At 46.9% G+C, this 71,219-nt stretch overlaps 3 protein-coding genes and 1 long non-coding RNA gene across 19 annotated transcripts; 1 reads left to right on the top strand and 3 right to left on the bottom strand.

Annotated features, from left to right (window-relative positions):
- Positions 1-7,460: 7,460 nt before the first annotated feature.
- On the bottom strand, positions 7,461-12,016 carry LOC123145123 (calcium-dependent protein kinase 5). The gene is made up of 7 exons (XM_044564446.1): positions 10,954-12,016; positions 10,452-10,595; positions 10,198-10,350; positions 9,598-9,713; positions 8,995-9,162; positions 8,192-8,416; positions 7,461-7,756 (listed from the first exon to the last, which is right to left on the bottom strand). The coding sequence occupies exons 1-7, from the start codon at positions 11,684-11,686 to the stop codon at positions 7,649-7,651; spliced, it is 1,647 nt and encodes a 548-aa protein (XP_044420381.1). The 5' UTR covers positions 11,687-12,016; the 3' UTR covers positions 7,461-7,648.
- Positions 12,017-39,356: 27,340 nt separating this feature from the next.
- On the top strand, positions 39,357-42,595 carry LOC123145122 (protein REVEILLE 1). Its single transcript, XM_044564445.1, has 7 exons — positions 39,357-39,578; positions 39,692-39,790; positions 39,885-39,996; positions 40,080-40,141; positions 40,328-40,705; positions 41,428-42,085; positions 42,196-42,595. The coding sequence occupies exons 1-7, from the start codon at positions 39,564-39,566 to the stop codon at positions 42,279-42,281; spliced, it is 1,410 nt and encodes a 469-aa protein (XP_044420380.1). The 5' UTR covers positions 39,357-39,563; the 3' UTR covers positions 42,282-42,595.
- Positions 42,596-43,149: 554 nt separating this feature from the next.
- LOC123145121 (PH, RCC1 and FYVE domains-containing protein 1) lies at positions 43,150-49,784 on the bottom strand. The gene is made up of 9 exons (XM_044564444.1): positions 48,841-49,784; positions 48,274-48,360; positions 47,441-47,530; positions 47,269-47,355; positions 46,977-47,171; positions 44,371-46,398; positions 44,074-44,220; positions 43,588-43,988; positions 43,150-43,502 (listed from the first exon to the last, which is right to left on the bottom strand). The coding sequence occupies exons 1-9, from the start codon at positions 48,889-48,891 to the stop codon at positions 43,403-43,405; spliced, it is 3,186 nt and encodes a 1,061-aa protein (XP_044420379.1). The 5' UTR covers positions 48,892-49,784; the 3' UTR covers positions 43,150-43,402.
- Positions 49,785-52,235: 2,451 nt separating this feature from the next.
- Positions 52,236-60,454, bottom strand: LOC123145119 (uncharacterized). 16 transcript variants are annotated; one of them, XR_006472114.1, is made up of 12 exons: positions 59,859-60,454; positions 59,362-59,466; positions 59,054-59,141; positions 58,902-58,970; positions 58,136-58,513; positions 57,922-57,991; positions 57,803-57,819; positions 57,508-57,624; positions 57,142-57,315; positions 56,407-56,613; positions 54,310-54,595; positions 52,980-53,899 (listed from the first exon to the last, which is right to left on the bottom strand). It is a non-coding gene; the product is annotated as an uncharacterized lncRNA (long non-coding RNA). The 16 variants fall into 16 exon arrangements; XR_006472117.1 differs by having other exon boundaries at positions 57,508-57,588; XR_006472111.1 differs by having other exon boundaries at positions 57,508-57,588; positions 57,660-57,819; positions 58,145-58,513.
- Between the last annotated feature and the right edge of the window lie 10,765 nt (positions 60,455-71,219).

The following is a 71,219-nucleotide window of genomic DNA, read 5'->3' as shown; positions in this document are numbered from 1 at the left end:
AAGAATTTGCACTTAGGCGGCGCCCAAGTCTTTCACGTTATAGCAGCGGTGTTACTGAGAACCAACCCCGCAAATTGAGCCATGTATGCCGTGGAGGTTGAGTATTGGCCACTGGACGTGAACTTTCACAAAATTGTGTCCTTTCTATCAAGGTGGAGAGTAACACCATCAATCATCTCCCAAAGAGCAGCAAATTCCTGGATATGGGCCAAAGTGAGCCCCTGCGAAGTGTTAATTTGACTAATCCAGAAGTTGTTGTCGAGGGCCCTGCTAACCACACACGTCTTCTTTTTGGAGATTTCAAAAGTTTTGGGTGCAATGTCTTTGGGCCGAAGGCCATCCAGCCATGAGATTCCCAAAATTTTGCCTTATTACCATCACCTAGTGTCACCGTTGTGGCCGCCGCAAAGAGATCTCTGTCGCTGTCAGAACATGGCATTTCCATTCCCACCCAAGTCTTGGGAGGGTCAGACCAGTTGAACCAGAGTCAACATAGTCGAAGGGCGATCGCAAACTTCTCCAGATTGAGCACACCCAAACTCCCAAATATCTTGGGTTTGCAGACAAGGTCCCAATTCACCTTGCACTTGCCTCCAGAGACCTTGTCACAACCTGCCCAGAGCTATGCACGCCTTAGGCTGTCAATTATCTTCCTTACTTCTACAGGGAGCTCATGGGGCATCAGGTGATAAATCACAATGGCCGTGAGGACTGCTTTGACCAACACAATGCGTCCAGGGGTAGCCACGTGCGTAGCCGACCAGGGTGGAAGCTTGCCTGCAATCTTGTCCTCGAGGTACTGGAAGTGGATGCGCTTGAGTCTCGTGACCGACAGAGGTAGACCAAGATACCGCATAGGGAAGGAGGTCCGCACCGCTTGGAATGCCTGCAGGATGTCATCGAGGTCAATGTTGGCACAGCGAATTGGTGCGACTAGACTTTTGTTGCAATTGGTGACAAGCCCTGTGACCTTCTCGGAGGATTGAAGTGTTGAAGCCAGGAATTGAATATCTTCCTTTATAGGCGCAACAAAAATGGCCGCATCGTCGGCGTATAGGGATGCTCGGATAGGCTGTCCACGTAGAGGGTGGAGGTTGCGTTGTTCAGTAGCCTTGACAAGGATGTGATGAAGAGGATCAATAGCAAGGACAAAAAGAAGGGGGGAAAGAGGACCCCCCCTGTCGAAGGCCATGTCCGTGCTTGATCGGGTCGCCCGCAATCCCATTAAGCAAAACTCTGGAGGAGGCCGTGGATAAGAGCGCGGAGATCCAGTCCCGGTAACGGCTCGGGAAGTGATGATGACTCAAGAGATCCATAAGATAATCCCATCTAATCGAGTCAAAAGACTTCTTGATGTCAAGCTTGAAAAGCAAGGTTGGGGATTTGGTGCGGTGAAAGCGACGGGCCAAGTTTCGAACATACATGAAATTGTCGTGGATGCTTCTTTTCTTTATGAATGCACTTTGTGTATTGGAGGCAATCGCGGTCATGTGAGGAGCAAGTCGAGTGGCCATCATCGTAGCAATGATCTTTGCAATCGCATGAATGAGACTGATGGGTCTAAAATCAGATATGTCTTCTGGGCCATCTTTTTTTGGGACGAGGGCTATGTTGGCCGAGTTGAGTCAGTGCAGGTTGGAAACATTGTTGATCACTTGCATAACTTCTGGTTTTATTATGTCCCAGCATTCCCTGGAAAAAATTCCGGTGAAACCGTCGGGGCCCGGAGCTTTATTCGCCTGGGAGCTCGTTAATGGCTGCACGGACCTTTTCCTCGGTGAACTCGGCACCCAGATCTGAAAGATCACAAGTCGATGGCGGGGTAGGTAAAGTGGCTCTGATGATGCCCTTCTTTTGATCATTTTGTTTGAGAAATAAAGTCTGTTATGTTTAAAAAAAACTCTTTAGAAAAGTTTAAGGATGAAACACGGACTTCTTTCTGTAGGAGTTTAATCCGTACGTGTCCTCTTCGGACATGACCTCTTCTTTTAGTTTGTGGCACAAATCGTGACGGGAGGAGACTCTGTCCCTTTTTCTTGGTTAAATACAAAAGCACAGGATCAATTCCAACACAAGCTCCTTCCGGGGAAAAATAATAAAAGAGCCAAGGAAATTAGTACTGAGGAATGTCAACTGCGCGTCCGACTAGGACCCGGCCGGGTAGCGTAGTTTGGTAGGTTCGGTCTATATACAGTCCCGTCCCGCCAAGAAAGGTGCAGAACATCCACAGCTCAATCCAATCCGCCGTGATGGGTACGTCAGCTTCGTCGTTGTTGGACGGACACGCCGCTCGCCGCCGGGGCTACGAACGGATCCCACGGCACGACGAGGGGCTGAAGGAGGAGGAGGAGGAGCATATGTCGATCCCTCGGCACGACGAGGGAGAGAAGGAGGAGCATACGTCGATCCCTCGGCACGACGTGGAGGATATACTTACTAATTACTATTCTTCGAGGAGGAGAGGCAAGGGCCGGCGGCTCTGGAGGCACGCGGCCGCATGCTGAGGAACAGGGCCCGCTGCCAGGCGACCGTCTTCGCCACCTGGAAGGACCTCAGGGACTCGGCCCTCTGCTACCTCCTCGCCTTAAACTGTACGACGTTCTACTGCCTGTCATCTCGTCCCCTTGATTAATAATAACCTGACTGATCGCTGTGTGTTATTGTTACGTACGGTCTCTCTTGTCACTAGGGGTTTGATTTGATACGCATCTCGATCTTGCCAGGGAGAGAAGCCGCGCTGGGGTTCGGCCAGCAGGCCAGGTACGAGCTCCGGCGGGGCGACGAGCGGCGCGCGGCCACCGCGCTCCTCCGCTCCGCCAAATGCTACGACGAGATCGAAGACAAACGTACGTAGTCCTCGCATTTTGTGTTAAAATTTTGATCATCATAGGTTATAAACTAGCAATGTATGGTACCCCGACTCTGTATCATATCATCGATCGACATTGCTTACGGTTGACACATCTTGGTCCGTCCATTCGTGCGTGCAGGCGAGGACGTGGTAGCGTACGTGAAGCAGGCGCTGGAGGAGGCCACGACGCTGTTTGACAGGACCGGCGAGCGACGGCTGGCCGCCGGTAGCTGCGAGGAGCTGGCCGAGTTCTACATGGACCAGCAGGACCTGCGGGGCGCGCTGGGCGCCTTCCAGCGGGCCGCGGGCTATTGCACATGCGACGGCGTGCGCGGGCATCTCGAGCTCAAGGCCGACGCGGTCAGGTTTCTGCTGCGCGACGAGGAGGCGCTCCGCCGCCAGGGGGTGCTGCCCTTCGAGGACTACAAGAGGAGGACCGCCGGGTACATCCGGTCGTCGGACCCCGACTGGCACTCCAAAGTGTCCAAGCTCTACAATTCCACTTTCCACGACTCCGTTCACCGCGCAGCTGATTTGGTTGCCTTGAAGAAGGAAGCCACAACTGGATAGGAGTGCCAAATCAAGCGCCTTCAGGCAACAGCGAGATCTTCTCTTGGTGGCTAGCTCTCCAGCCGTCAACCCTCTTAAGGGCGGCTCCAAAGCCCACCCACAAATCTTCCACATGCGTCTAGATCGCACTGTCCGGACAACGAAAGCCGTCCAATGCGGGGTCTGTGTTGCTCCGCGGCACGGTCCGTACGCTATTTCTTCCGAAAACCGAAAACAAATGTGGATGGCTTTGCGGGAGCCCGGACCGCTTCCAAACCCTCTTCTGACTGCTCTGGACCACCCAAAGCACCCACCCATCCTTCCCACGCTTTTCATCCCAAGCGCTGCGCCGCTTACCGCGCCGCATTCATGCCGGCCAGAGCATGCAGCGGTCGGCATTGATGCCGCGATTTGACTGGACGGGAAGGCGGCGCAGATGGATGTGACCTCTCAGGCATCGCCGCCGCTTCAATGCAGACGCCGCGTTCCCAAAAACAACCTCTGGCCGTTGCGCCGCATTGAAACGGGTCCGCCCCTCCGCCTGGCCTAGTTGCGGCTATTTGAGTAGCGCTATGGCGCCGGCCAGAACCGCACCATCATGAGCACCGCATCGTCCTTCTCCCCTCTCGCCGAGCTCTTCCTCCTCTCCGAGACCAGCGGCGATGCCGAAGTACCGGTTCTCCGCGCCGGCAGGCGGCAACGGTGGCAGTTTGTCGTCAGGCGGACCGTGGCGTCGCCGTCCTCGCTCACCTGGACCATCCGCATCCACGGCGGCCTGCTCCTCCAGCAAGAAGGAGGACCAGCCGCAACAGTGGTCTTGTCTCCTTTCAGAGGCAGCTCTAACGAACGAAGAATTCGTCCGTCCGATGAAGATCATGACGGAGGATTCGCTCCATCAGATGGGCCCGGCTCCATCGTCGCCGGCGCACGTGAAGGAGAAGCCACCGTCCCCGCCGCGGGTCTGCATTAAGCAGGAGCCGCCATCCCCACTTCGGCAGGTGAAGGACGAGCTGGCATCCCCACCGCACAACAGCGGCCTCCACATCGGCGACCGCGTGAAGCAGGAGCCTGCATCCCACTAGCGCCTCCGTCCGCACAGTCGCTACGCGCGGATTGACGGGTGTCGGCCCCGTGGAACCCAGGGTATCCAGGCACGTCTGCCTTCGGCCCGGGGCGCAGCGCATGACAAAGGCCCAATAGATGGCCCATCGGCGGGCACCTCGAGCAAGACCCACAGTAGTGACTTTAATGCATCAAACTCTGCTAGATCCCATACTGGTGGTGCACAGAATACCCACAGTAGGTGAAGCAGCGAAGCAAAGAAATTACGCGAATGCAAAGAGAATACAAAGCATTGGATGGAAGAAAATGGCACGACAGTGACGATGTAGAAAAGGAAGAAGAGTTCGACTGAAAATGCAGAAGGAAGGAGATGAACATGAAGCAAAGAAGTAAACATATAAGGTCCACCTGTAGTCAAAGAGGGAATAGTAGAACAGTATGTACAACGAATATGTACAAGACCGACATGTATAATGAACCGTATTACTGCGTACTCATAGCGTAAATCAAAGTGGTTTTTCATGATTTTACAGTACACGGAAGTGCACGAATCACAGGGCGAACGGACGCACCTGGTCAGCCAGATAAGTGTGTGCCCACTCGTGGTACTGGTAAAAGGATACAACAAAGGAGTCTTTGTCACTATGGGCATGCATGATACGTACTCCCTCCGTTTTAAAATAGATGACGCAACTTTATATTAAAATTAATACAAAATTAAGTCATCTATTTTGAAACGGAAGAAGTATATGCATAGCACTAGAAGCAGTGCATAGAAGCAAGTTTTCGCACCCCACAACCACTTGACCAACGACTGATCGTCCGCCTACAAATCTCCATCGTCCACGTGCAACCTCTGCGTACGTAGACTCTGTGTCATTCATTGAGCAACATGATTATAGGACTGTAGCATGCCACAACCAACTCATGGCATTATAGAATTGATAAAATTTCTTAGAAAGCATGCTGGCATTACAGACCACGTCAATGTAGCATCCGACTTCTACATTAATACATGCCATCGGCCTATCAAAAATTGGCATGTCCTACTACCTATGAAGAAAGATCATCCACACCCTAAAAAAAAGATCATCCACGGCTGTTTTTGCCATTGCCGGCAGGGCCGGCCCTGGGGTATGGCGGGAGGGGCGATGGCCCAGGGCCCAGGCCGGTGGGGGGCCCATGATGCAGGATAAATACATTGTATAGCCAGCAAAAAATAGGTAAGAAAAAATAAACTATACGAGAGAAAAGAAACAAGATGGGCTAGGCCCATCAGATAGCTAGGCAGCGATAGCGTCACGGCAGCCAGACGAAAGGCACGGACGCTCGTTTCGCTTCTTATAAACAAGTCAGTCGGAGATCTCATCGTTTTCGCTAATTCGCTCGTGCCTTCGTTTCGTCTTCGTGACCTCGTCCTCTCATCGACCGTCGGCCTGTCTCTCGGCGCCTCGGCCGCCGCTAGTTCTCGCCGTTGTACGCGTCCCGCGGCAGTCCGACAGCCCGGCCATCCGACATCCGGCAAGGCAGCAATACTTATACGTATGTGAGCCGTGAATGCACCACAATACATATCCATCCATGTACCATGTTCCTGATCTATCCCCCGATTCAAAGCCCAACTTCAGTAGTTTCTTTTATTCTTTATTCTTTAGTACGTATTCAATTATTCATCCATCCATGATCGTTCCTAATTTTTTGACATTTTGTGTACATGTCTAGGATTCCAATCATCCGATGTATAAATTTCTAATTCTTTGTATCCCATTTTCATCATAATTTTAGGACATTAGCCTGCCATGTTGCCTAAGAAGAAGCATTTGTGTGATGCTGAAAAAAGGAGAAAAATGAAAGAAAATGATCTGAAAATTTAACCACTGAAGAGTTCTTTCAGTAAGTACTTTACATCTTAAAGCAATGTTGATGTCATTAGAGAACAAGGGCTAGAAACTAATCCCGAGTACATATATGGCCTTAGCCTCTTAGGACATAGGGGCCCATGTCGTAGAGTTCGCCTAGGGCCTCCCAAAACACAGGGCCGGCCCTGATTGCCGGTGCCCTTGTCATCTTTGTCACGACGCTCGAGGACCCAAAATGGATCAAGCAAAATCTGCTCATCGTCGGAGCTGCCCGACCAGTCACTGTCCTCCTTCTCCTCTCTTTTTTTTTGGGGGGGGGGGGGGGGGCATGGCACGGACCGCCCGACTTTGCTCTTGAGCGAGGGCGCGTGTGCTCCTCCTCTAGTCGCTTTTGGAGGATGTGGGCACGAAAGGCTTCCTCGTCAAAGGAAGTGTGCGTCTCCGCCACGTCGGCACTGAGGCGGGCCTCGGCCTCCCGTGCCATTTGTTTCGCATGGCAGGCACACCAGTCCCTGCAACACTCATACACCTCTGCACTGAAGATAGGGCAGCAAAAGGACCTCATCGCGTCCAGCAAGGCAGAGGGTACGTGCCTCGTGCCTCCAGCCCCGACGGATCCGAACGCCAGTTGTGCCAACGCAATGGATTCCCGCCAGATCAATTCCGACCTCTGTCGGCCACACTCCTCCCGTGAGCGGCGGATGACCATCGCCTCCTTGTCCCCGCATGGGACGATGTCCCAGAGAAAGGCGAGAGATCACCGCAACGGAGATTTGGGGCCAAGTGAAGTGAAGTGGCTAGGGTTTGATCCAAGGTGCGGATACGGATGAATATATTTTGTGTCGAACGAATATATGTTGTGTCGGTTGGGCCAGCATGGGCCAAATCCCGACGTGTCAAACGCGCTCGAGCGCGTCCGGGCCTCCTCATATCCTCCCTAAATTTGGGTAGGATGGGAGGGGTGCCAGTCAGCCAGGCGTATAGAGCCAGTATGAGGAGCCCGTCTAGGTCGGGATTTCATGACTAGCCAGTAACCCGGCCGTCTGCCCGGACATATAGGGATACAATACTTGAACATGATGAACCAAACTAAACTCTGAATGAAACATTGCAGAAATTAAAAAAAAACATTGCAGAAATCAATAGAAACACAACTGGATTATATGAACATTTCATTCCAAGTTCACGCAAGATATAGGAGATTTCCCCCATACATTTCATGGACGAAATAGCAGGAGTTAGATTTAGAGGACTACCAATTAGAATGCCCACACGTACAACTGACAGCGTACAAAAAATTGCAGGCAGTGTCCCGTATAGCAGCGTCTCATTCAGTCATGCTTATATTCAGGCTGTTTCTCATTGTTCTCCTCCCAACCCCCATATTGCCCTTTGTCATCATGGCAACAAACTCTCCGTAATCAATGCGACCGTCCTGGTGAGCAAGAGACAGACAAGCGCAATTAGATCAAAGCTCTGTCGCAAACAAGCAGCAACACAAACTTTATATGGGCTTCGAAGTTCAAAGGTTCTACAGTGACAAATTAGTCAGATGTACTTGTCTATCATTGCATGCCAAAAAAATGTATGTATCATTTGGCGAGCATCTATGCCCCAAGTTACATCTGTAGACATTTTCAATAGAGAGCTTATGAAGGTTTATGCACCCAGGCATTACAGTCTTGTTTTAGGAACTGGGACTAGAACTAGCACAATTTAAAGGCCATAGATACTCCAGCTGCTTATAATTCAGCATATACCTACCCTACTACATGTGTGGGTTATAACAAACTAATAGAAACATATGCAAGCTAATTTTAACATTAAAAGTATTATAAGTGTACAGCACTATAAGCTTCATTTTACTTACATTATCCTGGTCAGCTTCGATTATGACATCATCAAGAAAAGCATCTGGCATGTTATGCTCTTTGCAAGCTTGCTGGAGCTCGTCCACTGTAATGTAACCACTACCATCCTTGTCAAAATAAGAAAAGGCTGCCACAAGATGTTCCTCTCGCTCTAGTTTATTGAGATGCAATGTAGCAGCAATGAATTCTATATAATCGATGGTTCCACTGTTGTCCACATCCGCCTGAAGTTATTCAAATGAAACCAAATAACATGTAAGACCATAAGTTACTCCTTTTAGGAGTGATGATTCTAAAATCCTGCATCATAAAACATATGCTCGGTATGAAAGAGGGGCAGTAACGAAACAGACAAGAAAGTTGTGGTGCCAGGAGCTAGGTCCTGTAGTTTAAGTACCTTAAACTTGTAAGGACTAATGCATAAAATCTGAAGAGCTAAACGAGTTTTTGAAAAAGCTTTGGAGTCGAGCCCCGGCTAAGACAAAACTGAACTGAAGTTGCACCATAGGCACATAAGCACATTTTCCATGGAAATAAAACGATTGAGTATTCCAAGTAAAATACGTTTCAGCTGTAGATCACAAAGACAGACGGGGTAAACATAAAGTAAGAAAAGTGTGTTAAATTTCGAAGTCCTGGAATAGATCAGTTAAACGAACTAGTTTCAATAAAGATATTTATATCCAATCCATTCAAGCTGAGAATAGTCTCACACAAGCTGCAAACCATCATAAAACTGGGGAAGAGGTACTTAAGCTAGCAAGTACAAGCGGGCATTGTTACTGATGTTCAGCCAACTTACCGCTTCCATAAGATCACGAATCTCAGTATCTTTTAGTGTTGAACCATACTTTCGCATGCCTTCTTTCAGCTCATCATATGTAATTGCACCGCTATTGTCTGTGTCCATTGCCTCAAACATTTCTTTTAATCCTGCAATCTCCTCCTCTGAAAGGCTCTCAGCAATTACCTGAATAAATGGAAATCCTTTGTTAATATAAAACCAAGCAATTGTGCCACATAAGATAAAAAAAATGAAATGTAAAAAGAGTCGCTCGACCAGATTACTAATTGTACACTAGACAAAGTAGTTAGCTTGAGTAAATAGCAGACTGATAATTCGGGGGTAACGTCAGTACATTATTTGTGAAATATAGTGTCACAATAAGTCAACAGAAGACAAGAGTCCAATTGATTTCTTTAAAACATACTAGTGCCAAAAACGCTCTTATATTATGGGACAGAGGGAGTACATCAGTAGAAACACTAATAAAAGATATTTGTGATGATAAAGTTAACACAAAATGAGAAAAAGCAATGAACATTATAATGACTATAAAGAAAATGGACGTAACTTCACTGCTGCACATGGTTAATTACTATAGGATCAGCTAAAGGTACTCACTCGCAAAGCCATCTTCTTTAACTTATTCATTGCCGAGAACTGCTTAATGCGAGAAAGGACAGCTGGATCAAGTGGACGATCAGGAGCAACTCCATGATCACAAATCCAAGGGTGACCTGAACAAGTAAGAAAAATATTATTTTACATATTTATTACACAATTGTACATGTATTGTACATATATATTGCACTAGTTTCTACATACTAAATGGTTTGTTTTCCCCTTTTAAACAAGCATGAGATGAACTAATACTCCTTCTGTATCAAAATATAAGACGTTTTTGACACTATCATAGTGTCAAAAGGCGTCTTATATTTTGGTACGGAGGGAGTAGATAATAACAGGTACATATCTGAGAACAATTCCATACAGATTAAAGTCCGAAATTCCCAACTGCAAGAGTTTAGAAATTGAGGTTTCCATGAGACTCTTAAAATAATCTTATTTCTTATCAACCAAAACAATGTTGTGCTTGTGCGGATATATGTCTTGAGGCATTACGAGATGGGCACACTGCTCAGAACAGGTATCAGAACAACATATTCAACCAAGGACCTGAATTAAGAAACAAGATCTGGAGTTCTGGTGAAAGTAACTAACATAGAACTTCATGTGCTGTTAGACGCTCTGCGGGGCGAGGATTCAACATTCTCATTATGAGATCCTTTGCACTATCAGAAATCACAGGCCAGGGATCACTATCAAAATCAATTACGCCTTTCAGTACTGCATCAAATATTCCTTGCTGAGTCTCTGCAATAAGTATATTCAGAAAATCAGCCTAGAGCAGTAGTAAAAAGTTAGAAAGGATTTCTAGTATTAATCACAGTTAACAATAAAACATAATGCTCTACCTGCCCAAAACGGTGGTACACCACTTAGTAGTATGTAAAGAATTACACCAGCTGTCCATACATCAGCTTCTGGTCCATAACGTTTGCGCAACACTTCTGGAGCTACATAGTAAGGGCTTCCAACAACATCAGTGAAAACTTGACCTGAAAAAAATAAAACAGCAAAAGGAATTTTCAATAAGATAATTCTGAATAAAATGAATATAATAAGTGGTCCATAAGATGCACATTACTCCTAACAAAGTGAACATATAGGACAAGAGATAGTAGGGTAGGAACAGGGAGGGGCTCCTATTTGTTGCATCTGAAAACCACCTTAGAAGCTGCTAATGATGAAGTTAAAAGATAACCCTGATTTTTTAACAAAGTAACACTGAATTGCAATTTTTGCCTCCATAGTAGTAATATCTATCGGGTGGCTGTGATCTCAATTCCACCAACGAAACATTTGGGTTCCGCAGCAGCGGAAGGAAGTTAAATTTTGTTGCCTGAAATGTCTCACCAGGCTTGAAGAAGACGGAGAGGCCGAAGTCGATGGCCTTAAGCGACATGTCGTCATCCTTGTTGGCCAGCAAGAAGTTTTCAGGTTTGAGATCCCTGTGGATGACCCCGAGCGAGTGGCACGCCTCGACAACTCCTACAACGATGCGCGTGAGCTCGGCCGCCTTGCGCTCGCTGTAATGCCCCCGCTGTATGATGCGGTCGAAGAGCTCGCCGCCGCCACAGAGCTCCATGACGATGTGGACGTAGACCTGGTCCTCGTAGGCGCCCTTGATGGCGACGACGTTCCGGTGGCCGGCGAGGTGGTGCATGATCTGGATCTCGCGGCGCACATCCTCGACGTCCTCCTTGGTGATGAGCTTGCGCTTGCCGATGGACTTGCAGGCGTAGTCCGCCCCGGTGGCGCGGTCGGTGCAGAGGTAGGTGGTGCCGAACTGCCCCTGCCCGAGCTTGCGCCCGAGCAGGTAGTGGTCGTGGAGGCTCGGGGTGGGGTGGCCGAGCACGTTGGCCGTCAGCTCCGCGGGGGCGAGCGAGCCCCGGCGCATGCCGGCGGCGGGGGGCGGGGCGGCCGCGTCGGCCACGGCCGCCGGGCGCGAGGGCCGCTTGCCCGGCGGGGAGTCGGCATCGGCATCGGCGGCGGCGACGGGCGCGTAGCCCGAGTCGTGGCGCTGCGGCGCGCCGCGGAAGCTGGAGAAGTACTTGGATCTAAAGGTGACGCCGCACGTGTTGCCCATCACACGGCCGCGGGAGGCGACCTCTCTCGCATCTATCTGAGGCTCCGATGGGGTCTAGGCTGCTTAGGCAGCGGCGGAGGCGTCGCGGCGCGGCTCGGCTTGGACAGGAAGCGTTGCGGCGCGGCCGATGGAGCTGAAATGGTGGGCGGAGGCCGCGAGGGTGAGAGTTGTTGCGGCCTCGGGACTCCAGAGTGAGCTGGAGGAGCGAGGAGGCGGCGGCGACTTCCCGGCGGCTTCGCGGTCACGTTTGCGGAAAGCGAAGCGAAGGTTGCGGCGGCCTTCCCTCCCTTCCCTGGCTCTGCTGCGCCTGCGCTGCGTTTCCGTTGAATCCGGGCGGAAAGATCGCACGGACTGGATATACAATTTCGCATTTGTCTGGGTGCCCGCTAACGGCCACGGGTGCAAAGATCCAGTGTGCAGGAAATGTTGGCAGTTTTTTTTTAGGGGAAAAATGTTGGCTAGTTTTCTCCCACAAAAATGATAATTTCCTCTCTTTTTTTCTTTCTTTTTTTTGCAAACAAAAGCCTTCAGAGAGGGCTAAACTTTATTAGAGGCAACCAAGAAAGTGTGTAGGGAGAGAGAGGCTTCCTCGTGGGAAAGAGATGGGCCTCCGAAGCCATTTTGGAGTTACTTTTAGGAGCTTTGTTGCATACGGGCATTTTCAACCGTACCCCTAAAACAGAGAGTATGTGGACAGCGATACGGAAGCCAGCCATCCAGCCCTAAACATCAAATGTTCGGACATGTTTCAAAAGGAATTTGAACAAACCGGACCTCTTGTCACAACTGTTGATAAATTAGATATTATGTTCAAACAAACAAAAAATGTGTAGAAATTTGAAAATATGTTCACGTTTTCAAAAATATTCAGAATTTTGAAAATACGTTTGCATTTTCAAAAATATTCCCAATTTTCAAAAATGGCAAGGATTTTAAGAAATGGTCCAAAATTTTAAAAGATGTGTACAAACTTCAAAATTGTTCGCGCTTTCAAAAAGTTCACTTTTTCTATACCCCTATATAGTGTGCGAATAATTTTGAAAGATGGTCGTTGGATGAAGTCAATCCGACGGTGCAGAGATGGCAAATCCGAGCACTACACCAGTTGGATATCATCTACATTCCACCAGATTCTGCCACATGTATAATCTAGAATTTCCGTATCATAATTGCCCAAACTTTTTTTCTAGATGAATTGCCATTATTTCTTTTTACTTTATACTTTACAACGCACAATTCTATGAATCTCAAAATAGATTAACTTTTTTATAAAAACTAATTGATTTCAAATCAGATGAACTATAAGAATTAAACGAACATCTACATCATGCATATATGACTCAAAACTTACATGTTGTACTGTGGTATTTATTCATAATTTGGTTGCCAAATCTAATCAGTGCAATGCACATGTACCTTACTAGTGATAAAAATAACTTGATATTTTGAAGAAGAAACCCGACTAAAACCCAATTGCTACAGTATTGGTCACTATAGTGTCCAGTTGGACTGTCCTAGGTAGCAACGTCTTGTGCGGGTGGGTGGTATTTTGACTCACAGAGCATCTAATAGGAGCTACCACGCGGTATTGGAGGTGTCTTGGATTTTTTTTCTTTTGAGTGAGGAATGTTTTTCCTTTTTAAAAAATGGAGGTGTCCTTTTTTTAGGCAAGAATCAGATGTCTTCTAGTTTTGTGTACTTTTTATAGAAATTCCTGGTTTTGTGTACATAGGCTTGCGCACTTTTCCTATTTGACGCATTCTGCGTCAAGTAGTCGATCCTTCGCACAGACCCGATCAAGCTAGTGATTGAACTAGCAGACCCAACTTAGAAGTTAACGAGTACATCGCATCCGGTTTTGAGACCATTCCGAAAGGTTCCAGCCTGGTTTTTTTGGGTTTGGGAGCAATCTAGAAGATTCCTGAAACGTTTTTACTGGTTTTTTTCGCTTCCTAATGGTTTTATTATTATTGTTTTTTTCTTTTACTTTTTATCTGCTTCATTTTCTTTACTTCTATATCTTTATGTTTTTTTATTTTCTTTATGTTTTTGTTCAAAATTTTCACAAGCTTTTCAAAAAAAATTGGGGATTTCAATAAATAATTCCGTTTCAAATCTTGTTTGCTAATTTCGAAAAATGTTATTGAATCCAAAAATTCGTAAAATTCAAAAAGTGTTCTTTTTTAAAAAATTGTTCACAAATTCAAATTTTGATCATGTTTCAAAATTTTCTTCGGGGGTTAAAAAAACTGTTCCAGTCTCAATAATTTTTTGGATTTTCCAAAAAATGTTCATGTTTCCAAAAAAAATCTGGAGTTTAAAAAAGTTCTAGTTTTCAAAAAATGTTCGTGTTCCAAAGTTCGTTTTGGAATTTCAAAAAAATCCGTTTTGAAATAATGTTGGTGCTTTGAATTTTTTTCCTAGAGTTTCAGAAAACGTTCGTGTTTCCCAAAAGAATTGGAATTTCAAAATTTGTCCCTGTTTTGAAAAATTGTTCGCGTATACATTGTTCCCCGGAGTTTCAAACAAATGTTCAGTATTTTCAAAAATGTTCCTGTTTTTCGAAAATGTTGGAGTTTTAAAAAAAATTGTTCACAAATTTAAAAGTGTTCATGTTTCATAAAACATTTCCATTTTTTCAGACAAATGTTTTGCGTTCGCAATTTGAAAAATACTCAGGATCTGCAATTTGTTTTGATTCTTAATTGTGTCGCACAGATAAATATTTATATACGCACGTTAGCTCAACAGACTCGCTCTGCTGCTTGCTAGCTTGGGCCGGCCCAGTCAGATATACACCTATGCGTGCGGCCGACACTTTGCCGCAGAGAGCGGCACATAGGAGCTCCCTGGCTTGCGTAATTGGAGGAAACGAAAAATACAGGACGGGCCCGGCGGATTAGTGTTGTGGTCATAAGGCCGTGTTGTTTGGGCCCTGAGCTAGTGTTTGTTCTTTGGAGAGGCAACGATGCCTGGTTTGGATGGGAACCCCTAGTCGGCGCCTTCAGCGCCCATTAGGCTAGTTGGCGCCTGCACGTTCGTTGGTTGGGCCGTTTTTTAAGCAGGCCTATTCCCGAACCTTTGGTGTGCCTGTTTCGGGAAAGATATGGTACAAAACTGCGCGAAAAGAATAAAAAACATTACGATTCCTCGGCGTAGCAAACTCGCGACCTGCACTTTGGCTAAGCACTAGGGCGTGTGGTCCCAAGTGGCAAAAGTCAGCGCTAGCAGTTAAAAAACTATCATAGCCTCTCATACATCACAGATTTCGTAAAAATTACGTGAACATGCAGAAAAACGTTGCCCTATTAAGGGGCTGCTATAAATCAGCCGGATGATTTCTCCGCCTGGGTAGCCGTCCGATCTCGCGCTAGGTGGCCATTTGATCTAAGCAACACAGCCTCGCCTCACGTGCCTCGTCTGACCCCATTTCATTAGAGCAACGCAACACCCATCCTCGCACATCCGTCCGGCGACCTCGTAGCACCGGAAACGTCGGAAGCGATGCAATGCAGCTCCAAGAGCCGCTACCAATAGTTGCATCGCCGTGCAACACTCCGGGAGCTCCGGCATGCAGCACTGGTATGCTGCTCCATTGCAGCCACGGGCCTATGGCCATGGCAACACCAAGCACACAAAAGCATTCACGCCACGCCAATGAAGCTTCATTGCAGCTACGATGACGCTCCATTGAAGCCAAGGCGGCGCTCCATCGCAGCACCTCAACGACCGCTATATGTTGCACTGCAGCGTCCCCACCGCGCGGCTGTCGTCGCACCTCCCATCGCAGGACCCGTGGCCGCCGGCGAAGCTTCAGTGCAGCGTCACCACCGGCACGACGGTGCTCCTTCGCAGCACCTCGACGGCCGCAGCATGTTTCACTGCGGTGCCCCCATCGCATGGCCGCCGGCGTTAGCTTTAGTGCAGCACCGCCACCGGCGCGACGGTGCTACATGCACCATGACAGTTGCTGCATGCCCCATTGCAGCGCCCTACTGTGCGGGTGTTCCTCCATCGCAGCACCGACTGCCGTCGCATCTCCCATCGCAGAACCCCCGATTGGCCGCCGGCGAAGCTTTAGTGTCGCGCCGCCACCGGCGCAGCGATGCTCCATTGCAGCACCTGAAGGAAATATGCCCTAGAGGCAATAATAAAGTTGTTATTTATATTTCCTTATATCATGATAAATGTTTATTATTCATGCTAGAATTGTATTAACCTGAAACTTAGTACATGTGTGAATATATAGACAAACAGAGTGTCCCTAGTATGCCTCTACTAGACTAGCTCGTTAATCAAAGATGGTTAAGTTTCCTAGCCATAGACTTGTGTTGTCATTTGATGAACGGGATCACATCATTAGAGAATGATGTGATGGATAAGACCCATCCGTTAGCTTAGCACTATGATTGTTTAGTTTATTGCTATTGCTTTCTTCATGACTTATACATGTTCCTATGACTATGAGATTATGCAACTCCCGAATACCGGAGGAACACTTAGTGTGCTATCAAACATCACAACGTAATTGGGTGATTATAAAGATGCTCTACAGGTGTCTCCGATGGTGTTTGTTGAGTTGTCATAGATCGAGATTAGGATTTGTCACTCCGATTGTCGGAGAGGTATCTCTGGGCCCTCTCGGTAATGCACATCACTATAAGCCTTGCAAGCAATGTGACTAATGAGTTAGTTGCGGGATGATGCATTACGGAACGAGTAAAGAGACTTGCCGGTAACGAAATTGAACTATGATGATACCGAGGATCGAATCTCGGGCAAGTAACATACCGATGACAAAGGGAACGACGTGTGTTGTTATGCGGTTTGACCGATAAAGATCTTCGTAGAATATGTAGGAGCCAATATGAGCATCCAGGTTCCGCTATTGGTTATTGACCGGAGAGGTGTCTCGGTCATGTCTACATAGTTCTCGAACCCGTAGGGTCCGCGCGCTTAACGTTCGATGACGATTCGTATTATGAGTTTATGTGCTTTGATGTACCAAAGGATGTTCGGAGTCCCGGATGAGATCACGGACATGACGAGGAGTCTCGAAATGGTTGAGACATAAAGATTATATATTGGACCATGTTGTTCGGACACCGGAAGTGTTCCGGAGAGTTTCGGATAAAACCGGAGTGTCGGGGGGTTACCGGACCCCCCCCCCCCCCGGGAAGTTATGGGCCTTAGTGGGCCTTAGGGGAGAGTGAGGACAGCAGCCAGGAGGTGGCGCGCGCCCCCCAAGGGGAGTCCGAATAGGACTAGGGGAGGGGGCGCGACCCCTCTTTCCCTCTCCCTCTCCCTCTCCTTCCTTCTTCTCCTAGTTGGACTAGGAAAGGGGGAAACCTACTCCTACTAGGAGTAGGATTCCTCCCCCCTTGGCGCACCCCTTGTGGCCGGCCGGCCTCCTCCTCCCCTCCTTTATATACGGGGGAGGGGGGCACCCCATAGACACACAAGTTGATCTTTAGCCGTGTGCGGTGCCCCCCTCCACAGTTTTCCATCTCGGTCATATTGTCGTAGTGCTTAGACGAAGCCCTGCGCCGGTAACTTCATCATCACCGTCACCACGCCGTCGTGCTGACGAAACTCTCCCTCGGCCTCAGCTGGATCTAGAGTTCGAGGGACGTCACCGAGCTGAACGTGTGTAGATCGCGGAGGTGTCGTGCGTTCGGTACTTGATCGGTTGGATCGCGAAGACGTTCAACTACATCAGCCGCGTTACTAAACGCTTCCGCTTTCGGTCTACGAGGGTACGTGGACACACTCTCCCCGCTCGTTGCTATACTTCTCCTACATAGATCTTGCGTGATCGGAGGAATTTTTTTGAAATACTACGTTCCCCAACAGTGGTATCGGAGCCAGGTCTATGCGTAGATGTTATATGCACAAGTAGAACACAAAGAGTTGTGGGCGATAATAGTCATACTGCTTACCAGCATGTCTTACTTTGATTCGGCGGTATTGTTGGATGAAGCGGCCCAGACCGACATTACATGACCGCGTTCATGAGACTGGTTCTACCGCCGTGCTTTGCAGACAGGTGGCTAGTGGGTGTCTGTTTCTCCAACTTTAGTTGAATCGAGTGTGACTACGCCCGGTCCTTGTTGAAGGTTAAAACATCACACTTCATGAAAAATCGTTGTGGTTTTGATGCGTAGGTAAGAACGGTTCTTGCTAGAAGCCCGTAGCAGCCACGTAAAACTTGCAACAACAAAGTAGAGGACGTCTAACTTGTTTTGCAGGCCTTGTTGTGATGTGATATGGTCAAGACGTGATGATATATAAATTGTTGTATGAGATGATCATGTTTTGTAACAGTTATCGGCAACTGGCAGGAGCCATATGGTTGTCGCTTTATCGTATGAAATGCAATCGCCATGCAATTGCTTTACTTTATCACTAAGCGGTAGCGATAGTCGTAGTAGCAATAGTTGGCGAGACGACAACGATGCTTCGATGGAGATCAAGGTGTCAAGCCGGTGACGATGGTGATCATGATGGTGCTTTGGAGATGGAGATCAAAGGCACAAGATGATGATGGCCATATCATAACACTTATATTGATTGCATGTGATGTTTATCCTTTATGCATCTTATTTTGCTTAGTACGGCGGTAGCATTATAAGATGATCTCTCACTAAATTTCAAGGTACAAGTGTTCTCCCTGAGTATGCACCATTGCGACAGTTCGTCGTGCCGAGACACCATGTGATGATCAGGTGTGATAAGCTCTACGTTCACATACAACGGGTGCAAGCCAGTTTTGCACACGCAGAATACTCAGGTTAAACTTGATGAGCCTAGCATATGCAGATATGGCCTCGGAACACTGAGACCGAAAGGTCGAGCATGAATCATATAGTAGATATGATCAACATAGTGATGTTCACCATTGAAAACTACACCATCTCACGTGATGATCGGACATGGTTTAGTTGATATGGATCACGTGATCACTTAGATGATTAGAGGGATGTCTATCTAAGTGGGAGTTCTTAAATAATATGATTAATTGAACTTTAATTTATCATGAACTTAGTACCTGATAGTATTTTGCATGTCTATGTTGTTGTAGATTAATGACCCGTGCTACTGTTCCGTTGAATTTTAATGCGTTCCTATAGAAAGCTAAGTTGAAAGATGATGGTAGCAACTACACGGACTGGGTCCGTAACTTGAGGATTATCCTCATTGCTGCACAGAAGAATTACGTCCTGGAAGCACCACTAAGTGCAAGACCCGCTGCAGGAGCAACACCAGACGTTGTGAACGCCTGGCAGAGCAAAGCTGATGACTACTTGATAGTTCAGTGTGCCATGCTTTACGGTTTAGAACCGGGACTTCAACGACGTTTTGAACGTCATGGAGCATATGAGATGTTCCAGGAGTTGAAGTTAATATTTCAAGCAAATGCCCGGATTGAGAGAGATGAAGTCTCCAATAAGTTCTATAGCTGCAAAATGGTGAATAGTTCTGTCAGTGAGCATATACTCTGAATGTCTGGGTACCACAATCACTTGACTCAACTGGGAGTTAATCTTCTGGTTGATAGTGTCATTGACAGAGTTCTTCAATCACCGCCACCAAGCTACAAAAGCTTCGTGATGAACTATAATATGCAAGGGATGGATAAGATAATTCCCGAGCTCTTGGCGATGCTAAAAGCTGCGGAGGTAGAAATCAAGAAGGAGCATCAAGTGTTGATGGTCAACAAGACCACTAGTTTCAAGAAGAAGGGCAAAGGGAAGAAGGGGAACTTCAAAAAGAACGGCAAGCAAGTTGCTTCTCAAGTGAAGAAGCCCAAGTCTGGATCTAAGCCTGAGACTGAGTGCTTCTACTGCAAATGGACTGGTCACTGGAAGCGGAACTGCCCCAAGTATTTGGCGGATAAGAATGATGGCAAAGTGAAAGGTATATTTGATATACATGTTATTGCTGTGTACCTTACTAATGCTCGCAGTAGTGCCTGGGTATTTGATACTGGTTCTGTTGCTCATATTTGCAACTCGAAACAGGGGCTACGGATTGAGCAAAGATTGGCTAAGGACGAGGTGACGATGCGCGTGGGAAATGGTTCCAAAGTCGATGTGACCGTCAGCATGCTACCTCTACATCTACCTTCGGGATTAGTTTTAGACCTGAATAATTGTTATTTGGTGCCAGCGTTAAGCATGAACATTATATCTGAATCTTGTTTGATGCGAGACGGTTATTCATTTAAATTAGAGAATAATGGTTGTTCTGTTTATATGAGTAATATCTTTTATGGTCATGCACCCTTGATGAGTGGTCTATTTATATCGAATCTCGATAGTAGTGATACACATATTCATAGTACTGAAGTCAAAACATACACTACTGGAATCAGCTTCTTTGCCGTCCGCCATGGCAGATGGCAAAGGCATAGATCACGGACGGCAAACTTCTTTGCCGTCTTCTAGCGGACGGCAAACTGTCCGGATGAACACGTGCCAGCAAAGGCCTTCTTTGTCGTCCGCTTCCTAGAAACGGACGACAAAGGATTATGCCGTCCGCCATCCGAGGCCAGCAGACGGCAAAGACAGCGGACGGCAGTGCGGTGGCATGATAGCCGTTAGGGGGTTAACGGCGCTCTTTGCCGTCTGCCAGCGGACGGCAAAGAGTCGAAGCTGTATGTCGTCCGCTGACGGACGGCAAAGAGCTCAGCTAGGCAGCACTGGGAAGATGCCACGTGTCCAGCTATGCCGTCCGCCAGCAGACGACAAAGAGGTTTGAATCTTTGCCGTCTGCTGGCAGACGACATAGCTGGTCACTTTGCCGTCTGCCAGTAGACGGCAAAATGACCAAATAGGCAGCTAGTGTTCCCAGTTTGCACAGGTGACTGCCACGTGTCCTCTTTGTCGTCTGCTAGCAAACGGCAAAGAGGCTATATATCCCCTGTTTTTATTTAAATCCCATTAATTAGACATGGTTTCAAACACAGATATACATGCATACATATCCAACATATCCAACAGCATGTCCAACAACATATTTCATCAAATCCAACAACATAGTTCAACAAAGTCCAACATATCCATATATACATAACCAGAAACAAGTTTCCAACAACATATCCATATAGACATACATATCCAAACAAGTTTTCATAAACAACAAGGAAGCACCAGAAGAATAGTACACTCCACGAATCCAAGCTTCCTCATGTAAAGCAAATCTGCAAATTGGGAAAGATGAAAGTTAGAAGAAGAAGAAGAAGACTAGTTAGAAGAAGAAGAAGAAGATTTTTTTCTTCTCTTTCTTTTTCTCCTCTCCTCTTCTTTATCTTCTTCTTCTTCTAACTAAGGTAGGTAAAATGTCATTTTATTGCTAAGCTAGGTAAAAATGCTAAGTGTAGGTCATTTTAGAGCTAAGCTAGGTAAATAGGTCATTTTGGAGCTTAGTAAGGTTATTATGTCATTTTCGAGGAAAATAAGCTAAGTCTATATCATTTTGGAGCTAACAAAGATTATCATGCCATTTTTACCTAAGTATGCTAAGTATGTCATAAATGAACTGAATAAGCTAAGTATAGCTCATTTTTTATCTAACTTAGGTAATTATGCCATTTAGGAGGAAAATAAGCTAAGTATCCATTTGTAAAGCAAAACACTAGAGAAAACTTACCCTCATCACAGCAAATGTGATGAAGATCGTAACTAAGGTAACAATTGATCCAACGGCATAATGATACCAAGCCTCATTATCAATGGCATATTTTCTAATCTTCTTAAGCTTCAGGCGCATTGCATCCATCTTCAAGCGCATTGCATTCATCTTCATCTTGTGATCGTCGATGACATCGGCAACATACAACTCCAATGTCATCTTCTCTTCTTCAATTCTTTTATTTTTTTCTTTCAAATACTCATTTTCTTTTTCAACTAAATTTAACTTCTCGACAAGAGGGTCCGTTTCAAATTCCGGTTCACATACCACCTAGATTAAAATATCTCTATGTCAACTTGATGGCCATAATTGTCATAAATGTGAAATGCAACAAATAGTTATGAAAGAGAATTTACCACATCCGAATCATAAAGCGGGCAAGGGCCGACCGGGACGGACATCAAGACCATGGCACTATGTATAAGAAACAATCATACAAAGTAAGAAAATTATAAATACCAAATATATAAATCATACAATCATACAAATAACTATATAAATCAAGTACAACATAAAAATTTGAATACCTAATAATCACTATCGGTAATGACGTGCTCATCATCATCATTAATAAAAGCATCATCATCATCACTATCGGTAATGACGTGCTCATCATCATCATTAATAAATGTGTCATCATGTGGAAGGACACCTTTACGTAATCGTTCAAGCATTGACAGGTCATCTGCAGCAGTAACTTCTTCTTCTTCCGGCTCTTCTTGTTCCGGCTCAGGGGTGAAGTCGGATTCACTATCGTTGTCTACTTCAATGTTCTGGGGTGGAGTAGAGCGGTTCTTGAAACGTTTTTTGGAAAGACGTGTTTCTTGGAAGAATTCTCCTTCGTCATATGTGTCTTGGTTAATGTGAGGTTCATAATCCTTTTCATTGGGGGGAGGTGGTCTAACACGTGGCGGCACTTCATAAACGACGTCCCAACCACTGAGATTTGGATCACTTTGACAGGCCCACGGTAGATAGAAAACTTGGGTTGCCTGTTGAGCCGTAATATAGACATCGGGAACATCCAAATGGGTGCTTTGTTTGATTTCGACTAGCCCTATATGTTCATGAGTCCTTCTAGTCTCCCTCGGCTGGAACCAATAACATCTGAAGACTACGACGTTTGGTGGGTTTTCACCATAGAATTCAAGTTCATAAATTGCTTCAACTCTTCCATAATACTCGATACCTCCTTCGCCGATAGCAGAGACACAACAATTTGTAGACTTTCGGTCGGCCATAGATAGCTCTTTGCCATAGGTACGAAAGCGATACCCGTTGATGTCGTATTTGTCAAATGAACGGACCTTATAGTCAAAACCATTAGCTACTTGTCTCAATTCGGCATCCATAATCTCTGAATTAGCCTACAAGTTTAATACGAAAGGATTGTTGCATTAGTCGCAAATTAGCCAAAGAAATGAAAGGGTCTAATGGAAATTACCTTTTTTTGAACCAAGAGATGAAACCGGGATATTCGGCTCCTTGTTTTGCCAGAAGCTCATACTCTTCGACGGAATCCTTTTGGATCACCGCTCCATACGAGAATATGGCGACGTATCGACTGCATCAAATATCCAGGAATAAGAGAAGTTCAAAGGAATTAGAAGTTGTGAAACAATGTACCGAGATCTTACTCGATGTACGGCCGCACTTCTGTTAGGTTGTTGAAGAGATACAGCGAAATGGTCCGCCATTCTTCAACATCCAACCTTACTGGTTTCCAACCACTGGCTGGTGCGAGATTCCCTTTGAATAGGCTGAGGTTGGATTGACCCTTTTGAGGTTCGTCAGCATTGTACCGAGGCTTCGGATTATGCAAATGACGATTTTTGGCTTCGTAGTGTGCTGTCACGAAGTTTGCCGCCTCCTCAGTGATGAATGCCTCCGCCATCGATGCTTCTATTCTACGTTTATTTTTACATTTTGCTCGAAGCGTCTTCTGCATCCTCTCAGTTGAGTAGCACCAACGATTTTGCACGGGCCCCCCAATCGTGCCTCGGTCGGGAGATGCAAAATCAAGTGTTGCATTGGATTAAAGAAGCTTGGCGGAAAGATCATCTCTAACTTGCAGATCAACTCCGGCGCCAACTGTTCCATTTCTTCTAGGAGGCCAGGCGATAGTTCTTTCGCACAAAGAACACGGAAGAAATAGCTTAGCTCTGCCAGTACTAGCCATTCATCCTCAGGGATGAAGCCACGCAACATCACCGGCATTATCCGCTCAATCCATATGTGCCAATCATGACTTTTTAGACCAAATATTTTCAATTTTTGAAGACTCGCTCCCCTCTTTAGATTTGCTGCATACCCATCGGGGAACATCAACTGCATTTTCACCCACAAAATAATTTCCTTCATAGCTGGCCTTCCAAGATTGAACCATGCCTTTCGCTTCGTCCAGTTCCCCTTTCCTTTCGGTTCTTTCATGTTTTGTAACGGTCTATCACATAGCTCCTCTTGATCGACTCTAGCCTTAGTATTATCCTTTGATTTCCCCTCTATGCCGAACAATGTACCAAAAATGGCTTCGGCGATATTCTTTTCAGTGTGCATCACGTCGATGTTGTGTGGGCAAAGGAGGTCTTTGAAGTAAGGCAGATCCCAGAAGCATGTCTTGTGAGTCCAAGCGTGTTCCTTATTATACCCCTTGAAATACCCTGGACGCTCTGGATCTGGCTCGAGAGCGTTTAACTGATCTAGGGTCTGTTGGCCTGTCAACGCAGGTGGTGCAGAGTGTTTGACAACTCTACCTTTGATGAAGTTCTTCTTGTCTTTCCTGAACTTATGGCCAGGATGTAGAAACGGTCTATGCAAGTCGAAGCAACTATACTTGTGCCCTGCCGTCAGCCAACGAAACTCAAGAGCTCCCTTGCATGTGGGGCACGGGAACCTTCCATGCACACACCAGCCAACGAATAGCGCATACGCCGGCAAGTCATGCGTCGAGTACATGTACCAGGCACGCATTATGAAGTTCTCTTTGCTAAAGGCGTCGTATGTCTTGAACCCATTATCCCAAGCTTCTTGCAATTCGTCCTTAAGCGGCTGCATGTACACATTCATATTCTTCCCTGGATAGTTGGGCCCTGGAATTATCAACGTCAGGAAAATGTTCTTTCTTTGCATAATCTGCCCGGGGGGAGATTGAGTGGAATGACAAACACGGGCCAACAGCTGTATGGGGTTGCCATCTGACCAAACACACTGAACCCATCTGTGCTGACGGCGACTCGAGGATGCCTTGGATCTGCCTTTTTTCCTTATGTAATGCATCGAAGCGCTTCCACGCTTCACCATCCGATGTGTGCACCATCATCACATTCCCATCTGCATCTAGTTCGGTTCTTTTGCCCGTTTTGTGCCATGTCATCTGTCTGGCCGTCTCTTCGACCATGAAAAGACGTTGAAGTCTTGGTACGATTGGCATATACCGAAGAACATTAACGGGTATTTTGGTCTACGTCTTCTCATCCATACCGTTGTCTACCACAACATACCTGGAAGAATTGCAAATGGGACAATAGTTCAAGTCCTCATACTGAAGCCTAAATAAGACACATCCTTTCTCACAGGCATGTATCTTCTCATAGGGCATCTTAAGAGCACGGAGGATTTTGTCTGACTGGTACAGGTTTGGAGGTAGCACATGGCCTTTGGGTAGAAATCGTCCGAATACTGTCATCATCGCGTCGTAGCATTCTCTGCCCAAGTTGAATTGAGCCTTCAAAGCCATTATTTGTGAGATGGCATCCAGCTGACAAAGCTCAGTGTGCTCGTGGAGAGGACGTTTTGAGGACTCCAACATTTCAGTGAAGGCCTTTGCAGATTCCTCCATCTCCTCGTCCGAGTCCCGAGCATCGTCAAAGTCTTGCACCATGTCTGCGGTCCCGGTACCATGCTCGTCGGTGCGACGACGAACCACCTCGGCTCTGGCACGTTGGGCAGACTCACCATGTAATGTCCAGACCGTGTAACCAGGCGTAAAACCAAACTTCTGCAGGTCTTTACTCATTTCAAGCTCGTCCCTCTTTTTATAGTTGTCGCAACGGGCACAGGGGCACCAGCTTAATTCCTGGCCATTTGCAAATGCGGCTCTAACAAACCCCTTGGTTTTTGTTAACCATTCCTCGGTCCAAACTTTCTGACTAGTGTAACCGGTGTACATCCATGCACGATCACTCATATTGACTTCCTACTGGACACACAAGAAATATATACATAATTAAGCAAACCATATCCATCAGTTAATGGAGTTTGTCAGTTTTATTACGTCCATGCAACCTACACGCTAATAGGTAAAGATAGGTCCTAATCCCACCCGAGTATGTGTAGATTGGGTTCGTTTTCCCATGCTCTGCTCCGGATCCGACGCAAAATTTCGGCAGCACCTCCCCGCTGTTCTCCTGATACACGTCTCGGCAATAAGCAGAGAGGATGTGTACCCGGAGAACAACAGGGAGGCACTGACGAAATTCTGCATCGGATCCGGAGCAGAGCATATGGGAAAACGAACCCAATCTACACATACTCGGGTTGTCCATGGATAACGTTGGACAATTCGAAAGAATCACGATTATAAATATGCAAATGCATGCATATTTATAGATGTAACCCTTTCGAACGGGAGACGCATAGTGGTTACGCGTACTGATGATTGACACCTATAGCTGGCAAGTTTCATCGGCACGAAGACCGGAACAGAGCAAATGAAGGGGGGAGGAGATGTCATTTGTGCTCACCAACGAACGCAGGGGCGGAGCTCGTCGAACACTAGACCCTCGCAGCGACGAAATAACTGCACATTTAAATCCAAAGATGAGTAACATAGCGACCACCTAACCCGCTCGTCCCCGGGTAAACTAAATAGCAACTACCATCGGTGCAAGTTACATGAGGCGGTCGGCGTTGAACAGTAGATCCACATCCCACAAGTGAAGCCGGCGCCCGGCGTCCCGCAACAATAGTTCTGGTGGCCGATGACGGTTGAACACCTTGGCGAATTTGTCTGGCAGCCTCTGCGATGAGGATTAAAGCCAAGTTTTGAAATTTCAAACAACCAAACCGACTTGAGTTAGTTTGGGTGTTTCAAGTTTCAACACTTAGCTTTCAATCGTCATCTCTGAGACTGCCAGACAAATTCGCAACGGTGTTTGACCGCCATCGACACCGAGAACTGTTGCTGCTAGACGCAGGACCCCTGTGTCACTTGTGGGACGTGGATGTAGTATTCGACACCGACGGCCACATGTACCTCACACTAACGATACATGCATTTTAGGGTACCATCGACACCGAGGAACCCCCTAACCCGCTCGTCCCCGAGTAAACTAAATAACAACTACCATCGGTGCAAGTTACATGAGGCGGTCGACGTTGAACACTAGATCCATATCCCTTAAGTGAAACCGGTGCCCGGCCTCCCGCAACAATAGTTCTGTTGGCCGATGATGGTCGAACACCTTCGTGAATTTGTATGGCAGCCTCTGCGATGAGGATTAAAGCCAAGTTTTGAAATTTCAAACAACCAAACCGACTTGAGTCAGTTTGGGTGTTTCAAGTTTCAACACTTGCCTATTAATCGTCCTCGCAGAGGCTGCCAGGCAAATTCGTGATGGTGTTCGACCGCCATCGACGCCGACAACAGTTGCTTTGGGACGCCGGACGTCGGTGTCACTTGTGGGACATGGATGTAGTGTTCGACACCGACGGCCACATGTATCTCGCACCGACGATACTTGCTATTTAGGGTTCCATCGACACCGAGGAACCCCTAACCCGCTCGTCCCCGGGCGCCCTCAGGTATGGCGACGCATGGTCGACGGGTCAGCACTCGGAACGGGGGGTTCTCGGCATGGGCGTCGGGACCGGCGGGACCCACTGGCTCCACCATCTATCCCCTTGGCAACCCTCTTCCTTTTTCCCTTTTTCCTCTTCTTCTACTTATTCTTCATTTTGTTCAATTTTTTCTTCTTCTAATTATCTAAACCAAAATCTTGCGTGGTGTCAGGGTGTCGGGTGTGGTCCCCTCCCTCCTCCTCCTCCTCCTCTTCCTCTTCTTTCTTCCTCTTCCTCTTCTTCTTCTTCTTCTCCCTCCTCCTCTTCCTCCCTCCTGCTCCTCCTTCTACTCTTCTTCTTCTTCTAAACTAAAACTAATCTAAACTAAACTAAAACTAAAATAAAACTAAAACTAAAACTAAACTAAAAGAAACAAAAAAACTAAACTAAAAAAGGGGGGAGAACTCACCTGCAGGGGATCGCCGGTGGAGGAGGCTCGGGGCGGCCGGTGGATGGGAGGGCGGCCGCTGGAGGAGGCGGCGGCATCCCGGTGGAGGGGGAGGCCAGACATCCGAGGCGGGACGGGGCGGGGGGCGACGCAGGGGAGGGGGCGGTGCAGCCGGGCGGCGGCGGCTCGGGACGGGGGCGGGGCAGTGTGGGGCGGCCGGCCACTCAGGACGGGGGCGGCGCGGCCGGGCGGGCGGGGCGGCGGCGGCTCGGCTGGGCGGGCGGCGACGGCTCGGGACGGGGTCGGTGCAGTGCGGGGCGGCCCGCGACGGGGTGGCGCAGGGCGGCGGCGGCTCAGGCACGGGCCCGGGGCGGGGCGGTGCGGGGTGGCCGGCGACGGGGGTGGCGCGGGGCGGCCGGCGACGGGGGTGGCGGCGCGGGTTAGGGGCGGCGGCAGGGGTGAGGTGGCGGCGGCTCGGGCAGGGGACGGGCAGATCAGAGAGGGGGGCACGGGCGCGGCCCCTTTTCTGCTAGTAGGTCACAGATCTTTGCCGTCTGCTAGCAGACGACAAAGAGTGTACCTAGTGGGGTGGGGCCGGGGGAAATGGACGACCTAACGGCCATTTTCTTTGCCGTCCGCTGGCTGACGACAAAGAAGTTTTGCCGTCCGCCAGCAGACGGCAAAGAAAATGGCCGTTAGGTCGTCCTCTTAAGCCCGCCACCCATCCTCTTTGTCGTCAGCTAGCAGACGGCAAAGATATGCTGATGGCAAAGCCTTCCGTTGCCGTCCGCTGCCTCTTTGCCGTCCGTTTTCCGGTGGCTGATGGCAAAGCCTTTCTTTGCCGTCCGCTAGCTGACGGCAAAGAGTCGGCAGATGGCAAATCTGCTGCTTCCAGTAGTGTTATAAGTTTAATAATGATAGTGCAACTTATTTGTGACACTGCCGTTTAGGTCCTATTGGTATAAAGCGCATGAAGAAACTCCATGCTGATGGGCTTTTGGAATCACTTGATTATGAATCACTTGATGCTTGTGAACCATGCCTCATGAGCAAGATGACTAAGACTCCGTTCTCCGGAACAATGGAGCGAGCAGCAGACTTTTGGAAATAATACATATTGATGTATGCGGTCTGATGAGTGTTGATGCTCGCGGCGGGTATCGTTATTTTCTTACCTTCACAGATGATTTGAGCAGATATGGGTATATCTACTTGATGAAACATAAGTCTGAAACATTTAAAAAGTTCAAGGAATTTCAGAGTGAAGTGGAAAACCATCGTAACAAGAAAATAAAGTTTCTCCGATCTGATCATGGAGGTGAATATTTGAGTTACGAGTTTGGTCTTCATTTTAAACAATGCGGAATAGTTTCGCAACTCACGCCACCCAGAACACCACAGCGAAATGGTGTGTCCGAACGTCGTAACCGCACTATATTAGATATGATGCGATCTATGATGTCTCTTACCGATTTACCGCTATCGTTTTGAGGTCATGCTTTAGAGACGGCTGCATTCACGTTAAATAGGGAACCATCTAAACCCGTTGAGACGACACCATATGAACTGTGGTTTGGCAAGAAACCCAAGTTGTCGTTTCTTAAAATTTGGGGCTGTGATGCTTATGTGAAAAAGCTTCAACCTGATAAGCTCGAACCCAAATCGGAGAAATGTGTCTTCATAGGATACCCAAAGGAAACTGTTGGGTACACCTTCTATCACAGATCCGAAGGCGAAATATTCGTTGCTAAGAATGGATCCTTTCTAGAGAAGGAGTTTCTCTCGAAAGAAGTGAGTGGGAGGAAAGTAGAACTTGATGAGGTAACTGTTGATACGTCTCCAACGTATCTATAATTTTTGATTGTTCCATGCTATTATATTATCTGTTTTGGATGTTTATGGGCTTTATTAAACACTTTTATATTATTTTTGGGACTAACCTATTAACCCAGAGCCCAGTGTCGGTTCCTGTTTTTCCCTTGTTTCAGTGTTTCGAAGAAAAGGAATATCAAATGGAGTCCAAACGGAATGAAACCTTCGGGAGAGTTATTTTTGGAACGGAAGCAATCAAGGAGACTTGGAGTGTACTGAAGGAAATATGCCCTAGAGGCAATAATAAAGTTATTATTTATTTCCTTATATCATGATAAATGTTTATTATTCATGCTAGAATTGTATTAACCGGAAACATAATACTTGTGTGAATACATAGACAAACAAAGTGTCACTAGTATGCCTCTACTTGACTAGCTCATTGATCAAAGATGGTTATGTTTCCTAGCCATTGACATAAGTTGTCATTTGATTAACGGGATCACATCATTAGGAGAATGATGTGATTGACCTGACCCATTCCGTTAGCTTAGCACTCGATCGTTTAGTATGTTGCTATTGCTTTCTTCATGACTTATACATGTTCCTATGACTATGAGATTATGCAACTCCCGTTTACCGGAGGAACACTTTGTGTGCTACCAAACGTCACAACGTAACTGGGTGATATAAAGGTGCTCTACAGGTGTCTCCGAAGGTACTCTTTGGGTTGGCGTATTTCGAGATTAGGATTTGTCACTCCGATTGTCGGAGAGGTATCTCTGGGCCCTCTCGGTAATGCACATCACTTAAGCCTTGCAAGAATTGCAACTAATGAGTTTGTTGCGAGATGATGTATTAAGGAACGAGTAAAGAGACTTGCCGGTAACGAGATTGAACTACGTATTAAGATACCGACGATCGAATCTCGGGCAAGTAACATACCGATGACAAAGGGAACAACGTATGTTGTTATGCGGTCTGACCGATAAAGATCTTCGTAGAATATGTGGGAGCCAATATGAGCATCCAGGTTCCGCTATTGGTTATTGACCGGAGACGTGTCTCGGTCATGTCTACATAGTTCTCGAACCCGTAGGGTCCGCACGCTTAACGTTTCGATGATAGTTATATTATGAGTTTATATGTTTTGATGTACCGAAGGTTGTTCGGAGTCCCGGATGTGATCACGGACATGACGAGGAGTCTCGAAATGGTCGAGACATAAAGACTGATATATTGGAAGCCTATGTTTGGATATCGGAAGTGTTCCGGGTGAAATCGGAATTTTACCGGAGTACCGGGAGGTTACCAGAACCCCTCGGCAACATAATGGGCCTTAGTGGGCCTAGGTGGAAGAGAGGAGAGGCGGCTAGGGTTGGGCCGCGCGCCCTTCCCCCTAGTCCGAATAGGACAAGGAGAAGGGGGCGACGCCCCCCTTCCTTCTTCTCCCTCTTCTCTTTCCCCCTCCCAAGTCCTAATCCAACTAGGAAAAGGGGGGAGTCCTACTCCCGGTGGGAGTAGGACTCCTCCTGGCGCGCCCCAAGGCTGGCCGCACCTCCCCCCTTTGCTCCTTTATATACGGGGGCAGGGGGCAACCCCATAGACACAACAATTGATCATTGATCTCTTAGCCGTGTGCGGTGCCCCCCTCCACCATATTACACCTCGATAATATCGTAGCGGTGCTTAGGCGAAGCCCTGCGTCGGTAGAACAGCATCATCGTCACCATGTCGTCGTGCTGACGAAACTCTCCCTCAACACTCGGCTGGATCGGAGTTCGAGGGACGTCATCGAGCTGAACGTGTGCAGAACTCGGAGGTGCCGTGCGTTCGGTACTTGATCGGTCGGATCGTGAAGACGTATGACTACATCAACCGCGTTGTGTTAATGCTTCCGCTTTCGGTCTACGAGGGTACGTGGACAACACTCTCCCCTCTCGTTGCTATGCATCACCATGATCTTGCGTGTGCGTAGGTACTACGTTCCCCAACATGTACGTCTGGGAAGCAACGAGGTGGCCACGAGGCAGGGAGGCGCGCCTGCCCCCCTGGGCGCGCCCCCACCCTCGTGGGCCCCTCGTGGCTCCCCTGACCGACTTATTTCGCCTATATATGTCCATATACCCTAAAAACATCAGAGAACAGAATAGATCGGGAGTTACGCCACCGTAAGCCTCTGTAGCCACCAAAAACCAACCGGGACCCTATTCCGGCACCCTGCCGGAGGGGGTATCCCTCACCGGTGGCCATCTTCATCATCCCGACGCTCTCCATGACGAGGAGGGAGTAGTTCACCCTCGGGGCTAGGGTATGTACCAGTAGCTATGTGTTTGATCTCTCTCTCTCTCTCTCTTGTGTTCTTGAGGTGATACGATCTTGATGTATCGCGAGCTTTGCTATTATAGTTGGATCTTATGATGTTTCTCCCCCTCTACTCTCTTGTAATGGATTGAGTTTTCCCTTTGAAGTTATTTTATCGGATTGAGTCTTTAAGGATTTGAAAACACTTGATGTATGTCTTGCCGTGCTTATCTGTGGTGACAATGGGATATCACGTGATCCACTTGATGTATGTTTTGGTGATCAACTTGCGGGTTCCGCCCATGAACCTATGCATAGGGGTTGGCACACGTTTTCGTCTTGACTCTCCGGTAGAAACTTTGGGGCACTCTTTGAAGTTCTTTGTGTTGGTTGAATAGATGAATCTGAGATTGTGTGATGCATATCGTATAATCATACCCACGGATACTTGAGGTGACATTGGAGTATCTAGGTGACATTAGGGTTTTGGTTGATTTGTATCTTAAGGTGTTATTCTAGTACGAACTCTATGATAGATCGATCAAAAAGGATAATTTTGAGGTGGTTTCGTACCCTACCATAATCTCTTCATTTGTTCTCCACTATTAGTGACTTTGGAGTGATTCTTTGTTGCATGTTGAGGGATATTTATATGATCCAATTATGTTATTATTGTTGAGAGAATTTGCACTAATGAAAGTATGAACCCTAGGCCTTGTTTCAACGCATTGCAATACCGTTTGTGCTCACTTTTATCATTGGTTACCTTTCTTGTTTTTATATTTTCAGATTACAAAAACCTATATCTATCATCCATATTGCACTTGTATCACCATCTCTTCGCCGAACTAGTGCACCTATACAATTTACCATTGTATTGGGTGTGTTGGGGACACAAGAGACTCTTTGTTATTTGGTTGCAGGGTTGTTTGAGAGAGACCATCTTCAACCTACGCCTCCCACGGATTGATAAACCTTAGGTTATCCACTTGAGGGAAATTTGCTACTGTCCTACAAACCTCTGCACTTGGAGGCCCAACAACGTCTACAAGAAGAAGGTTGTGTAGTAGACATCAACTGTACCTACTCCCTTATTGGAAAGTAGTTCATCACAGAAATCAATTCCAATGATTCCTACAACAATTAGTGAGGAAGCTAATGATAATGATCATGAAACTTCTGATCAAGTTACTACCGAACCTCGTAGGTCAACCAGAGTAAGATCTCCACCAGAGTGGTACGGTAATCCTATTCTGGAGGTCATGTTACTTGACCATGACGAACCTACGAACTATGAGGAAGCGATGATGAGCCCAGATTCCGCGAAATGGCTTGAGGCCATGAAATCTAAGATGGGATCCATGTATGAGAACACAGTGTGGACTTTGGTTGACTTGCTCGATGATCGGCAAGCCATAGAGAATAAATGGATCTTCAAGAAGAAGACTGACGCTGACGGTAATGTTACTGTCTACAAAGCTCGACTTGTTGCAAAAGGTTTTCGACAAGTTCAAGGAGTTGACTACGACAAGACCTTCTCACCCGTAGCGATGCTTAAGTCCGTTCGAATCATGTTAGCAATTGCGGCATTTTATGATTATGAAATTTGGCAAATGGATGTCAAAATTGCATTCCTGAATGGATTTCTGGAAGAAGACTTCTATATGATGCAACCAGAAGGTTTTGTCGATCCAAAGGATGCTAACAAAGTGTGCAAGCTCCAGTGATCCATTTATGGACTGGTGCAAGCATCTCGGAGTTGGAATAAACGTTTTGATAGTGTGATCAAAGCATATGGTTTTATACAGACTTTTGGAGAAGTCTGTATTTACAAGAAAGTGAGTGGGAGCTCTGTAGCATTTCTAATATTATATGTGGATGACATATTGTTGATTGGAAATGATATAGAATTTCTGGATAGCATAAAAGGATACTTGAATAAGAGCTTTTCAATGAAAGACCTCGGTGAAGCTGCTTATATATTGGGCATCAAGATCTATAGAGATAGATCAAGACGCTTAATTGGACTTTCACAAAGCACATACCTTGATAAAGTTTTGAAGAAGTTCAAAATGGATCAAGCAAAGAAAGGGTTCTTGCCTGTATTACAAGGTGTGAAGTTGAGTCAGACTCAATGCCTGACCACTTCAGAAGATAGAGAGAAAATGAAAATCATTCCCCATGCCTCAGCCATAGGTTCTATCATGTATGCAATGTTGTGTACCAGACCTGATGTGTGCCTTGCTATTAGTTTAGCAGGGAGGTACCAAAGTAATCCAGGAGTGGATCACCGGACAGCAGTCAAGAACATCCTGAAATACCTGAAAAGGACTAAGGATATGATTCTTGTTTATGGAGGTGACAAAGAGCTCGTCATAAATGGTTACGTCGATGCAAGCTTTGACACTGATCCGGATGACTCTAAGTCACAAACTGGATATGTATTTATATTGAATGATGGAGCTGTCAGTTGGTACAGTTCTAAACAGAGCGTCGTGGCGGGATCTACGTGTGAAGCGGAGTACATAGCTGCTTCGGAAGCAGCAAATGAAGGAGTCTGGATGAAGGAGTTCATATCCGATCTAGGTATCATACCTAGTGCATCGGGTCCAATGAAAATCTTTTGTGACAATACTGGTGTAATTGCCTTGGCAAAGGAATCCAGATTTCACAAGAGAACCAAGCACATCAAGAGACGCTTCAATTCCATCTGCGATCAAGTCAAGGAGGGAGACATAGAGATTTGCAAGATACATACGGATCTGAATGTTGCAGACCCGTTGACTAAGCCTCTCTCACGAGCAAAACATGATCAACACCAAGACTCCATGGGTGTTAGAATCATTACTATGTAATCTAGATTATTGACTCTATTATAAATGAGAGACTGAAGGAAATATGCCCTAGAGGAAATAATAAAGTTGTTATTTACATTTCCTTATATCATGATAAATGTTTATTATTCATGCTAGAATTGTATTAACCGGAAACTTAGTACATGTGTGAATACATAGACAAACAGAGTGTCCCTTGTATGCCTCTACTAGACTAGCTCGTTAATCAGAGATGGTTAAGTTTCCTAGCCATAGACATGTGTTGTCATTTGATGAACGGGATCACATCATTAGAGAATGATGTGATGGACAAGACCCATCCGTTAGCTTAGCACTATGATCGTTTAGTTTATTGCTATTGCTTTCTTCATGACTTATACATGTTCCTATGACTATGAGATCATGCAACTCCCGAATACCTGAGGAACACTTAGTGTGCTATCAAACGTCACAACGTAACCGGGTGATTATAAAGATGCTCTACAGGTGTCTTCGATGGTGTTTGTTGAGTTGTCATAGATCGAGATTAGGATTTGTCACTCCGATTGTCGGAGAGGTATCTCTGGGCCCTCTCGGTAATGCACATCACTATAAGCCTTGCAAGCAATGTGACTAATGAGTTAGTTGCGGGATGATGCATTACGGAACGAGTAAAGAGACTTGCCAGTAACGAGATTGAACTAGGTATGATGATACCGACTATTGAATCTCGGGCAAGTAACATACTGATGACAAAGGGAACAACGTATGTTGTTATGCAGTTTGAATGATAAAGATCTTCGTAGAATATGTAGGAGCCAATATGAGCATCCAGGTTTCGCTATTGGTTATTGACCGGAGATAAGTCTCGGTCATGTCTACATAGTTCTCGAACCCGTAGGGTCCGCACGCTTAACGTTCGATGACGATTCATATTATGAGTTTATGTGTTTTGATGTACCGAAGGTTGTTCAGTGTCCCGGATGAGATCACGGACATGACGAGGAGTCTCGAAATGGTCGAGACATAAAATTGATATATTGGACCATGTTGTTCGGACACCGGAAGTGTTCCGGAGAGTTTCGGATAAAACCGGAGTGCCGGAGGGTTACCGAACCCCCCGGGAAGTTATGGGCCTTAGTGGGCCTTAGGGGAGAGAGAGGGCAGCAGCCAGGAGGAGGCGCCCCCCCAAGGGGAGTCCGAATAGGACTAGGGGAGGGGCGCGCGACCCCTCTTTCCCTCTCCCTCTCCTTCCTTCTTCTCCTAGTTGGACTAGGAAAGGGGGAAACCTACTCCTACTAGGAGTAGGATTCCTCCCCCCTTGGCGCGCCCCTTGTGGCTGGCCGGCTGTCCTCCTCCTCCCCTCCTTTATATACGGGGGAGGGGGCACCCCATAGACACACAAGTTGATCTTTAGCCGTGTGCGGTGCCCCCCTCCACAGTTTTCCACCTCGGTCATATGTCGCAGTGCTTAGGCGAAGCCCTGTGTCGGTAACTTCATCATCACCGTCACCACGCCGTCGTGCTGACGAAAGTCTCCCTCGACCTCAGCTGGATCTAGAGTTCGAGGGACGTCACCGAGCTGAACGTGTGCAGATCGCGGAGGTGCCGTGCGTTCGGTACTTGATCGGTTGGATCGGGAAGACGTTCGACTACATCAACCGCGTTACTAAACGCTTCCGCTTTCGGTCTACGAGGGTACGTGGACACACTCTCCCCGCTCGTTGCTATGCTTCTCCTAGATAGATCTTGCATTATCGGAGGATTTTTTTTCGAAATACTACGTTCCCCAACAGCACCGGTTGCCTCCTCCTCCGCCCTCTCCCCCACGTGTTGCAACTCCATCACCGCAGCACTCCCCCCTCCCTGCAGCAGCTGGTTGTGCGTAACCACGGGGACGAGCTGACGGAGCGGAGAAATGGCGAGATCCAGAAGCGGGAGAAAAAGGTAGGGGATGAAACAGAGGGAAACACGTGGTTTGTGCGGCCTGTGGTTCGTGCGAAGGGATAAGAGTGGAGAGCGGTGCGTGGGGCCAGTGCACAACACGTGTCGAGCAGAAGGAGCATTTTACGGGAGGAAGAAATCAACCGGATGAAAGCAAACATTTCCCATTAAACAAAAGGTCAATGATTTACGAAAAGTTCATCAACGTAAAAAAACAGTTCACAAAACAGAAAAAAAATCATCATTTTTTTAAGATCACCATATTGAAAACAGTTCACGAAACTGAAAAAATTCGTCAATTTTTTTAAAAAATTCACCATTTTGAAAACAGTTCACAAAATTGAAAAAATTCATCAATTTAAAAATAAGTTCATCTAATTTGAAAAAAAAATTTCATTGAATTTGAAAAAAGTTCTTCAATTTCGAAAAAGGTTCATCAAATCTGAAGAAAGTTCGTCAAATTTGAAAAAAAGTTCATTGAATTTTTAAATAAGTTCATCAAATTTAAAAAAGTTGATCAATTGAAAGAAAGTTCATCGAATTTTAAAGAAAGTTCACCGAATTTTAAAATAAGTTCATCATAATGTTAAAAAGTTCATTCATTTAAAAAAAGTTAATCGAGTTTGAAAAAGTTCATTGAAATTGACAAAAGTTCATCGATTTAATGAAAAAGTTCACAAATTAGAAAAGAGATATCGTCTATTTGTAAACATTTCACGCATTTAAGAAAAAAAGAAAACAGGAAACAAAAAAAGAAAGGGAAAGAACACAGAGAACATAAAGGGCATTTCCTGTATGTATGAAAAGACGGAAAGGATATTTGTATACTCGAGTTAGGGTTGTGGCCTAGTGGTTTGAGGAGTTGGCTATTGACGGAGAGATCGTTGGTTTGATTCTTGGCTGCGCACATTTTTCTTTCCTTTTTTGAGTTTCCAAACAGGGAAAAGAATGGTAGTTGGGCCGACCCCAGCTAGCGCCGCTGCAGGCGCCAGTTTGCGGAAACAGGCTATAACCGGCGCGTGCAGCGCCAAATAGGAAATGCCGGTTTGGACTGGACCAAAAGTCCTCCAGCTGGTGCTGGTCGTGGGTTAGCGAAACCAGCCTGTGGTGATGGTAGAAAAAAAGAAAAAAAAACTGAGTGCTAATTTAGCGCATGTGGCCATTATCACATTGAGTTACAGCATCTGCAATTGGACTCGCATAATATGAACCCCCAATGTCGGTAGAGCCATACGAACGTGTTAGCCACTTACCCCTCAAATATCCGCGTCCAGAGTCTTCCTCCTTATGCAAATCGTCACATCCATACGATCTACTTCCTCCATCTATGAATAAGCGTATGTACAGAAATTTTAGGTCAAATTATGCGATTGTACTGTGATGAAAAAACAATGAAGTCAGGTTTAAGCTTCAATGTGTACTTGTGTTAAATTTATGTTAGCCAGGCGGACGGCCCCACGCATCTAAAAAAAAGTCAGCACTACACTTGCACCGCATCCAAGGTTTCTCTTCGTGCATACGCAACGGCGAGATTTGCTATCAGATTCTTCAAAGCAATTCAAGGATTCAAATGGCGATGTTTGTGGCTCCCGAACGCTTGTCCTTAGGCCAAGTGCACAAAGACTTTCCAGCTGTCATCGACAAGGTCAGGCCGGCTCCAGCATGGGAGCGGCGACATCGGTACGTCGGCAGCTCGTTCTAGCGGCAACAATGGCTGTTCAGGCGTCCATGGTCCTCGATGTGATTTTTATTAGTCTGAGCGTTTGTACTTTCGGTGAATTTTTATAATAAATCTGATATTTTCGAAAAAGAAGCAGTACCAACAACAATCTGATGACATGGACTGAACCAGGCCCGCATCGAAGCACGACGCATTTCTTTATCCTATCCGGCCACGTCGCCCTTCCCCTCTTCCACCTTCTTCCGCTCCCGTGGAGAGCCGCGCCGGGCCCCGCACACTGCCTGTCCCTGTCCCCGTCCCTGTGCGGATGGATCACGATTCACGGCCTCACGCCACAGGAGGAGGCCACTGGCGACTCGCTGGAAACATATGGCCAGGACGTTTCGGGCGATTTTTGTAGCGCCGACCCGAGAGCTCGTGGCCAGGAGCCGCCCATTTGCGGCGAGCGCGAGCGAAAGGCACGCCTATCCGACCCACTTGCCGCTTCCAGAGCCGCGCCGCGTGTCGGCCCCCCGCGACCCGACGCCGGCTGACGTGTCATAAAGCGCACGGAAAGATCACCCCGGCCCTCCCTTTTCGTTATCCTCTCGCGATTTTTCTACTCCGTCCGCCCGCACAGTCACGGGCGCATGTGCCTGTGGCGCCCCAACAAATCTCGTGGCTGGGATATTTCCGCGGGTTTTTTCTTAGGATTTTCTTCCTCTGGAGCACAGGTAGGCCGTCGATGGTCTAAAAACGGTTCACCTTCTACCGATAGGAGAGAAGTGAGCGTGTCCATGGCCTGCTTCAGCATGTGGCGAATGATCGGACGGGATTGAGCAGCCCTATGGTTAAGGCGGCCCTGTGATTTCCTCCGGTGCAAGCCGACGCCGCGCCGCGCCGCGCCGAGCGAGCGAGCACGCGTTGCATGCAGGCAGGCAGGCAGGCGCCACGAGCCAGGCGGAGAGGAGAGCTCATGTTCTCACACGCGTTGGAGGCCAAGTTTTACGGTGGCAAACGGCACATGACAGCGAGTGAGGCGGAGGAGGAGCCACAGCCACAAGAACGAGCGGCTCAAACCGCAGGGTTTATATTTTTGTTTTTTTTTCTCCGCGAGGGCGCCGGGAAGATGGAAAAATCCCGTCCGACGTGGCGCGCCCCTCCATGCTCTTTTTCTCCCGTCCCCTCACTCGCCAGCGCGCTGGGCCCCCCACGTAACGTACCCCTCTCTTTTATGCGACTCCCCTCTCCTCGTCCCCTCTCCCGACTCCTCTCGTCTCTCGCCTCTTCGCCTCTCTTCTCTTCTCCTGCCTGCCCCTCCCTCCTCGCGCTCCATCGACAACGAGCACCTCGTCTTGTTCTTGGTCTTGGCTTTTGGTGTGGCGACGTTGGGTAGTGTGATTATCTTGTTCTCGCTGGCAGGAGATGGCCTGTACGCAGGTAATTCATCCACACTTCTTCCGGGTGCGATCGACTTAAAATGGTGCTCTCGATCGGAAGCAGAGTATGGATGCTCATGCTTCTTCTTCTCCGTGGTACGTGCTTGCTTGCAGGAGAACGCCATGGCAACCGACGAAAGCACGGCGGATCATCGCGGGAGTCGTCCGAGTTCCCACGACATGGATTTATCAGGGGATGACCACGTGCCAAAGGTACCGCAGTTTCCTGCGTAAAACCCGCGTGTTTGTGTTTGTGTTTGTGTTTGCAACCGCCCCCCTAAATCGAACGAATTTGTTGCTCGACCAGGCACGCAAGCCGTACACCATCACGAAGCAGCGGGAGAAGTGGACCGAGGAAGAGCACAAGCGCTTCCTGGAGGCCCTGCAGCTGCACGGCCGCGCCTGGCGCCGCATACAAGGTAACGATCGCGCGCCCGTGGAACGAGCCAACCAATTTCGCACGCTCGGTTCGCTCACCCTTTCTCTGTGCGCGCTCTCGTAGAGCACATAGGCACCAAGACGGCAGTGCAAATCCGGAGCCACGCGCAGAAGTTCTTCTCTAAGGTCGGCTCGCCTTCCCTCACCATCTAACCAACTGTCTCATCTCACCTCTCGGCCATGATTTTTTTTAATTCGTGAACTCGCTGCCAAAGTAAGTCACGGATCATCCATGGGAGGTCCGTGAGCAGATGACGTCGGTTTTACCAGCCGCGGATTTTCCTGACGCCGGATTCGCCTCGCGCTCTGCAGGTCACCAGAGAGTCGTCCGGGAGCTGCAGCGGCTCGGGCGCCGCGGCCGCGACGGCGACGGCGGCGATCCAGATCCCCCCGCCGCGGCCCAAGAGGAAACCGACGCACCCGTACCCGCGCAAAGCGGACGACGGCGCGGCGGCCGGCGGTAAGCACGCCCCGGGGCTCACGCATCTGGAGAGGCCTCCCGTGCGGATGGGCGAGCAGGAGGAAGGGTCGCCGACGTCGGTGCTGACCGCGTCGCGGGTCGAGGCCTCCGGTGGCCGCTTCTCCTACAACTCCAGCGGCAGCAGGTCGCCGGTTCCGTCGGCCGCCGGCTCCCTCTACGGCTCGTCGGTGGACAGAGGGGACGGCTGCCTCTCGCCTAATACGACTAAGGTACCGTACTCTTTTCTAATATCAAATATCAATATAAAAAAGATAATTACTAATGCGCTCTCGCCTGAAATTCCTTAAATTTCAGTCAATCGTCTTAGACTTAAGTTTGCCTTGAGATTAAAACCGATTGGCCATATACTCAATAGATCTAAAGGTGGTTGAAATTAACGGAATATAAGAAAATTCCAGTTGCATAGATGCTCTCGTTAAAAAAAATTGGATTAGATTAATGGTCTGTTTAGGGCACATCTAGATGTGTCCTAGATATTGCACGTCTAAGTGACTCCGTCAAATTAAAAAGAAAAGAAAAAAAGACAAAAGAAAATGGTTGCACGAATCTTAGCATATTTTTTTTCTAGAGTAGCTTTATAGAAGGCAGAATATCAGTTACAAGAAATTACGCTCGCTGCGAACAATGAGAGTAGCACAAACACTGTTAGATTAATTATGAAGAAAGAGCCCAAATTCGAGCCAAGTTTGGCTTCACCCAGCTCCTCATATAAGGATGAGTGGTTTAATAAGAGGATAAAGGCTAAACACCACATGGGACATAAACAAGTAATACTGACATCACTTCGAGAAGAAAACAAACTCCAGACATCCTCCCTGTGAATTTTTACCTAACATGATCTGTTCATCTGCTATTTTCTGCAGCTATATGATCTGCTTTAACACCTCCGGTACCTTTCAATTCTAACACATTTCTGAAATGCCAATTTCAGGCTTCAGAGTTCACTGCAAATGGTGATGTCAAAGAGGGGTCATGTACAGGATCAGCGACATCAGTCCTTAAGCTATTCGGCAAGAAAGTCGTGGTGAATGATTCATTCCAGAAGCCGAATACCAGCACCGGCAACCCGCAGAATGGTGGCGACGTCGGAACTGAAGCTTCAGACGATACAACCACACAAGGAAGCAGAAACCTACCTTCTGGCGGTGCCACAGAAGGAAGCTCATGGAATCCATGGCCGAGCAGCATGCAGCAGTTTGTGTATTTTGTTCCTCAACCGGATGGTTTCGCCACACAATCTGCGGTGCCATGGTTTGGCACCCTGCCTGGTGCAATGTTCTACCAGCAAGCCATGGCTCCAAATCAGCACCAGCGCCATCGCTCAGAGACCGCAGACCACAAGTTCATGCAGAGGGAAGGATCCTGGACAGGATCAAACACTGGCCCTGGATCAGCTGCGCATAATTCAGATGCTGCCGACTCCCGAGGGAGAGGAAACAGCAGTGAGAGCGACAAAACGCCTGTGCCGCGGTTAACAAAGTGCGAGAGCTCTGTTTCGGTCAGTCTGCAAAGAGGTTTCATGCCATACAAGAGATGCGCGGCCGAGAGCGAATCGCTGCGGTCGGAGGCGCCCAGAGAGGAGACCGACGGTGAGTTGACGAGGCTGTGCTTGTGACAGCCGAAGATTCGACACGCTCTTCACAGTTTAGATGTTTGCTAGTTTTGCTCTAGACTCTTGAGCTGGTGGTGTGATCTGCAGTGGGAAGAAGCGACCACTCATCCTGCTGGTTTTGCCTGTCGGTATGTCGCACTTCTCCGAAGCAGCTCGAAGCCGCATTAGATTGAGCATTTCTGGTTCTTGCTCGTGAATATATATAGTTGGAATATGTAGTATCCATGTTTTTGTTCTCTACAGAGTGTCTCTGCAGTTTTTACCCCAAATCGGGAGGCTCAGAGTTCAGTGTTGTTGCCTGTATCAACCTGGGCCTGAGAGAGGGTTGTCGTAGTCTTAACTGCATGTTGTAAGCTAGGCAGGCTTGTATCACTCTGTAGTCTGCATTCTGTAAAACATATGATAGGCAGAAGACGAACAAAAACGTCGAATGCTCTGTATATCTAAAGTATAACATAATATACCTGGACTTGGGTCTGTGCATTCATCTTCTTTCCAGGAAATGTTTTTAGATAAATTGCAAGGTATTTCTACAGCAATCAGCTTGCCAGTTATGACGAGCTACTTGTTTTCGTCTTGTAGAACATTTTTTTTTTGCCTGGAAACTTGTACTGCCTTATGCACAATGTTGTTGCGGCAGCACCAACAGGGCTAGGGCGGCGACAGCAGGCGGCTCAGGTGCGGCACGCGACAGAGGGGAGATGCGTAGCCGTGGAGCTCTGCGAAAGCGGGGAGGAGCTAGCAGGCAGGGGGAGCTTCAAAACCAGCCGTTCCGGTACGTTTTTGCTCTCGCACTATGTGACTCAGATCAGGAAGGCAACGCCAATGAATCCACACTACAAACTTGCATCCGAGTTCTGACTTCTGAGTGATCGGATCACTCAAGAGGAGGCATCATAACCCTAATCCAACTCAACTCAGACCTACCCTCTGTACATCATATAGGGGTTAACCATGGAGTACAATGCAAGTGGTAATGTTGCAATTTAGTTCTGCAAACTGCCTCTCAGGGACCAAATAATGGTGTCCCGATTCCTTTGCTTCCATCATTCCATCTATTGCCATTACTGAACAGTACCATCTTTCAGTGTGTTTACTACTCCATCGGTTCACAAAAAGATGTTTTGGATATTTCATTATGGACTACATACGGACTGAAATGAGCGAACAAACACATTAAAACGTGTCTATAAACATCCGATTCACAAAAAGGTTAGAACATCTTATATTTGTGAACGGAGGGAGTATTTGGAATCCATTGCCATTTACAATGTCAGTCGGTTGTCACAGCTGGTTACTCTGTCACCTGTTCCGTGCCGCTGTACTTTGCAAACACCTTGCTCTCGTTCGCTTCCCACCATTTTTGTGCTTCCTTCTCGCCAAAGTGCTTCCGGCTGTAGGATTGTTCGAAAGAGCATATTATCACACAAGTAAATTATCTAGGGAATGTGTGTGTATCAAAGGCCTTTTTGGAGTTACCTGAACCGGATGCGCTTGACGCCTTTGTTTCCACCGGGGGATGTGACAACGGTCACATACACCCCGCGCTCGATTTGCTCGATCGTGCCATTGGGATCAACAGGAGGAATGGTGGCATCATTTTCCCCGGCATAGGTATTGCTGTTACTTGGTGCTCTTCTGCCATTTCTATGCGTGGCTGAGCCTTTCGCCACAGCTGCGCTTGAAGACTGTATACGTTCCCTGTCCACTTGCTGATGGTGATCCCTGATGCTGCTCAGCTGTTGAAATTTGCCGGTGACAGGGTTTTTGTCTGGTGGGTCTGGTAATTCTGCTTTTACTGGTTGTCCATGGCTAGGTATAGTTATGGAGTTGTATGATTGCCCACCAGCTAAATCAATCTTCTTTGATAAAGTATTCTTCTGCACAATTTGCGCCAGACAACTTATTTTACATAAATACTCAGTTTCTGAATAGGTTGGGAATTGACATAGGTCAGAGTTATACCTGATTGGTTAAAACCTTTATAATTTCTTTTGCAGCTTTGCACTTTGCTGCTTCATTCATGATAATCAGCCAGGTTTCCTCGACTTTTCGTTTGTACAACTGAACCTTCAGGCTTCTATGCCGGCATTGTTCTGCTAGGGTGGTCACCTGCTTAGATGAGAACAACATGACTATTAAGATCAATGCTTGCCATTTTCAAATAAAAATAAGTTAATAGTTAGTGAAAATATAATGTATCATTTAAAAGGAGGACAAAAAAATCTGACATTGCAAACAATGTTATACTCTATGAATTACCTGTGCTTGAAGCTGTTTTACTTCTCCTAGTAATATATTCTCTGTCGAATCTAATTCTGCTTTCAAATTAGTAGCTGTTTCTGGCATAGAGCTGGTACCTTTTGGGGGCACTGGTTCAGGCATTCTCTGTGTAAGAGAAACGTCGACTGTCTGTTTATTTGGTATGGAACAGCATGGAATGTTGTTTCGTGCACATTTAAATTGACTGGGGCACTCTACTTGCCCCCATCTCTGTGTTTTCAGTTGAACCGGTGCAGCCAAGTCCTGATTTCTCTGATTGGAACCCTGTGCCGTTGTCATCTTTTCCATGATAGAATTTGCTTCCTTGAATATGCGTGACAACTTTGGTGTATATGGTCTTATTTCTGTTGGAAATGCCTCCTCCTTTTGGATTGCTGATTGTGAACTTAGTGTGCCATGTCCTTCAATTTTCTGCAGTTGAGTGAAACACACATCGCAAACACGGTACCTTTTGCTCCTATCTGGCCCAAGAGCTGCCCTTGAAACCTTGTTACTGCTGCAGGAATTGCAGAACATGGAACCACAGTTGTAGCAGTTGTGCTTCTTCCTTGTAAAGGTGAAAGACAACTGACAACTGCTGCACACAGATTGATCCTTGCCTGAGATAGACCTATGTAAACAAACGGCAAGAGTGAAATTGGAACCGCAGGCTATACTGTCTACTTGCTTATCTTCCAAGGACTCCACTAGAGTTGGGGAGCTCCTGTCAGTATAGTCACCTAAACCAAGTTGACCTTCTGTGCCTTTGCCCCAGGTATACACCTTTCCATTCATTGTCAAAACTGCAACATGGGAAGAGCCTGATGATATATCTCTGACAAACTCAGTCTTGAGAGGCCCTTCAACTGAACAGATAGATGTGTCACTCAATCGGCGGTTGCCTAATGTGCTTCCAATGGTGAAAACAACACCTGTTATTGTAAGCACGACTGTCAGTGCCTTCGCACAGGATACCTGAGCAAAATCAGAATCATTGAGTGGCTTGACACAAGTCGGTACAAGCTTGGATTTTTTGTCAGCATGACCCAGCTTTCCTTTATCTGCATCACCCCAAGTGAACAGCTTCCCACTAGGAGCATTGCTCTTGACAGTGCCTAATATTTCCACAATGGCAGCTGTGTGCCATGGCCCACATGCCACAGCCTTGGCTCTCAACCCTTTCAGAGACTCTACTTCTTTGGGCCGAGCCACGCTCATCGTGTCGCCATGTCCAAGAACGCCAAATGTTCCGTCGCCATATGTGAACAGTTGACCAGAGGAGGATATGATTGCCGTGTGCCATTGGCCACATGCGATCTTCAGAACCGATACGCCATCCAAAGGATCAAACAGTTTGTGTGGGAACCATTGGCTTCTTTGACACTGATCATCCCACAGACCCAAGCTGTGAGTCCCTTCACCCCACTCATAAAGTTCTCCTGAAATTGCAAGTGCACAGGTGTGCTTTGCCCCAAATGCAATAGCCTTCATAGGGATAGAGCTAAGAGATTTGATAATCGTAGGCTCGGAGACACTGACACTCACTTTGTGTCCCAATATCCCACCACTCTCCTTTCCCCAAGAGAAGACCTCCCCTTGCTTAGTAACTATTGCTGCATGTTTCTCTCCACAGGCGACGTTCTGCACGTCAAGAATCTGGGTTGGCTTCAATAACCTTGGAAGTGAAACATTATCTTTTGGTGCATCTCCATTCTCCAACACACTGCCTGGAACTTCTCCCCAGGCAAAGATGTCCTTCAGAGAATCTATTCCACATGCCATGTGTGATCCTTCAGAAGCTTTCAGTTTAGGCATTTGGGTAATTCCCTCCTGAATTTTTGCAGCCACTGGTATATCCATGAAACTGTTTTTAACTCTATTTACCATTTCAGGAGTAATTCTTTCCAAGTAGAAATCTAGGTCTGACCATGTTCTCTGCCTTGGAGTGACGAATGCTTCTGAGCAATCCAGACTGCTCTTCGATACTTTGTTCTGTATCAACCTAGGACTGCCATACAGTGAGTGTACCTTCACAAATAGATACTTCCATAAGCTATCAATTGAATATAACAATTTGAAAATACTAGTGGCTAAGGCATGGCAATTTACAGTCTTTCATAAGCTATCAGATGTATCGGCTTATTTAGTACTCCCTCTGTAAACTAATATAAGACATTTTAGATCACTATTTTAGTGGCCTAAAACATCTTATATTAGTTTACAGAGGGAGTACATCCTCTGTATGGAATTACTTGACTCTCAAACGGATGTACGGAGGGAGTAGTTATGAAAAAATATGCAGCTCCACAAAGTGTATCATTACCCACTTGACATTACATTAGTCTGGGTGTTACCTAATGATTGTATTATTATTTATATATTTGGAAAGTATAATTTATCAAAATGGCCAGAATTGTAACACTGCCTAACATGTTGGTTATTAATTTCGCAATTTCCTGAGCTGAGCAGTGGGTGGCCGCTGATTAACAGAAAACCAAAAGTTTTACTAAGCGTAATCTAGGAAAGGTCACAAGTCATGGTAAACTCATACTTGAACAAAGTAATCATGTTCTCACATAGAAATCATGACATGCATGGGTTCCAACCTGGGTGAACTTTCTTGTGTCATCTACTGAAAATAGCCTATTCCTTTGCTGAATATAGCTAGGAGGGCTATTTGTGCAACTGTTTATCCGACGGCTGCTTGTTGAATCAACCAAAAGAAGAGGACTATATAGAGCAGATACCAAGGCTGTTAGGCCTAGATACCAGCAGTCAGCTTGGTCCTTGTCTTTGCAGATCTGGGAAGACATGATTGTAAATAGATGTTAGAAAAGGCAGTTATACGAGGAACAAAGAGATTCTAAACTCAAGAATTCCAGGCCTAGTAGGAAATACCAAGTCCAGTGAGTATTCACCATTCTTGTATATGACTGACAAGGAGTGATGTTCCTTTTCTGGCCAATGCAAGCGCAAAAGATTTGTCTGCAAATACAGACATTCTAAGAATATGTATGCCTTCGTGTACTTGAATCATAATAATAAGTGTTTGGGGAAGAAAACCACATACTGTTTTCTGTCCGAGAACCACACTCGACACAGAACTCAAGCTCAGACTTTTTTCCCTCTCTTTGGAGTACCATATTAGCAGTTTTTCATCCTGCAAACCGAAAAAAAAAGTTATGTTGGGCTATTGTGATATGCCTTTTATTTTTTCTATACCTGAACTGTTTACAGTTACAAGTTTGAGTGCAATTATAAAATGCATTCTTGGTATGACAACAGAGAATGCATGACCAATCCTGAAAGCTACATTTGGAGTTATCTATTCATAGCGCGGTTGTAAATATATTATGTACTGTAAGGTATTTACATGTGGTTTGTTTGTCAGCAGCAACAAGGCGTGAAGGAGCATGATAAGAAGACGGGGACCATATGGACTGATGGAGACAGGTGGGTAAATCAGAAGAAGTTACTAAATGGTGTTGATCATTGCTGAGGTGGGATGATATAGTGAAGAACTTGAAGTCGAAAGCAACTTCTTGACCGTCGGTAATTTACCTTGGTATATGAGTTTCACGTGGACTTATTTCCGTATCGGTTTGATTTCAATTATTAATAAATATTGCGAGAAATTTCTGTTTGTAGAAAAAGTTCAAAAGTAAATAAACTTGTTCTCTAGTGCATTGTGTAAAAATGTTTTCACTGTTGAGTTTAACATGATTGATCAAATTTCCCGTACGTCCAGCCATCAGAAATCTGTAGCACTGCACCACAGCCATCTATATTATTTTCATTTTGAGGGAATTATACAGGTTTCTAGTGGTGATTGTATGAAGGTAGTGAAAGAACATGTAATTTTCTGATCTTGTAGTATTATGTAGTGCCAAAGAGCCTACTCACACATGATAGCCTGAACGGACAGAACCTGGGCTTCCCTCTCTTCCCGCACTTGAGTAGATGGGCGCCTTTCTTGAGAGCAACAATGGCCTGAAGAAAAGAAGTGAGAGATTAAACCATGTAACCGTAAACTCATGGCATGTGTCTTCTGCAGCATTGCTACTTCTTGTAGTACTTCCTCCATAAAGAAATATAAGTGTGTTTAGACCACTACTTTAGTGATCTAAACACTCTTATATTTCTTTACAGAGGGGAGTATAAGTGAACACAAAAGGATCCAGGGAAGAAAACTGTGAAATGAACAACCCAAGCTGTTTCGAGCTTCGAAATATTATGAGACTGAAACGGATCACCGTGTTCTTTCTTCCAAGAAAATGCAGATGGCTGTGGTGAAAATGGTCGCCAAAAACAGCAGGAAGAAGAAGAAGAAGAACAGATCCGTCTATGCTGACAGGGATGCGGTGAATTACGAGTGGCCAAAGAAGAATCACTTGAGAAGGTGTGGGGCTTGCAGACAATCAGAAGAGGATGCAAGATGAGAACACTTGTTGCTTGCTGCAACGTACGTACCTGCTCGGCTCCTCTGGTTCCGGAGCTCCTCCCCTCAAGCTCCCCCGCCATTGCCGCGGGAAAAAGATCGGGCAGAAGAAACCTTGGCACTGGCAGCACCCTCCGGCTAAGCAGCTCGAGCCGCCTTTGGTCAACAGCGGGAGAAAGCGAAAGATAGCGGTAGAGCGACAGAAAGCAAGCGAGAAAGAAGAGGGGGCAGAGCTCGGGGAGGGAGGGAGGGAGGGAGGAAGTGAAGGAAGAAGGCGGGCTGGGCAGAGGCAGCTCCGGGACCGGGACCCGGAAAAAGGAAACAGTGGCGATTGTTGCCGCGTGTGTTTAAAGATGACGGACGGGGAAGAGACCCGAGCCTGCCTGCCTGGTGTGCTTTGCTTTGCTTTGCTCGACACATGCAGACACGGTTGCAGAGGTAAATCTTATTCATTCATTTCTCTCTGTTGGTTGCAGCACGCCCTGCTACCTACTTATTGCTACAATGTCGAATCTGTTTGCTTGTAGTTTAGTACTCCATTTACCATGCGGCCGTATGGCCAGGGCTGGCCTTTAGCTTTCTCCATCTGTTGGCGTGCGAGGAGAGAGGAAGCGGCTGTTTGTTTCTGTAGCAGTACATCTGTTCGAAAACTCATTGGCGTGGACGAGCTCGCCTGGTCACGTTATCACGAGCCGTCCACTCGTTCGAGGATATGCATCATACGTTGTATTACTTGGCATGTACGCGCCTCATTTAATGCCTATTGTGGACCGGAGGAGCTGACGTTGTGCCGATTGTGCAAACGGCAAGTAACGCCGGTTATGGGTTGTAGACGGGCTGGGATCGGCCACCGACTCCATTTTACTCCACTTCGGGCTGGGATCTGCCACCAACTCCATTTTACTCCACTTGTCGCTCTCTCACGGCCGCTCAGTCTCTGCCAAACGATCCCCCAAAAATGTTCCGCGAGCATATTAGTCTCAATGAGCTACTACCATCCAGGATAAAAACAAAAAGTTTACGACAAAATCCAAAAAATCTGTTTTTTCTTTATTCTCTTTTGCAAAATCACTATCAACTAAAATACAGCTGCGCTAAGTTTGTCAAATATGAATATGTCATTCCTCATGGTCTTCTAGAGCTGCCCGTAACGCATTGTCAGCCACAATTTTCGTGCTCATCATGCAAACGAAATACCTTAAAAACAGCTATTTGCTGAGAAGTGGCCAAGTTTTCTGCAGATTTCAGAGCCAAAACACCATCCAAGCTCTGGCTGCTGAAATTCTCATCCAAGAATTTTATGAAAGAAGTAAGAAAGTTAAACAGACTATGAAGCTTTTGTCAATGACAACATCATCTTATCCCCATCGTACTGCCTGATTGCATGAAGCATACACATCCCAGACTCGTCCCTGCAAAAAAGGGCATAACATTTGAATCTTCGTCAGGTCTCCAGAAGTAAAACTTATGACATACACAGGTCTGAGATAAAAATGTCTATTTACCTAGTGAAAACATCGCGCGTTATCTGTCAGGCCCCTTATCTGAAGATCAACAACAGCCATCTTCAGTTAACGGCAGGTTATCGCTTCAGCTGTTGATTCAAACTCCACCGTCTGAATCACATCCAACAATGCTGGCCTCCACTTACCGCTTCGCGCCAGAGGCAGCTGCTGAGAGATGTTGATCTTCCATCGGACAGCAGCCGTCGCGTCAAGGATCGCTGTTGATCGTCCAACAACTTCACCTTTCAGTTCACTTTCTGTTTTGTAATTGCTATAAAGCCAGGATTTGGAGATCGGTAGAGGCATCTAGAGTTGTAATAGGATTAAACCCCAGCCGCCGTGACCCGGCTGGCTCAACCTGTTCCTCTTTGAGTGCTACAAACCCTAAGCAAAGTTCCTCAACTCCCTTCCTGTTCTTGATGTTTATCTGAATTTGAGTGTAGTTGGGCAATCATCTAGCTCAGGCTTCACATTATCTTGGGGAAGCTGCCCTTCCATCTGCCAGCTGGACAATGTCATTTCGCAAAGAACTCACTGTAGGCAGCTGAATAATGCGAGTGAATTTGTGAGACAGCCTCCTGATGGATCATATGCCGCTGCACTCCTCCAGCAACTTGAGCACACAATGAGTCCAGAACATGAATCTCCTTCTTCAGCATATCCCACATGTATGCAGCCCATCCATGATCTAGAATGACAGGAACAAAAAACAACAAAAATAAACCTTGTATCAGTCTTTTATCATGGGAAAATAAACTATGTACTGAAGACAATAACACCAGCTCATACCATCTGGTATCCTGTGATATCATGATTTGTGTGTGCAAGTTTAAGTTGTACGGGCTTGCCCCCAACTCCCGTGTCGCTCCCGAGCGAGCGACCGGGGAGTAACCTAGTGCCGCCACAAGCAGCACCCCCGGCCAGCACCTCTCCGCCACCAGGAGCCGCCGCGGCGGCGGCCCGGCTGCGCGGTCTCGTCTCGCGGCGGCGCGTCTCCTGCTCGGGAGCCGTCAGCCTACTGAGGCGGCAGATCCCGGCGGCGCGGCTGCTTCGGTGACGGCGGATCCGGGCGACGCGGCTCACCTCCGCGGGGCGGTGGCGGATCCGGACTGACCCATTGCCTCCCGCCTCCGCCATCGCCGTAGCTCAGAGTTGCTCGCCTCGTGCGGCGGCTGAAGAGATAGATTCTTTTTTTTACTATAAGTGTCGGGAGGTGGGAGGTGCGGGGTGGAAACGAAACCGCCGTTTGTGTGACGGGCCGAACGGTCGCCAAACGTTATCCACCGTCAGCCGCGGCACCGTATGTTACTGTTTGACTACGATCACACTAGTATAATGACCGTGCGTTGCCACGGGCTTTTAAAATATTTTGTTGAAGTTATATAAACATAACACAGGTTAAATTTCACATGTAGAGAAAAGATAGCGTGGGCATAATTGGGTAATAATTGAAGTCCACTTCACTCGATTAAAAAACAATCCAACGATGACCCGCCTCTCATTCTTCGTTTTCCTCCCGTAGCCGCAGATTTTTTATTTGACCACTTTGTCAACCCGCCCGCCTCTCCCTGCCTAAGCACCTGCCACCACCACCCTACAGCCGGCGAGTGTTGCCACACGTCGCCACTTGCTCAAGTCACCACCTCTGTCAACGCTGAAGCCAGTCGTTCCTCTAAAACCTACCACCATTTTGGTGCCCACGACCTCCCGCACCCCGCACTCGAGACCGCTAACCCCTTGCCTCTCCTCTGCCGCCAACACCCGCTGCTGCTACTACTCTTCTTCCTCCCTCTGCATACCTTTTTCTCCGTCTAGTCTATTGACCCGCCCACCTCTACCTACGAAACCACTTGCCACCACCATCAACAGTCAGCAAATGTTGTCACGCACTACCTCCCTCTACCTGAGTTGCCGCCCAACCCTCTAAATAGTGCCACAATCTCTAGCGCTCACGACCTTCCGCACCACAATAATCAATGGTTGGCCATATATGAAGAAAAAAGAAGGATCAAGATGGTTCTCTGAAGAAGTCATACCATCTCTTGTCACACATCATGTTCATAGATCCTAGGCATACTCTCTTCTCTCAACTTCATTATCATCTTTTTGGACTACAAAATCTAACACTCATGTTCTGAATAATCAGTAGAATAAATTAATTTCAAGACATGCCATGGATGAATTATTTGGGTGCCATACTTAAAAATAATAACCATTTATGCCTGGGAGATATTTGGTAGGTTACACCGAATGCCATGTAGAAGCGATGCCCAATTTGAATGGATGCATCGTCTTTCGAGTCCGATAAATATCATTGGCATGCAAACTTGAGATATTTTGCCATCACCTGCGTTAAGTATGGCGCCTCTGTGCCGCAAGAAAGAGGTGGGCTTCAGAATCAGATCAATAAAAATAAGTGGGATCCGGGATTTTTGGATTCAATGTATTCCCTTGTGTTGCTACGGGCCTTTTAACTTTTTTTCTGATGACTTTTTGTATTGTTGTATAAGTCTTGGTGACTTTTTTACCCCTTCCAACGATGTCGTTGGGACCCTTCTTGATGGATTCATTTGAACTTCGACATAATTCATCTCCATCGGACCCTTCTTGATGGATTCATTTGAACTTCGACATAATTCATCTCCATCGCTATCGTAATCTACAAAAAAGAATATATTATTGTGTGTAGTTTATATACAAAGAAGAACCATAATTTGTATACATCTCTTCTGATTTTGTAAAGTTTGATGAGTTTTCAGTCTGGTCAATCATAACTACGTCAGTGACTTTGTCGATCAACAGTAGCATCATCCGCATCCATTGACTTTTATCTCTGATGTACAAAAGTGAACATATACATATCTTAAAAAAGCTCATATATAATACTCCCTCCGTCCCAAAATCCTTGATACATCCGTATCTAGACAAATCTAAGACAAGAATTTTGGAACGGAGGGAGTATATATTTATTCGGTCAGCTGCTACATGCAAGCAGGTGACCGCTTTTAGTAGGGTGAGTCGCATCCCAATTTTAATAACATGTAGACTCATCTGTAAATCACTTGTTAGTAATTATTCTCAAGAAATAACTTGTTAGGGTTTGTGATATTTTTTACTATATAAAGAAGTATGTGACATTTCTCTCATAGCAAACCATCGTTTTTTCCAAAAAAAGTAAACACCTTTTATTCTTATCTTAAAAATGCAATCCACCATCTTACTCTCTCGCCACATGACATAGTGCTGACACTCACATCTCATCTCCCGGCTTGCTATCCCCGCCGCGGCTTCTTACAGCCCCCCCTCTACACCATGACATTCAGCCCACACCTTACTCTCACAGTCATCCCCCCCTCCCCCGCCCCCGGCCCCTTCGACAACATTGCCCGCCCCCCTTCTCTCTCCCTCCACGGCGTCCCAAGCCAATTCCTGGTGCCAAGGTGTGCACACCATCGTGGTCGAGGGCGACCACCATGACGATGCAACCTGCTGCTCACCGTAGCTCCGCACCTTCTTGAAGTACAGCGGCCACAATCATGTCCCAAGCTTATGTGTCCATCCTTTTATCTAGAGTATATTATCACTGCTGAAATCATAATTCAAGATATGGTACAAACTTCAGTATCAATACATCATAATAAACCAAATGCATCAGGGATCTGGGTGTACTATCCTAACAGAGGCATTGTTTCGCTACGAAGCCTGAATATTTTCTCTACCACATTCGATTTTGCTGCAACGCATAACCGATTTTGTTACCTTGAAAATTCAGTATTGTACAAGCTACCTGCCACCAGTGAACTCAAAGTGGATGCTTAAAAAAGGGCTCTGATAACTTCCACATTATAAGAAATATCAGGATGGATACATTGGCAAAAGCATGTGCAGATTTGCAGGTTATATCTTCTATGTGCAAAAGAATAGATAGACAACACAATTAAGCAAACAATTAATTAACAATTTGAACTATTTTTATGGATAGTTTAAGAAGGTTACCTTCAGCTCAGATAAACCAAAATATATGGACAAAGGTAATAATCCAAGGAGTAGTGGAGCAAGGAGATCTGAGAACATCCACACAATATTTTCTCAATCAATCGATCAGCTCAATTTGTCCACACTCATGGAATAATTCCTCTCATTCAATGGTATATACAGTCCATTGGAAACTTCAAGCAAATGACCATGCTCCATACAACTCAAGATTTAGCCTTTTTGATTTCTCGGGCAACCAGCCAACATATAATTTTTGCCTTCAAAGTGAATATATATAATGGAACCGCTGAAAAAATATGAAAGAAATAGATTGTAACACACAGATGAATGCAACAAAAAATCTATTGTGTATTTAGGATTTAGAGGACCATTTACGAATAATAATAGAGGAATGGCTGATTCTAAAAGAGCTATGAAGGAAACATCACAAGCACCATACTGAATAATTCCACTCACGAGCTTTTCCTCGCATAATCACAACTTCATAAGACATCCTTAAAAATCAGCCATCAGTAAATAGCTTGTTGAATCCAGACATGGTATCCAAACATTTCACTACATCTGGTTCCATATTCTGTATAGAAATCAAGTAGACATGGAAGTATACTCATATATCGCCGAATCTTGTAAAACATTTAAAAGGTAATCAGACACATTTTAACAACACTCTCTCGGCTCTTAAATAAGTGATATTTTTACTTGCCGAGTTTGCAAGGTACAAATTAAATCATAAATTATAGTAAAAACATAATCCACAGGTTTGATAATAACTAATCGATGAGCAGAACTTGTTTAACACATGAATAATCCATGACTATAAAAGAAGCTCATTGTACTCAGCCACTCGTCTATTGTGTGCACTGTTTTTCCGTCTTTATTGATCATAGCAAGATGCTTCCTGATCAAATAGATGAATGATTTAAAGAGAGCGAATGTAAAGTGGTAGGATATTTGGCATGCATCATCGACTTGAGAAAACGAGAACAAGGAATTCACCTTGATAATTTTGGGTAAACAAATTAATTTGGCTATTGCCATACATGGATAATTAGATTCTCTGCAGATTCACGAAACAATCATTTGTGACTGTTATGCAGTTGTGCAGATGTATGCACGCTATTCATATATAAGTGCCTACATGAAACAAGAATAAAATCAGAGTCCGTAACTAAGTTACTAAAAAAGAGCATTTGCACACAAATTGATAATATCAAGGGAAGAACAGGAAGCGAAGGGAGTCAGATGGGTTACATATCCAGTGGGAGCAGTAGTAGATGCTTGGCGGCTGGTTGGATAGGATGGTGATAGTGTGTGTGTGTGTGTGTGGGGGGGGGGGGGATGCTCCCCATCAGGTCGACAAGCCGGAGGTTGTCCCAGCAGGACCCCTTGTCGGATAGCGCCTGGGTGAACCTGTTGCCAGCTATGCTCAGGTACTGGACAGACAGTAGCGCCAACAGGAACGGCCCGACGAAGGGCTTCCGTGACACGTCCATATGCTCCAGTAGGTAGAAGGAGAGCCAGTGAACTTGTTCTGGCTCAGCACCACCGACGCCACTTTCCTCCCAAGACGCCCGAGCTATGATGTCATTACTCCTATCGTCTCTTACATAATTAACGTGTTTCCTATGCAATCATGGTACCGAGACACACATGAGTAATCTGCATGTATAGTTCTCTAATAATTAATCGTACATTCTGATTTCCAACTAATCCAATGTGCTAGTGCATCAGGCTCAACCAACCTTAATGCTAGGTTGAGCGGAATTCTAATTTCTAACTAATCTGATGGAATCCTCCTATGACACGTCCTCTCTGCATCCCACCTTCCAGCGGCTCGATGATGGTGATGAAGGACTATAGATAAAAATTTAACGACCCTTACTCTGTACACATTTAAATCTATTTTCAGATGAAAAACACTGAACTATGATAAAATAAACAATAATCAACGACCCTGGCTGGGGAATAATATCAGTCCTTCCTTGTAGTAAACAAGGTATTGAGGGAAAATAAATCTAAGAACAGAATGTACAGATTGGCAGAAGCTAAACATCGAATGCTCTATTAGCAAGTCTAAATAATTTTGAGAAGTATTACCAAAGAGATGACTCGCCAGGCTGCCGAAGGGCATGTACTCGTACAACAGCAGCCGCTTGTCCCCTGCGCGCAGAAGCCGATCAGGCTGACGAAGTTAGGGTGGCTGAGCACCGCCAGTATCAGCACCTCCACCAGGAACTCCTTCCTCCCCTGCACGCTCTCTCGGGCCTGCTGCTTCACCGCCACCATTTGTGCATCGGAAGCGCCCTGCAAGAAGAAGAAGAATCACATTGTGCTGATGATATAATACATATATCATATATAGTCCAGACCAAAGAATGATCAGAAAATCAACATGGTAGTTGGATGTGTCAAACATCTGCGACAAAAGTGATTAAGAAATGTACTGTGTGAACTAAGGAAGCAGCATCGAGGACGACACGCAAGGAAATATGCTTGTCACTTGTCGGTACATTCCCCTAATCTCACCAAATGCGCATACACTTTTATTGCTTTGAAGAATATAAAGATAGCAAATGAAGAAATCAGTTGCTGCCTGCCCGACTCAGGTTTGCAACATACAAATGATATACACAGACCATGAATGTATTATAACTTTAGAAGAATATACATTAATCTTTCACAAGTATAGCGAAACTTATCATGGGACGGAGGGAGTACTATAGTTTAGCACATTTTTCTATCACAAGTATAGTTGTTGAATAATGACGAGCAATCTGAAATCATCCACTTACAAAGAAAGAGGGAAGACATAACACGGGCTTGTTAGCTCACCCATACAAAGTTGAGTCAGTGATTAAGTGGATTGCCAAAAAGAACATAGGGTAGACCATCATATCCATGTGTGGTGTACTCAGCTCCACCCTTTCTCGTCACTATATTTGTTCATGTTCTCTGCTGGTTGGTTTTCTCAGAATCTGTCGGGGCAGAGGAAGCTCTGTTCAACTCCTGCTCAACAAAGAACCTTTGTGAGGCCAAACAACCAAAAATCCTTGTTCATACAAACATAAAAATGATGAACTATCCAATAATTTCTTCGTGATCATGCAATAAGCTGTGCCTTCCAAAACTTTCATATGGCTGCGGTAGATTCGGCTCACATGAAACATAAATAAAATAATATGTATATAATGATTTTACCTTATAATAGATGTTTTAGAAACTCATAATATATATTTGATAGCTCCACTCCAAAAGTATAAAATTCCTCACGTTGAATACCTATAAACAAAGGTGAAATAAGGATCTCTTTTGGACCTATCAATGAAAAGAGGAAAGGTTATGTCAGCGACCAATCGGAACCGTCGAAAGTTCAGCACATCCGTCTTTTAGCAAATGTACATGCAAAGCAATTCTTTCTCGGAGTGAACTCTGAACTATTCTGTGCCACATGTAAATAAATCATCAAATTACAGTAGGGAGACATGGTTTTTACATGTGTGGTTGGTGACCCTATAAGAATCAGCAGAAAGAAATCGAGTCAACAGAGATACTTTTGTAAGGGCCTGAGAGGTTATATAATGAATAGAAGATTCATGGAAAGACGTTACTTACATGATACATGTAGCTAGAGAATCACAGTGCCCTCAATTGAAGTTTTATGTTCTCCCCATTAGTGATCACACTGAATCAAAAAGCAAAATGTCAGACAAACAGATTACCTGGAGTGAAGGCATCAGGTAAACAAATTATCTGAATCAAGCTCACTAAAAACAGAATCAAAAAGCTAAATGCCAAACAGATTGAGTACTTTGCCTGGTATACATACTTGTCCCACCTTGCATCAACCCCATGCATGGTGGTGGCATCAACAACGTCATGAGCTCCTGCTGCCCTTGCGTCGATAGAAAGGCTGTCATCGTCGGCGCCGCGCGCCTCCGAACCAAGGATCCGTTTGGCATGGAGAAGAGCGCCATCAGATTGATGCGTCCATCCCCAAACAACGAGCCAAGATAAAGAATATTATGACTGGGAGTTGTGTGTCCCCACTTTGTGTCTGCAACCACTTCCTTTCTACAGCTCCAAATCAGGGGAGCATCTCTTCGTTCCCAGCGATACGGTCTATGCAGGTGCCGCCGGCGGCGGCGACGCCCCACCACAAAAGATTGTCTTCGAGCCGCGAGTTGCCGCATCCAACCCCAAGGACCTGCAGTTGGTAGATATTTATTGGGGAAAAACGACCAATAAAGCATGACTGAAGTTTAAACTTTGCATAACTAAAAAGTAATCAATGTATCAAAGGATTTGATCTATGGGCATTTTCCTTTTTCCCAAGTAACATCGTCAAACTTTTCAGGGGAAGGGTATATACAATATTTACTAAACTGAATGCTTTCCACGTGTTTTTAAATCAATGGATCCTCCTACAAATTCTTTAAAGAGTATAACTGGAAAACCATTGCGTGGGCAGCTGCTTTTCCCTCTCCTAAAGCATCGACTCTACAAATATAACACATTTTGTCACCGGAAACTCATGAATCATAAGGTACAGGGGTGGAGCACGCGACGCAACAGAGCAGAAGAGAATGTTGTACCTGAAACTTAAAGGCCACATTAAGGTTCGTGGGATTCTTGTCCGAGTGAAACAAATTGGTCTGTACAAACTGAAATATAGCCAGCGCAGCTATATCAGAACCCATGAGGCCATGAGCACACATATAGTCAGAAGCACAGCAAAATCACGTACCTTGTGAGCATACACCATTCCCTCCAGCCACTTGGTCGGGTACCACGGGGTTCACCTTGAGACACCTCGTGGATGACCTTCATCCCTTCTACACAATTAAGCACAAAAAAAAACAAATTGAGTTCACCTTGCAAGACTATTGAGAGGGATTTAGGTCCTTATGAAGTACAGAGTATAGTACGGAAAAGGGGTTCTCTCCTAAAGAAAATAATGCAGCCTCCATCCAGAAACAAATGGCGAATTAAGCACCCTCCAGTTCAATTTCACTCCCATCTAAATTCTATTTTCATGAGAAATTAATCAATTACCTAGGGTTAGTCCAGTTCATCCAAAACAGTGGAGCTCCAAGGAAGAAAGAAGAACGGTTGATCTAAAACAGGGAAGAAATAGGGCTATCACCTTCAAGATTAGTTCTGTATCAAAGCAAGAGCTCACGATTAGTTCTGGGAATTTTGAGTGATGAAGATAAGAAATGCAGTACCGGTACTCTTGCTCCCCTTGCTCTGAGAAGGTTTGCATACCTCAAAGTGCCCAACACCTACCGCTGGCTAAAATAGTGTGCATAAAAAGATTAAGAATATAAGCTACATTCAGATTAGGCTAGATAAGGAGCTATGCGCTTGTACACATCAAGCCTATATCGTTATTTTCATACACCAAGGCAATTCGAATGCATTAGATTAGTCCAATGTGGCTGACGAACTACTGTTAGGAAGAGAATGAACGGAGTTACAACCAGTTAGGATCTGCACAAGTAGGAAATATAGTGACCACACCTACGAAGGAGACTCAGGGAAGTAGTTACCTGCAGCTGCATGCGATGGGGTGCCGTGCTTGAACGCTTTGTTGTGCCTCCACCATGTAGTTTCTCCGGTCCACATCCATGTCCCCTCCGCTGCCGCCTCCACCCCTATCCCCTTCTGGAAGCCTGGATCTAAGCGCCTGGAGAGGCGGTGGCGCACGACCGGATAACAGGATACATGGAGGGGGAGGTCACTGCTGGCGAGGCGCCGACCGATGGGAATCGTGGGGCGGAGTCATCACCGGGGTGCAGCGTCGTTGGTTGAGGCCGCATTGGGGAAGAAGAGGCACTCGAGGCCACCGCCCAGCCGAGGTAGGAGGCGCCAGACGGGAAGAGGTGCGATGCTAGGGATTGGGGAGGGGGTAGGTCAGCGTGCGGCGTCTCCCGTCATCGGCGGCGGCTCCTCAACGGGATAGGCGGCGTCTCCCGTCATCGGCGGTGGCTCCTCAATGGGATCGGCGGCGGCTCCCGTAGTAGCGCAGGGATCGACGGCGGCTTGATGTGCGAGGGCGGCGGCGAAGGATGCGAGTGCGAGGGCGGCGACCAAGGGATCTCGTGCGAGTCGTTCTCGCTCGAGGGCATGTGACGTCGCTCGTACGTGCGGGTTTTCTTCGCTGGTTAATTTTCGTAGGTTTTTTTTATCGCTGGTTAATCGTCGTAGATTTTTTCTTCGAGGCTTGTCTCGGGCGCGATCGGCTGTTACGACCTGAAGAGCGCGGGGGCTGGTGGAGGACTCGGTACGTGGTTTTTTCGGTTCGTGGCGGGTCAGCCTGAGGTGGGAGTAGGTACAAAAAACCGGATGAGGTGGGACGAAAATAAACCTGGAACGGAGACTATCAACTGAGACATTAGGAGTAGAGATTCAACATATGAACTGACACGCCCTTGTCCCATTGGTACACGTAGCGAGAGCGGGCGAGGTCGTCCGCTCCATCGCCACTCTCTACATCTGTTGCTGTTTTCTCCTTTTGCGCGAGGCACATCTGTGGCTGTAGCCCGCGTAGCCTCTGCTTCATAATCTTGGATTCATTTCCTGTCAAATCTCAGGATCTGTCACGATTGCCTACTACAAGGCCCGAAAAGCCCGGTCCGTGCCGGCATCTGACGGCGCACGACCGCCATGGATTAGCGCAAAATCTGGCAACTGATTTCCGTTTTCTCATCACCCTCTTCAGCATCCCGGCGAATGCGAAGGCATCATCAGCCCTGCATAGGGTGATCGTGCGTGTCCCTGCGCATGTGGAGAGGACCACGCAGCTAGGCAGGCGCTGCCCCGTCGAGTCAGCACAGCGGCTGCGCGGCTGGTCTCTCTCTCTCGTCCGCAGATGGGTGATGTCGCCTTGGACGCTTTGCTGCCCGTGCGTGCTGAGTTGGAATCTCATTCTAAGGATTCTTGTGGTTTCGGGGAATCCAGTTACTCCACTGGATCTCTTTCCGGGGTACCCTTTCATTTCAGGTTAAGAAGGGCCAACTCCACCGCGCGACCCCAAACGGACGTCCGTTTTGTCCGGATTCTGTCCGTTTGGGTAGGGATTTGGGGTCGTGTCCGGGCGTGTCCTGAGATACGGTGGCCGTGCGCTCAGCGCGCGGCTGCATCCATTTGCCCCATCCTGTCCGTTAGAGCCAAAAATGCCCATATTCTCATCAAAACTAGTTTGCACGTCCAAATATTTGTCTGAAAATTAAAATAGTTTTACAACCCAATTGAAATTGTCCTTAATAAAAAAGTTTTACAACCAAATTGAAATTGTCTTGACTGAACATAAAATGAACCAATACGTCTATTGGTTGTCAATGTGATCCCACACGTGCTCAATCAAGTCATTTTGAAGATTCAAATGACTGTGCCAATCACGCATCTTACGGTGGAATTGCACAAATTGTTCAAATGTGGCCGGGTCTTGATGCAGGGGCTCAATATTTTCACCTTGATAATCAAATCCTTGGTCGAAGATACTCTCATCACGCTCATCCTCGACGATCATGTTGTGCATGATCACACAAGCAGTCATCACCTCCCAAATCTTCCTTTCATCCCATGACAGTGCAGGGTTTCGAACGATACCCCACCGGGATTGAAGCACACCAAGAGCACGTTCGACATCCTTTCTAACACTCTCTTGCATTTGGGCAAATCTCTTTCTCTTCTCACCTTGGGGTTTCGAGATTGTCTTCACAAAAGTTGACCACTGAGGATATATACCATCAGCTAGATAGTATCCCTTGTTGTACTGGTGGCCGTTGATCTCAAAGTTGACAGGTGGGGAGTGGCCTTCTGCAAGCCTTGCGAAGACTGGAGAACGCTGCAGCACATTGATATCAAAGTTGACAGGTGGGGCGTGGTCTGTCTCCCTGTTGCGGTTCAGGTTGGGAGCACGGCTAGGGACTGACCCCCTGTACCGAGGAAGCTGCCGTTGAATATGGTCGTGAACGACCAGTGCAGCCACCACAAGATCTTCATCGTCCGACGACGAATCGTCCGATGAACAAAGGAAGTGATGGAAGAAAAACTCGTCTCCACTGTCCATACCTTTGTTGGCAAAATGTCGAACACCTTGCAGTCGTGGTGGCGAAGAGGCCGCGATGATCACCTCGACGCAGCAGGGGTGGTTGCTGGCCGGCTACTGGCCGCTCTGGAGCTCTCGTCGGAATCTGCCGCGGCCGCCGTGGTATGTCGCCGACGGTCGTGTCCCCTCTGCCACCGGCAAAGACGACGACGGCCAAACCTCCTTCGAGCGACGGCCAAAACTACGGCGAAAGCGCAGGCGTGGTGGCGGCCATGTCGAGACGTGGTTTCGTATGGACGGTCGGGGACTGCACGGTGAGGAGGCGGCCGGAGAATAGCGGTGGCGCCGGCGGCGGGGCGGGGCGGGGAGAGAGGGTGAAGCGTTGGGAGCGGAGGGACTGCTAGTGCCCCCGACAGGCGAGCCACGGAGGGGAGACAAGGGCGTGCGTCGAGGCCGTCCGCGCGCGTCCGTTTCACCCCAAACCGAGCGCAAGTTTGGGCCGGGGATGGGTCGAAAACGGACGGAATCCGGATATTTGTCCGTTTGAGGCCGCGCGTTGGGCCGCGCTATTCATTCGTTTTACCTCAAACGGACGTATCCGGATAAGACAGGGTCGCGCGGTGGAGTTGGCCTGAGAACGGTGTTGCTGCAACGAGCGGACTGTAGCAGCGAGTACTGCCTGCTCTGCCGCCGTGCGTGTATGTATCCCTAGTAATAACTGAGTACGTATGTATGACAGGATAGCTGTATGTAGTTACTGTGCGTACACTACCGGAGTAGTGGTGTCTTTATGCACGATATTCCTCTTTATTGACCATTTATGATTTGGCAGTGCGCACTGTGCAGAGATGCTGCTGGCGCTTCTTGCCCGTGTGCATGTCCTACGGCGGACTTTTAACAGGCAAGTTCAAACACCTAAAAATTCCAAATAAAAATTGAGTTGGAAACTCCAAAATTATAATGCTTCCTTTGGTTTACAGGAATTTTGCAATACTTCTATAGGAAAATTTTCTTTCTAGAATCATTTGGTTCGTACGAATGAATTCATATTCCTATGTAGAATTTGGTTTGCCGGAGCATGGGTGGGCTGGTTCATCCCCCGCCTTTGTTGCGGTCCACCACTGCACTTTGTTTGGTGGGCCTACACAAGCTAAGTTGTGGTCTTCGTCGCTGTCACCTAGTGCCACTCCACCGGCACCATGTGTTCCACCCACTGCAACCTTGCCTTCAACGTCTATCGAACCCGTTGTTGCTCCTACTTCACCTACAGTCCGTTCAGAGGCACCAATGGCTATGTCTGAAGGGATGTCCACTCCCCTTCGATGTAGTAGCCGTGACTTCGTCTTCGTTGAAGGCTATTCTTTGACCGACGAGCACACTATGTATAAGTCAATGTGTCGCCAGGCTGAGCGCAATTTGGACTCCACGGTAGGTACTTCATCTGCGAAATCTTTTCTTTCCTTTTCAAATACTCCTATTTCTTCTAGCTTAAAGAATGACAATGTCTATATGGGGAAGAATGATAATGAAGTGAGTCTATTGTTGGGGGTGCTCAAACGTATGGAGATCGACCGCTTAAAGGTTTCTCTGAAATGTCCGAGCATGCTACCTAACCCTGATACCGAGGAGGAGGAGACGGATGCCTCATATGATGGCCCACTACGGATGCCTCATATGATGGCCCACTTCTCCCCCACTTGGTTGGTGTGGTTGCTAGGGATGTCATAGTTAGTGTATTTCAACTTCAATTAACTTGTAAATTGTTGCATCGTGTCAATTTTGAAAACAAATCTTTTCCATGTCATGCATTGCATATCATGATCGTGTTGATATCTTTACGTAGTAGTAAATGTATCGTTTGCTCTTCCCCAATGTTTCTGGTTTCTTGAATAGGTTTCGGAGATGACGAGAGCAACAAGCAAGATTGAGCAGTGCCAAAGAACCCATGTAGGCAAGCAAAACCTCATTTGATCATGTTGATATCCTATTTCTCTATAGTTTATAATAGTATATTCTCCTGCTATATTTGCATTCATTATTTACTATGTTAGCAGTAGTTAGAGTTAATGCTATCCTTTGCATGACCTGATTATTGTAACCCTATATTCCTGATTCGTATAATTAGCATGATTAAGAGTTGCTTGTGCTTAGCTAGCTGACCGCACTTACTTTTTGTGCTATGCTTAGTCATGTTGTGCTAGTGGTCGTGTCGTGATTTACCCTGGTGGCGAATCACAGTGGTAGATTAACGTGTAAAGTGGAATTACAAGGTAATTGGGTTAAACACGACTAAAGGTGAAGGTGAGGGTCCATGTTGGAGAACATGGTGGATTGTTTCACTTAAGCCACTATTAGTATTAGGACCCGAGTTCTCATTATCTTGATTCAATATTGAGCGTGCTAATCGCATAGGGGTTATGGGCCACCACTTGGCCTAGTACCTTATGTCAAACCAGTCCAGAAGTCACATAGTTTAGGCTTTCCATTTGTAGTGTGAGTTGCAGAAGGAAAGAGATATATGGTATTGTTGGTCTTATGTAGGTGCGACACAACTTGTCAAGTGAATTAACCATCTTGTGGAATGGGCTTGGGCCATGTGTGCAACAGTTGGGTCTATATCGGAGATTTGGCCGGACTCACGATTAGGGTACAACTCAGGTGGTGACTCCATGGACTGGACTACAACATAGGGGAGGTGTCTTGGTCGATCACCCTCTGCTAGCATACAATGGTAGCACACTTAACATTCTGGCATTATTAAGAGATGATCGACATGTGTATGGGCAAACTGGTACACCCATGAAGGGTTAAATCTATTTGAATAATCGTGTCCCTAGTCAGGGAGAACTTGTAGATTATTGCTTGATCATAGACAACTTTAAGAGCTAATCTAAAATTACCATGATAAGTGTGAGTGCCATGGATTGCTTCCTCGCGGGTGAGTCGAGGGGGAGGGGTTAATAGTGGTGTATTGTTGTGGTGGTTTAGGACAGATGGTTCTCTAATCTCCCTCATCAACTTCTCATTAGTTACTCCACTTCAGCTTAGAGTAGTGCATTAGGGCATAGCTTGCTTTCTGCTCAAATAGTCCACAAACAACCCTTATTGATGCCTTGGGCATTTGTTACTATTTTGGTGTACGTGCATATCGGAGATGCATAGGCGGCTAGCGGACGACGGCTGGAAGGACGGAGATACACAAGTGGCCGACAGTGGGACGCAACCAGGAGGTCGAAGATGTACAGACGATCGGCGGAAGACGACGCCTGTAGCCTCGATCTAGAAATCGAGAGAAGACTAAAAAAGTATATCGATCAGAGTAGCATGAGTTGCAATGTGCGGTGGAGACCCTAAACCTGGGACATGATACCATGGTAGAAAAATAGCAACTTGGTATTACTGGGAGGATAAAGCTACCATATATACATGTACAAGGGGATGCCGAAAGGCTAGAATGCTGACGGCCAAAGGCCATCATCAATATAACTATAAAGCGAGTACTCCTATACTCACCTTGTTTTATTTATGCTTTGACCCGGATGGTGCAGATCAGATGGTAGCATTTGGAATAGGTGATCTCTAGTGGCTTACAAGGAATATACCTCAAATTAGCCTCCATACGTGCAAAGGAATGATTGAAATGTACGAAAGGATGTGTTCTAGTGGCTATCCATGAATTGCTTACAAGGGATGATACGACAGGAGAATCGTTTCCTTGTTCTTATTCGCGACCATGAAGTATTCTATGTACTTCGTCGCAGCTTCATGTTCCACTTTGTCATTTTCCAAGAAGCCCTCATGCATGTAGTAGGGGTCCGTTACCGCGAGTTCAGATGTAGCGCATAAAGGAGGACGTACGTAGAATCGAGCCGCCTCATGTGATACATCTCGAAGATGTAATAAAATCGCAGGAAGAACATGTCCGTGGGGCTAGTGTTGACGTAGCCCCTCGCAGCCGACACATGAACCGCGTAAAGTGGGTATCTTGGATTCTCTGAGAGGAGAAGGCTCTTCTCTGTCGATAGCACACAATCATGCAGCCTCCTGAGATCCCCAGTTATGCCCTCGAGCACATCCTTCGGTAGCATCGGGTTTCCTGCGACATGGAGAAATGACGCATTTTTTATCGGTACACTATCCTGAACCTGGATCGCTGGAGGCGGCTGTCAGCTAGAAGATTTGGCGCCAGCAGGGCCTTTCTTTGTTGTTCTCTTCCTTTGCTTCTCCCTGACACATGTATTGAGCCTCCCAGATCCGCATTGACCGCCGCCCCCATTGTGGTCGGGCTCAGCATTGCACGACGCTCGGTTAGTTGACCCTGGGTTGAGGCGGCATCTGAAGGTGTGTCCTGGGAGGATTGCATGAACAGAGACATCTTGCACTCAACCCAAGGACATTCCTTCTCTGGTATAACATCATGTATCTTAGCATCCTGATCTTCACGCTCATCACGGTGGTCATAGCCTGAGTCATATGGCTAACTCATCATTCCTCCATCATCATAGCCAGTATTGATGTAGTGGAGAGGGTCATCCTCCTCCATGTCATCATCCATATCTTCATCCACGGGGGCGACGTGATCAGCCATTGAACGGTTGGACCCCCTTCTTCGCGTGGTCCGCTCTCACCCAGTATGACAGACAGTGGTAATTTGCGTAGGTGGGGTGGTCATACCTTGCATCGGTGTTGCCATTGGTGTGCTCCTGGCCACCTTCACACGAAGAAGATTCTTTGGCCACAACATCGACCAATTCTTGCATTGTCCTAGCAGCGTCGGGCTCTCGTCATCCTCTCCCCGGTTCATAGCGGAGCAGCCAAACCCTCGTAGCCCGCTTTCACACTAGCCGCGAAAACCCTAAAGGCATCACCGGGCATCTGTCGGGCATGGAACAAGCGATCCTTGGGCTTCGTTATCATACCCTTTCCCACATCAACTAACTGGCGCTGATGTGGTAGAGTAGACAGATTATCGTCGGCCTGCGAAGACATGTGTGTGACATCAGAGATCCGAAAGGCAAAGGAAACGGAAGATTAGATATGTTGATGAGGATGCGACGCGTAATTACCATGAGGGCATCTAGCTCAGCTAATGTCGAAGCCCCGCCGAGCATGCCAGAGATGGAGGACAGGCTGCTATGAGCGGCAGTGGCGGGTGCAGTCGCGGGTGCAGGTGCAGCTGTTATGTTCACCGAGTTGCTCCCGATGAAGCTAGGAAGGGGAAAATCATCTGCCTTTGCGATTGGATTTTCTTTCAACCACCGGACAACAGCCGCAACCAAGAAAGAAAACGCAGCTGCAAAATCAATTCAGCAGGCAGCCTGCCGCTGCCTTGACTGCCTCAGCTGTGGTCTCTTCTCTAGTTTTCTCGACCACCTGCAACACTGTCTCCTGGATAGTCGCTTCACTCATCTTTCTCCTCTGCCTATGTGTCTCTTGATATTCCGCGTAGTAGTACATCCACGTGGCGTCGAAGACTACACGTCCATGATAACCCGCAAGTATAGAGGATCAGAATAGTTTTTGAGGGCAGAGTATTCAACCCAAATTTATAGATTCGACACAAGGGGAGCCAAAGAATATTTGTAAGTATTAGCAGTTGAGTTGTCAATTCAACCACACCTGGAGATTAAATATCTGCAGCAAAGTAATCAGTAGCACAGTAATATGATAGTTTGATAGTACTGGTAACGGTAATAGTGGTAACAGTAACAGCAGTAACAGTTGGAACAGTTGCAATAACAATAGTAACTTAGCAAGAACAATATGTGGAAAACTCGTAGGCATTGGATCGGTGAATTCGCTGGATGATATTCATCATATAACAGTCATAACCTAGGGCGACACAGAACTAGCTCGAGTTCATAGATATAATGTAGGCATGTATTCCGTAAATAATCATACGTGCTTATCGAAAAGAACTTGTATGACATCTTTTGTCCTACCCTCCCGTGGCAGCGGGGTCCATAAGGAAACTAAGGGATATTAAGGCCTCCTTTTAATAGAGAACCGGAACAAAGTATTAACACATAGTGAATACATGAACTCCTCAAACTACGGCCATCATCCAAAAGTATCCCAATTACTGTCACATTGGGGTTTACGGATCATAACACATAGCAGGTGCATATGACTAGCAAGATCGGATCAAGAACATAGATAATGGTGAAAACATAAACAGTTCAGATCTGAATTCATGGCACTCGGGCCCTAGTGACAAGCATTAAGCATAGCAAAGTCATAGCAACATCAATCTCAGAACATAGTGGGTACTAGGGATCAAGCCCTAACAAAACTAACTCGATTACATGATGAATCTCATCCAACTCCTCACCGACCAGCGAGCCTATGAAGGAATTTCTCACTCCCGGTGGGGGAGCATCATGGAATTGGTGATGAAGGAGGGTTGGTGATGACGAAGACCGAAGATTCCCCTCTCCGGAGCCCCAAACGGGGTCCAGATCTGGCCTCCCGATGAAGAACAGGAGGTGGCGGCGGCTCCGTATCGTGAAACGAGATGAAACTTCCTCCCCTTTTTTTCTAGAACAATAGGATTTTATAGCGTCGGGATTAGGGTCAGCAAAGCCCCGAGGGCCCCACCACCCACCAGGGCACGCCAGGGGGTGGCTGATGTGGTCACCTATTACAGGTAGGGTCATGGACCCATCATTCGGGACCCACCTAGGCCCATCATCATCATATGTATGTCCTTGGACCATGCCCGCATCCGAATGCACACTTCAGGAGGATCACTCGGACAGACCGGCAGCAGTCGGACAACCACATGTCACTCGGCGGATGATCAACCACTCAGACACGCAAAGCGAGAAGACATCATGGGAGCTGCAACGGTCGAGGGATCCTAAGTCGTCCACTAAATAGAGTTATAACTACCATTACATGTAACTACTGTAGTATAGGCTCATTACATTAGTAACCGCCTCATTCAATGGCATTAATGGCCCCGGCGACGTGGGAGACATGGGTTACGGTGCACTCTATATAAGCCACACCCCTCTCCATAGCCGGGCAAGGTTCAACTCAGTAATCTCATCCATCAGATCAAAGCAAGCCTCAGGGCACGAGACGTAGGGCTTTTACCTCCACCGAGTGAGGGGCCTCAACTCATTAAACACTGTGTGTTACACCTATGCCGTAGCTAGACTCTTCCCCTTAATTCGTACCCCTAGTACACATTGTCAGTATCACACTACAAAAAAAAGACACATCCGTGACATTTTGGGCCGAACGAAAAAAAATTCTGTCATACTTATGACACTTCTATGACGATAATTGTGACAAAACCCGGTATCATCATAGATGTGGTGGGGTCCTACTTCTATGTCAAAAAATCATGACAGAAAATGGGCTTTTTGTCCTGGCGGGCTGGAGACACAGCTGCATGACATTCTTTGGGCCGTCCATGACGGAAAAAACCGTGGTAGAAGCGAGGGCGAGGAAAATATCGGGGTGTTCCCGGTTGGGGTGGGTGGTCGGGGCCGAGCAATGCGTGTTTCTCTCGTACACGCATGCGTGTGGGTGCGAGGCGTTTGGCTCTAACTGAACCCGAGCGATTGCACTGCAGGCTACGTGTTACTGAACCCGAGCGATCGATCGATGGTTGTTAACTGAACCCGATCGAGCGATTCCTTCGCTACTGCTGCTAACTGAAGCCGGTCGATGCTGCCTCTGGATGAACAGTGAGCGTTGCTGGGGGGGTTTGGATGAACAGGACCCCATGGTGTTCCCTCTGGATGAATAGGACCCCGATCGATCGAGCCGGTTGGGGCTGGATGAACAGGACCCCGTGGAGGGCTGGATGAACAGGACCACCCCGTGGAGGGCAGGATGAACAGTAGCCCGTGGAGGGGTGGTTGAACAGGAGCCCGTGGAGAGGGCTGGTTGAACAGTAGCCGGTGGAGTAGCGTGCGGTGGAGGCTGGATGAACAGGAGCCCGTGGATGAACAGTCGCAGGTGGAGGCTGGAGGAGGTCGACGGTGGATGAACAGTAGCCCGTGGAGGCTGGAGGGGGTCAACGGTGGAGATGAACAGTATCCCGTGGAGTCCCATTTTGCGGTACGCCACACCCCTCCCGATGAACAGGACCCCCGTTTCGACCGTAGCGCTCCAACACAAGTCTGTTTCCTCCGTTTTGTGGTACGCCACACCCCTCCCGATCAACAGGACCCCCGTTTCGACCGTAGGAGGTCTGTTTCCTCCGTTTTGCGGTACGCCAGACCCCTCCCGATGAACAACATCCCGTTTCGACCGTGGCTGGTCGAACACAAGGCCGTTTCCTCCGTTCTGCGGTACGCCAGGCCTTGTTTCCATCGGCTGTTCCGTCCAAGCCCTCCCGATGAACACGACGACGCATTCCGTTCCGACCCAGCCGGTTGGATCCCCATGAACACGATGACGACGATGTTTCTCCGTTTCGACCCAGCCATGTACATGAGCCCTGGCCGTACGTACGCGCGAGTAGGCGTTCGAGACCCCACCCGTATGTACGTACGTGGCCGTATTTACTTTCTTGCACCCTGGCCGCTGTACGTACGTGTACATGCTACGTGCGCACCTCTGCTACGACACGTGCGCGCCTCTACATCGACCAGTATGTACATACACGTTCGTGACCAGCATGACAACGCTACGTATGCTTCGACCAGGTGGGTCCCGACTGTCACGCACTTCCTTGCGTGCGAAGATGTAGCTGGTGGGTCCCAGCAGTCAGGGGGCGAATCATTTTTTTTGCCCGGACGCACTTCCTTGCGTGCGAAGATGTAGCTGGTGGGTCCCAGCAGTCAGGGGGAAACGTTTTTTTTGCAAAATATGGTGGCCCGTCCGGTGGGTCCCCGTTGTC

This window comes from Triticum aestivum, chromosome 6D, assembly GCF_018294505.1.
Source record: "Triticum aestivum cultivar Chinese Spring chromosome 6D, IWGSC CS RefSeq v2.1, whole genome shotgun sequence".
Lineage (NCBI taxonomy): Eukaryota > Viridiplantae > Streptophyta > Magnoliopsida > Poales > Poaceae > Triticum > Triticum aestivum.
This window is presented reverse-complemented; position numbering and strand designations above follow the sequence as displayed.

Bases quoted from the DNA above. Each gene is read 5' to 3' on its own strand.
- LOC123145122 (XM_044564445.1), top strand. The intron at 39,791-39,884 runs GTACCGCAGTTT...TTGCTCGACCAG, and splicing joins GGGATGACCACGTGCCAAAG to GCACGCAAGCCGTACACCAT. The intron at 39,997-40,079 runs GTAACGATCGCG...GCGCTCTCGTAG, and splicing joins CGCCTGGCGCCGCATACAAG to AGCACATAGGCACCAAGACG.
- LOC123145121 (XM_044564444.1), bottom strand. From the start codon at position 48,891: ATGGCGGGGGAGCTTGAGGGGAGGAGCTCCGGAACCAGAGGAGCCGAG. The intron at 46,399-46,976 runs GTTGGAACCCAT...CTATTTGTGAAG, and splicing joins ACACAAGAAAGTTCACCCAG to GTACACTCACTGTATGGCAG. The intron at 43,989-44,073 runs GTATAACTCTGA...CAAATTGTGCAG, and splicing joins TAAAGGTTTTAACCAATCAG to AAGAATACTTTATCAAAGAA.
- LOC123145123 (XM_044564446.1), bottom strand. From the start codon at position 11,686: ATGGGCAACACGTGCGGCGTCACCTTTAGATCCAAGTACTTCTCCAGC. The intron at 10,596-10,953 runs GTGAGACATTTC...TATTTTTTTCAG, and splicing joins CTCCGTCTTCTTCAAGCCTG to GTCAAGTTTTCACTGATGTT. The intron at 9,714-10,197 runs GTTAGTTACTTT...TTACTTGTTCAG, and splicing joins AACAGCACATGAAGTTCTAT to GTCACCCTTGGATTTGTGAT.